The sequence below is a fragment of the Talpa europaea genome, assembly GCF_964194135.1.
Source record: "Talpa europaea genome assembly, chromosome: 7".
NCBI lineage: Eukaryota > Metazoa > Chordata > Mammalia > Eulipotyphla > Talpidae > Talpa > Talpa europaea.
This window is the reverse complement of record NC_140074.1, coordinates 88,454,541-88,524,415: the sequence shown is the minus strand read 5'-3', so window position 1 is coordinate 88,524,415 and position 69,875 is coordinate 88,454,541. Positions and strand designations below refer to the sequence as shown.

The 69,875-nt window shown below is 54.1% G+C and overlaps 2 protein-coding genes across 4 annotated transcripts; both read left to right on the top strand.

The window, feature by feature from the left end:
• Window positions 1-12,080: 12,080 nt before the first annotated feature.
• ATP2A3 (ATPase sarcoplasmic/endoplasmic reticulum Ca2+ transporting 3) lies at window positions 12,081-43,548 on the top strand (the record flags this gene model as incomplete). 3 transcript variants are annotated; one of them, XM_084238789.1, is made up of 22 exons in its annotated part: window positions 12,081-12,198; window positions 21,693-21,710; window positions 21,941-22,023; window positions 23,696-23,800; window positions 23,986-24,124; window positions 24,402-24,482; window positions 24,573-24,658; window positions 26,366-26,830; window positions 28,459-28,547; window positions 28,664-28,766; window positions 30,005-30,136; window positions 30,522-30,647; window positions 32,107-32,325; window positions 32,412-32,747; window positions 35,258-35,478; window positions 36,402-36,604; window positions 37,151-37,236; window positions 39,273-39,406; window positions 39,830-39,947; window positions 40,439-40,556; window positions 40,894-40,966; window positions 43,485-43,548. In XM_084238789.1, the coding sequence occupies 22 exons, from the start codon at window positions 12,081-12,083 to the stop codon at window positions 43,546-43,548; spliced, it is 3,117 nt and encodes a 1,038-aa protein (XP_084094915.1). The 3 variants fall into 3 exon arrangements, with proteins under 3 accessions (XP_084094915.1, XP_084094913.1, XP_084094914.1); XM_084238787.1 differs by having other exon boundaries at window positions 40,894-40,993; XM_084238788.1 differs by having other exon boundaries at window positions 40,879-40,966.
• Window positions 43,549-51,087: 7,539 nt separating this feature from the next.
• P2RX1 (purinergic receptor P2X 1) lies at window positions 51,088-65,590 on the top strand (the record flags this gene model as incomplete). The annotated part of the gene is made up of 12 exons (XM_084236546.1): window positions 51,088-51,224; window positions 59,718-59,865; window positions 60,149-60,220; window positions 60,641-60,710; window positions 60,965-61,061; window positions 61,365-61,445; window positions 61,702-61,843; window positions 63,818-63,945; window positions 64,365-64,455; window positions 64,875-64,940; window positions 65,313-65,414; window positions 65,525-65,590. 12 exons carry the CDS (start codon window positions 51,088-51,090, stop codon window positions 65,588-65,590), a joined length of 1,200 nt encoding a protein of 399 aa, XP_084092672.1.
• Window positions 65,591-69,875: the final 4,285 nt, after the last annotated feature.

Here is a 69,875-nt window from a genome sequence, read left to right as displayed (position 1 = left end):
CAGGTCAGAGCCCAGCCCTGCACTGCCTAAGGACTTGGGCAGGCAGTACTCACTTCTTCCTGTGCATAGCACAGTGGTTAAAAATCTGGATTCTGAGACCCGGCAGCCTGGGTTTAGAGCCCTGTCTCCCAGGTACCAGTTGTGCAGCCCTCACCACACTGTTCAAATCCACAAAGTTAAGGGCAAATAGAAGCTGTTTTAAAGGTTGCTTGTGAAGATTAATAAGTGTGTTCAGCCCAGTGCCTGGCAAAAGCAAGCACTCGGTTGAGTTTTGTACCCTCAGAGGAGAGAGTGCTATGAGGTGCCAAAGGCAGATTTAGTGTCTGTCCTCTCTCCAGGAGCAGCTGGCTGACCCCGGAAGGCTCGGGTTGATTTGGGTATGCAAATGACGGAGGTGTGACTCCAGGGGACTAAAGGCAAATGGAAACCCAACTTGCAAATGTGGGCATTTTCATGGAGTGTGGTTGCCCAAGTGAAGCTCCCTGGGGGGGGGGGGGGGGGGGGCACCGCCCCCACCAGCCCCCACGGGGGCCAGTAAATACAGCCAGCACACCCATCTCTCTGGGAGTGACCCTACAGAGTCCCTCCGTCTGCTGGGCCTGCGCTGGGTCTGCCCTCAGGGACGGAACCCAGAGGAGTAGAGGACACGCCAAGGTCACCCACTGGGCCCCGCCTGTGTGTCCACCCAGAGGCTGGCCACGACCCAGGCGTCAGGTGTCTTGGGCACAGTGCCCAGCTCCGCCACGCTGGGGATCTGGGTGCCGTTGCCAACTTCCCTAACCTCTCTGGGCTCCCGGGCCCCACCTGGGGACCTGGAAGGGACCCAGAGCACTGGGGCTGGCCTGGCAAGATGCAGTGCCTAGGCTCTGGGCCACAATGACAGGATATCCCCAGGGAGTTGGGCTGGCCGCCATGCAGGGAACACCGGGGCGGGGACCTGGCACCACTGCATAGAGGCCCAAAAGGGCAGTGAGGAGGGAAAGTCAGGACAGCTGTGCCCTGAGAGGGTAAGGAACAGGCTGGGGTGTCATGGAAACCATGACCACAGGCAATGAGGGGCCCACAAATAGAGACCTGAGTTTTTCCTCTGCACCTAGAGTAGGAGCCAAGGGCTGGCCCCAGTCTCCTGCCTCTTTGTCCTGACGTTGCTGCCAGGCAGGCAGTGGTTGTAGGTTCCTCCCAGGGATCCTGAGCACTCCAGACACCACCTGTCCCACTCCACTGTGCAGAGAGGGGAGGGGGCTTTCATGGACTTCTAAGGCTAGGGTGGTATCTGGCTGGACCGGCCTTGCTTGAGGACTTGACTAGGCATTCTTGTCCAGCCTCGGGCCCTGGGCACCCTCTGGGCAAGGCTGAACCAGTAGGTCCTGCCCTTTGCACATGGAGGTCAGGGATGGCCCTCCAGTCTCAGGCACTGACTGACAAGTCTTGTCCTCAGATACTCCCAGCCAAAGGCCTCTTCCCCATTCCAGGGAACAAGTCCTAGGTCTCAAATTCCTTTCAAATTGTGCCTCAGGCTTGCAAGCCTGGTCAAGTGTAATAGTTTACAAGGCAAATAGGGGTTTTGAGCTTTATCTTCTTACAACCACCACCAGCTGAGGCCCTTCGGGCAGCCTGGTTTGGTGTGACCTGGCACTACAGCACCCCTTTCCTGCCTCTTGCCTCATTGGCCCTGGTGGTGACAGCCACAGCTACATTAGCTGCGAGACTGTACCTTGTGCCAGACATGGTGGCACAGAAAGTAGTGTAGAGTTAGAAGGAGGCCCAAGCTGCTGCGTGGTCCTGGGCAAATTTTAGCCCTTCCTGGGCCTTTCATACCTGTCTATTGGGTGGGAGTGCTGAGCCTGATATACCCCACTGCTAATGGCACAGCTCAGGCATGTGAATATGCTCCTTCACTGGCTCACTGTCCAGTATCTGTGCCTCATTTAGTTTTCTTATCTTACTGCATCGGCTAGAACCTATTCGTTTAACTGATAACTGATAATCCAGTAAGTGCCAGGCCAGGTACTAGGACTAAGGGCCGATGATGACTGCCATCAACAGTTTCCACCCCAGGAGATTCCCAAGCAAGAGCACAACCTAGAACTCTCCATGCATCGGTCCACCCCGGAGAGACCTTGCAAAGGTCCAGACATAGCTCCTCAGAGGGATATGCAGATGAGAATCCAGGCAAATCAAGCAGAGAATACAAATGCTGGGTCTCTCAGGAAGCCCAAGTCACTGCCTCCTGAGAGGTCAAGGAGAATTCTTGGAGAAAGCAATGGCGAAGCTGGCTTTGAAAAGTGAGAAGGGTTTAGGCATATAAAGCCGAGAGAACATGTTCCCCAGTGCAAATAACAGCATGGGAGGGAGGAACCCTTGGAGTGGAGATGGAGAGCATAGGTCAACGTGACTAAAGTATAAGGTGCCAAGGGGCCTGGGCACAAGATAAGGCAGGCAAGCAGAGGAGTTGGTCTTAGCTGAGGATACTGTAGGGAGCCATAGCAGACGCTTGAGCAAGAGAGTAGCAACGTGGCTGCTTTAGGAGGAGGAATCTGGTGGCAGCAGCGATAGGAGGCAGGCCTAGAAGGAGCAAGCATAGCTTCACATGATGTACTCCCCCCTTCCTGAGGTCCAGGGGGGGTCTCTGTCCACCATTGGGAGGGAGAGGACAACTTCCTTTCCTCGGCCTGGCCGCGGAGATAAGGGGACAAGGACAGGAAGTTGCCTCAAGGAGCTGAGGAGTGAGCAGACTGGCCCAAGGCCCCCACCCCCACCCCGTGCGGGCATTCCTGTAGAGGTGGATGCCAGGGGCGAGGCCTTCAGGCCCCTCGGGCCAAGATGCGTAGGCCCAGGAGTCCTGGGCTGACAAGGGGCCCTGGGTCCCTGCTCTGTCCCACTGCTGATGAGTCCTGTTTCCTGGGAAGAGGCTCCAGAGTTTTCCTGCCTGAACTCAGTTATTTGAACTCCCTCCCTGACACCTCCTGCGACCCAGGTGAGTGGGCTTGGTGCTGCCCTCAAGGGTGTCTACAGTGAGGGGAGCAGAGCAGACAAACAACAGCCAGGCGCTATGCACTTGGGGGTTCACCAGGCTACAGAACCCCTATTGGACTCAGGGGTGGAGTGGGGGGTGGCTCGTGGACCTGAAGCACTAGTAAGATTTAGAACTGGAAGCTGGAGAGGTACTCCAAGCAGAGGGACGGAATGAGCACAGAACAAGAGAGAAGAAACTTCCCACTATGTGCAGGGAACGAGTGTGGCCCTAGTGTGGCAACTATGGAAGGCAGGAAGTGGTGAGGAAAGAGGGTGGGACCTGGAGAGGCCTGTTGGGCTGAGGAAGTTGGACAGCCCCGAGGGGCAGAACTGAAGGAAGATGGGGGGCGGCTTAGAATGCAGGGAGAGGCTGGCCATGCAGGTGGCAAGAGGGGGGTCAGGCCATGTGGGGCCCTGACCTCAGAGAACTGGTGGGGACTCAGGACTTACACAAGGTCCCCAAGCCCCAAAGACTGAAAGTAAAGAATTGTGGGTCAGAGAAGGTGGCGGCAGAAGCGTCTCCCCCTCTGAGCAGCTAGGAGCCAGACTTGCCTCCCCAACTCCAGAGGGGGCTGTCAAAGTGGGAGTTTTAGGGGGACTAGGTAGCAGGTCTCAGAGCCTGGGATATCTGCCTGCTGGGCTCCAGTGACCCTCAGGAAGGGGAAGCAAGATTTTCCGTTTGCATTTCAAGTCAAACCTATTTACAAACCAAAGTGGGGCCTTGGCCGGGCACCCCCAGCTTCTCAGTCTTCCCCAGGGACAGCTGCTGCCTCAGCCACACCCACTGCCACCACTGGCCACCTGGGAAACTGAGGCCCAAAGAAATTGGACAGGCACCCCCAGGCCTTACAGCCAAATCCACTTTGCCTTGGCTTCTCCCTCCCATGTTCCTTCAGACTCCAGCGGAGGCGTGGCTTTTGCCAGGAGACCTCCCCTGACCACACACCCCCACAAGCCCTCCTGCCCCCATGCTCTGCAGGTACCACTGAACACTCTGCAGCCGATTTCTGTGTGGGTCCTTGGGATTAATGACTTGTTCCTTCTCCACCATGAGTTCCAGGAGAACCAGGGCCACCCTTCCGGGGCCTGGGCTGCAGCACCTGGTACATGCTGGCCCTTGAATGTTTTGGAAGGGAGGATGCCTCTCGGGGCCCTCCCTGGGGTCTTGCTCAGCATCAACCAAAAGTATGGCAAAGAGCATGAATACACAGGGTGGGAGCAGCCACGAAATGAGTTTCCAACGTGGGGAGAAACTTTCGGGAGAAGCTGGAAGAGCATTCAAAGCCAGAAGGCAGCATGAGCAAAAGGGTGAAGCTGGAACGTTCAAGGCCAATCTGGGGCACGTTGAGGAGACTGATTTGCCTGAATGGGAGAGTAGGGGCCAACGGGTGAAAGGTTTTGAATGCTGTGTTGACGGGTGTGGACTTTATTCTGACAGTGACAGGGAGCCAAGGAAGCTTCTTGAGCAGCGGGCGGAAGTAATGAAGTCATGAAAGCGCCAGGTGGGTTAGGGCATCTTGATACCCAGAGCTGAGTCTGGCGGGAGGCAAGGAGGAGGCTGTTGGAATGGCTCAGCTTGAGAGAGAAGGTGGGGCCGGCCGGGTAATGAGTGGTAAGGAGTAATAAGTGATAGACAGTCATAAGGTAGGGGCGGGGGGATGGAGTCCGCAGAGAACGCCCTTCTCAGTCCAACCTAAGCTCCACTGCCCTTGTGCTTTGGGAGGGCCTCCCACGCAGCTAGGCCCATGGGCTGCTTCCGAGACTGGGTTTGAGTCAGACCGGCTTGGGGTTGAAGCCCAACTGAATGCCCTTGGGCAAGTCACCTCCTCGGAGCTTACTTCACCTATGAAACCACAACAAGGCTGGCTCCATCATTTGTAGGATCCCGTGCGAAATGGAAACGAGGGGGGCCATGTTTATAGGAATGAATCTAAAATGTGCAGGTCTTGTTAATACCTTAGATTCATTCTGAATAGATAAGCTCATGGAGTGTTTTCTCTTGCAATTGAAACTTGTTAAAATGTTTAACAGGTTCAACATAAAAAAGATAAGAAAATGTGGGTTCCCCCCCACTTACGAAATAGTACGGGCTAACCCTTTTTTCTGCAGTGTCTCTCTCCACCGGGTATGGTGGGGAGTTTTATTTGCTATCTAATTCTCTAAGTTAAGGAAAATTCAAATTTTTAATTATTAGCATTGCCCATTAGATTTTGCCATTCATTTTTACTTTGTGCAATGCCAGTCTTCAATGCAAAACTGAGAGCATTTAATTCAGATGTGTAATTACTAAAATCACACAATTAGTATTTCACAGCTTGTACATGCAAATATACCTGGTTCACAGCTTGTACATGCAAATATACCTGGTTTTGGCCAGAACAGTGGGGCTACTGAGAATATCAACTCACCAGGCTAATCTCACTCTTGATGTGCACACACATACCCACACCCCTCCTTGAGCGAGGAAGGCCTGAAAAGCAAGGACACTCTGGCTTCCCGGCTTTCCCCTGGCATTTATGGCATCCCTTTAGCTGGCTAATGCAGGGGAATCAGGTGTGCAAGAAAGGAGGCAACAGGGTTCCCCGATACTTTCAGTTCCTTGGAACACTGCTGTCTTCTTTCTGCATGTGAAGCAAGTTCTGATTCAGAAGGAAAGCACGGCTTCCGAGGGTGTGAGCACCCCGCACTCCCGATTGTAGACATAACACACTTGGGGGCTTAGACTCTGTTTAAGCCCCCAAGTGTCAGGCAGCCACCAGAATTGTCTACTCATGGGGCGACACAGCGCCTGGAGGTGAATGGACGGCCCAGCACCCACAGCCGCTGGGCTCATACACGAGCTCCATCTTCACTTACAAAGCACAAGTTCAGAGATAAAATGATTAAGAATTTCCATGACAGTGAGAACAAATCTTTAAACCAAGCGCAGGGCCCTTTGGACTACAGGTCTGCATACTCCGGAGGCTGTATCAGCCCTTCAGGTGGCTGATAGTAGTGCTTGTCCCAGTGATGTCGCAAGGATTAAATGAGCTGTTGCATGAAAAGAACTTGGCACAGGGCCGGGAGCCTGAGGAGGGTTCCACTCAGATGGCCCTAATTACATGGCTTACAGGCTGTGTCCCCAGGAAGGCCATGGACCTGGCCCCTGGGGAGGGCCACAGCACTGTAGGCAGGTCTGAGGCAGATTGAGTGCTGGGGCTTGGCCCTGTTGCCAGCCAGTGGAGCTCTAAGTGAGCCCAGAGCAGGGACACATGGAAAACCTTCCTCGCTGGGCCCCAACCCCTTTGCTGGATGTTCCTTTTTATTTTTTTTATTTTATTTTATTTTTTTTTTAAATATATAGTCATTTTTTTTTAGAGGCATGTTTATTTATTTATTTGTTTGTTTTGTTTATACATGCACTGGGTACAGTCAGAAGCGCGGGAGGGTGAGAGAATTCACCAGAGCCAGAGAGGGGAGCAAAGCAGACAGAAGGACCGAAGTACACTGCTGAGGGGAGCAGCGGCGGCAGGAGAGGTCTGCGCACCATGTGGGACCCTCCTCCGGTGGCCGGGGAGCAGCCGGGGATCGAACCAGCGCTGCAGAGGCTGCGGTCAGCTTCGTAACCCAGCGCTCAACCGCTGTGCCACCAGGGAGGCCCTGGATGTTCCTTTTTAATCCCCTCTGCAGGTTCCTGCCCCATCCTTACCCTAGTAAAAAGAAACCAGAAACCATGTACTACTCTACACACTGCTTTCCCAACATCCGGTCAGTTCATTCCCACAACAGCTCTTGCATTTTCAAAAGGCAGATGCCTAACTATAAAGGGGTTTACTGGGCCTCCCTGGTGGCCTAAGGGTTAAGTTCATTTCTATCACTGCTATAGTCTGAGTTTGATCCCCGGCCAGGGAGCTAACCCACATGGCGAAGCTGACCTCTTCTGTCTTGCCTGCTGCTCCCCTCAGCAGTGTATTTCAGTCGATCTGCCTGTTCTGCTCCCCACTCTGTCTCTGGTGAATCCTCTCACCCTCTACATCTTTGGCCTGTTCTTGAATGCAAAATAAACAAAATTAAACCCCAGTTTACAAAAAAAAACCCAGTTCTTATATGCAAAAATAAATAAAATTAAAAAATAAATAAAAAGTGTTTTAGTGACTCACACTGAAAAAATAAGGGATGGGCTGATTTTAGGTAGCTGTCATCAGAAATCTGTCTTTCTTCCTCTTGCTTCTCTTGGTGGTGGCTTCACTGGCAGCAAAATTCTAACCTTATGATGGCAAGATGACTGCCAGGAGCACCAGACTTACTATGGTCAGTTTCACCAACGCTTTAGCCATCAAATAAGACTATTTCCCCCAATATTCCAAACAAAAAAATCTAAGTCAATGACTCCGATTGGCTGACTTCTAGTCATATGCTCCGCCTAAACCAGTCTATCTCTGTAGCCAGAGGTTTGTAAGCTTGGATGTACTACATCCTATGTTGCACAGGACACAGTGTCTAAAAGCAGTACTAGGGACAGTCACAGACTCATCCCTGAATCTAGGAGTTGGAATCAGCTCTATGGAAACTGTAGGGATGGAGGAGGGTGCTGGGAAGAGTCTCATAAAGATGTCAAGCAGGGGCCTCCCTGGTGGCGCAGTGGGTTGAGCCCAGCACTGAGAAGCTGTCTGCAGCCTCTGCATAACCGGTTTGATTCCCGACCAGCCAGGGAGATTCCCATATGGTGTGGCAGACCTCTCCTTTCTCCCCTGCTGCTCCCCTCAGCAGTGTATTTCGATCCTTCTGCCTGTTCTGCTCCCTGCTCTGTCTCTGGTGAATCCACTCACCCTCCCGCACCTCTGGACTGTACCCCAGTGCTTGTATAAATAATAAATAATCTTAAAAAAAAAAAAAGATGCCAAGCAGAAGGGGGAAGGCTGGCCTGTGTTCCCACTTCATCAATCTTAGGAATGGGCTATTACTACGTCCATACATGGCTAAGCCTATCTGTTCAAATCTGCTTCCTCTGCTCCTGGAGCACCTCTAGACTATTTCTCAGCTTCCCATACAGTGAGATGTGGTCATGTGACTGCATTCTCACCAATGGAATGTGAGGAAATGATGTCATCATCTCCTGGCCTGGCTCATTCACTGATTGCCATCCTCCATGGCCTTCCTCCTTTTGTTGGTTTGATGGGGACTTTGGGACCATGTTGAAGGTGGCAGAGCCACAAAATGGAAGGAACCTGGGTGTCAGTACTGCCACTCCACCCTGCAGAACACCTGCTTGGAACTTTATGTTCATAGAAATAAACTTCTATGAAGCTTACATCCTTGCCTTACCCCAGCTAATAATTACAGAGAAGCAAAGTGAGGCTCAGAGGGGTGCGGTGCCTTGCTCAAGGCCACACAGATGCAAGAGTCAGAGCCCAGATTTAAAGCTGGCACACAACATTTTGGTTGCAAAAGACAAAAACCTGCTCAGATTGTAGTAACTTAAGGCAGGTCTGTGGGAAGGACACAGAATTGTGCAGGATGGAATCTGGAGGGGGGGGGGGCCTCGGGCTCTAAGGAACTTGGGTGCCATTAGGCGGTCTGTCTCTGACATCATGGGGTGTCTTGTCTCAATTTCTTGCTTCACGTGGATTTGGTTTTCCTCTCTGCTTTCCCGTGCTGTACTGGAGATGCTAACTCTGGCCCTCTAACTCTGGTCCAAACTCCCATATCCCTTTGGATATGATCTCTGACTCATAATTCTCAAGAGAGATCTTGATTGGCTCAGTTTAACTGCCTAGGGCTGAGCAACTTCTGGGCCAGGGCCCTCCAGCTGGGATGGAGGGTGACATGTGCTGCTTTAGGCTGCCTCCCAGGTAGTCCTCTTCAGCCCCCATTCCTCCCTCCACACACACATAGCTGCCCTTAGAGATCTCCACCTGGGGTCCCCCAGTTCCTCACACTCCACTCGGCCCCAAAGGCACAACTTGCCTTCTCTCCCCACTTCAACCTTCTGCTCCCTTACCTCAGGTCTGGACCTCTCAGCCAGCTGCTGAAGCCAGAAACTTAAGAATGAGCGTTGAATCCTCACATTCTACATCCCTGAATCTAACCCAATGTCAGGGCCTATCTATCAGTTTGGTCTACTGTGCCTTTGTTTCGACCTCACTTTTCTTCAAAAACAATTGCAAGTCCTTTCAGCCTCAGTTCTCCTCTTCAATTCCTTCTCCACAACAGCTTCTAGGGGGAAGCTTTTCTAGAAGGCAACTCTGACCTCATCTCTCCATTGCTTAAACAGCCTTCAGTACGAAATCCAGGTAATGACACGGGCAATCAAGACTCTCAGTGTCTTAATCCCGCATCTCTGATCTACTCTCCTGATCCTAGTGGTCATGCTCCTTATGATCTAGCCCTGCTGAAGGATTGATTCATTGTCTCTTGTACACAGCTGAGGTTTCCCACCTTCCACTCAGATTTCCTCTGTGTACAACACTTTCTTCTTCGTGTGTCCAAATCCTTTCAGGGAAGACCTGCCTTTTCCCCATGCTCACTTTGGTCCCTTCAGGTGAAAGTAGGCATGCTGGCCAGAGAGGTGGTAAGTACTGACACCATCTGACAGGAGTTAGAAAGAGCTGGGACAGGGGCCAGGTCTGGTGCTCTCAGTGTATGGCACCTGGGAAGAGGGCAGAACAGACTTACCCTTTGTACCAGCTATTTGTCCAGAGGGCACAGACAACTGGGGGCAGGTAGAGTGTGGAAATACTATGTGATTCTGTGGGAGCTTGTCATCATGGGGGTGGCCGAACAGGTGGGCAAGCTGACAGGTGTGTGAGCCTCCCAGGCGGGGGCCCCAGTGGCTGACAGCTGTTTTGCCCTACCTGTGGTGGTTTGGAGGCAAGATGGGTGGGGTGGGCTAGAGAAGGGGACCCTAAGCCAGGCTGCCGGAGCAAACAGGCAGGTCTTCTGGCCCTGTTCTAGCAAACACCGACTGACAGCTGAGGGTGGGGTGGGTTGAGAGAGACTGGGGTTAAGGTCCTTGGGGCAGGTGAAAGGAAGTCAGAGCCAGGGATGGGGAGGGGAGGGGGGAGAAGGACTTCCCAGCTGCTTGAATGCCTAGGGCTTTATGTCCCTAGAAGTGGGGAGATGGAGGGGTCTGTCCTCCACCTAGCTGTGGCTAGCATTTTTCCTGGAAACATGGATACAGGTGGGGTGGTCTTTGTAGATACAGGTGGGAGAAGACAGGGACAGAGTGGAAATGCCTGAGGATATTATACTCGGGATCTAAAACGTCAGGCGGGAAGGAGCCATAGCAGAAGCCAGCATTCTCCCCACCTCCACAGAGCAGGCAGAGACCCAGCTGATGCCCCAGGAGACAGTGGAGATGATCACCAAAAGCAGGGACAGGCTGGAGCATTTGGTTCAGCCAGTCCTTGCTGGGTATTTCTATGCATGAGGACGCACACGGAAGAGGAAGAGATGCCCACCCCTGTCCTGGGAGGAAGAGATCTGGAGTTGCAGGTACCCAAGGTCTGGGCAGGAGTCAGTAGTCAGGGGCCAGGTTGGAAGTTGGGGTGTATGTGTGTTGGAGGAGGGCATTTTGCAGTTGCAGTATCTGGAGAGTTTTCTGGCTGTGGAAGCACTGAAGGGTTTGGGGTTTGAGCCACTGGCTTGGTGAGCTCAATTCTGGAATCAAAGACTTTGTGCTACCAACATGGATCCAGAGGCTGAAGCTCTGGATGGCAGGGGGGAGCTGGGCGGGGGAAGAGGGCAGGTGGGTTGAGAAGTCTGTGTGTCTCAAGTTGGAGGGGTGCTCAGCAGATGGCTTCTTTGCTTGTGCTTTCTGCTGGCATGTGGTTTCAGCCTTTCCACATCCTTTCCTGACCTGCAGTCCCTTCTCCTGAATGTCTGGAGTGGGGTTCCTCCACCCCTCCGTCCTGGGCCAGGGTCACTCTCCTTGGGACCCCTCACCTGAGGCCTCCACCCCACCGGCTGGGGATTATCTAGGGAACCCCACCTCCTCCCTTGCAGTTGCATTTCCTGCTGGGGTGAGGGTGTGAATCAAAGGTAACACTTACTTTCTTATATACTGGCTCATTGTTAGACGTTCTTTTTGTACCAGAAATAACTGCTCATTGCTGAGCATTTGGAAATGAATATGAAAGCAACAGGGGTCCTCCTTGGTGGTGCATGGGGGTAGGCGTCAGCACTATGAAGCTATCCACAGCCTCTGCAGTGCAAGTTCGATCCCTGGCCAGGGAGATACCCACATGGCGCAGCAGACCTCTCCTGTCTCGCCCGCTGCCCCCCTCAGCAGTGCATTTCCGTCGATCTGCCTGTTCTGCTCCCCACTCTGTCTCTGGTGAATCCTCTCATTACCACCCCCACCCCCGCACCTCTGGCCTGGACCCTGGCTTTTGTATATATAAATGAATAAATCTTAAAAAAAAAAAAAAAAGAAAGAAAACAACAAACATCAGAAGAAGAAGACACCAAGTCATCTCTTGGAGGAGTGGCCCTTCGGGTTAGGGTTCCCTCAGGACCCGGAGTCGCATTCTCAAGAATTCTGGTCGGGGAGTAGGACGCCTCTCTATGGACACCTCCATTTTGCAACCTCCCACGACACAGAAGGGTTCAAAACAAAGAAACTCAAAGATTCAAGCTCTAAAGTTACCCCAAGTCTCGGCGCTGTGTGTGTGGGGTGCCCTGAGCTCTGCACGGGGCAAGACCCCTCCCGTCCACGCGCCCCCGGCTCTCCCCCGCCAGGCGCGCTCTCCCCCGCGGCCTCAGTTCCCCCTTCCGCGGAATGGGCCGGCGGCCCAGCGCTGCGCCCCGGGGCGCTGCGGGGCGGGGCTGCGGCGGGCTGGGAGGGCGGCCGGAAGGGGTGTGAGTGCGGGGGCGGGCTCCGCGCCGCCCCGCCCCGGGGACGAGCCCCGGGTGCAGCATCCTGGCGCGGGCCTCGGCGGCGGCCGCCACTGCCGTCGGGGAAGGTCCCAGCGCGGACATGGCCTCTCGCGGCGCCTGCCTGGGGCGGGTCTCCCCGAGCCGCGCGCAGTAGTTCCGCCCAGAGCGGCCCCGACGGTGCCGACAGCGCAGCCTGCCCGGCGGCCGGCATGGAGGCGGCGCACCTGCACCCCGCCGCCGACGTGCTGCGCCGCTTCTCCGTGAGCGCCGAGGACGGCCTGAGCCCCGCGCAGGTGACCGGCGCGCGGGAGCGCTACGGCCCGAACGGTGAGAGCCCGGCCGGGCGGGGCGCGGGGCTGGGCGCCGCGCCCTCAGCCCCCCCTGCCCCCCGACCGCGGAGCGGCCCCGTCCCCTCCCAGCTCTCGGCCCCCGCGCGCGAGCAGGAAGCGAGGGCTCCGGAAACCTCTTGAGATGCTCCTGGGGCTCCCGGCGGGGCTGCGCGGCCACCTTCGCGGGGGCGGAGGGGGCGGGTTCCGGGCTCGGGGGCCGGACGCCTGGCTCCCCTCCCCGCGCTGCTCCCTCCATACTAGGGACCCGTGCGATCCCTCGGGGCTCCCCACCTCCGCGCCCGCGTCCCCATCCACTCCCGAACACCTCAGCGCACCCCCTGGAGCGGTCGGCGCGGGCTCCGCGCGCGGCTCTGCAGCCGCCCGCATCAGGCAGGTGCGCGCCCCGAGATCCGCTGGCGAGCGACCCGCCGGGGACTCCCGAGCCCCAACCTGCAGCTGGCCCCAAGGGCTCAATAAAGCGTCCAGAGGTGCAGCGTGTCAGCTGGTAGACTTCGTGCTCCCACCCCCACCCCCAGGTCTTCCTCTTTCTGAGACCCGAGGCGGATGTGGCTGGCGGGAGACGGTGGGGGCTTTGAACTGCTGTGGCAGCAGGAGCTCCACCGCCCTGCGGGTGGCAAACTCAGGACCTCGCTCGGGGAGTTTCCTGGGGAGGTCTTTCCCTCCTGGGTGCGGGACCGGCCCATTTCTGGCCTGGCGCTGATGCTATTGGGGCGGGAGAGGTCTCCTTTATTCCTCGCACCTTGAAGGAGTGTGGGGTCTGCCTTCTATCCAGAGGCACGGCAAGTGCCAAATACTGTCCAGAGGAGACCCAGGGAAGGTGGAAAATGCAGAGATCCCCTTCCAAAGTCGCTTCCAGGCAGGACACCCCCTCTTATTCACCCCTAGGGCATCTGGACAAAGAGAAACATCTGCATCCCCAAAATATAGCCTGGAGCCTTGTCCTTGCCGAACTTGGGGCCTCCTCTGCTCGGGGTTCCCTGCCAGCCCAGGGGAAGGTGTTCTGGCCTGGCTGTCCCAGTCCTCAGGGCTGACTTGAAAATTAGGAAAAGCTGTCAGAAAGGGAGCTTTGGGGTTTGTATTGGTTTATGAAAACCACCTCTTATATAAATATTATCTTTCTGGAGCAGAAATCCTTTTTCAAAAAAATTAGTTTCTATATTTAGTTGAGCTGTGGGAGGAACTAGTGAGATAAATATTATTTAATATCACCCATTAGTGACTTGGCAGGGAGGGTGTCCTGCAAGAGAGAGCAGGGTGGGAGGGCCTGTCTTCTGACCCTGGAGTGGGGTGGGGTCAGGACGCAGGTCTGAATTTCACAGCTTAGTCTGTGCCCCTGTGGCCTCCAGTATGGGGTGCTGATTCCCCAGGGCAGCTGAGACCCAGAATCACACAGCTCCTGCCCTGGATGACCCTGGCCAAGGCCTGCCTCTTTTCTGGACCTCATGTTTCCATGTGTTCAGCAGAAGAGGGGAGGCTAGGAGGAAGGGAGCCTTTAGTTCTCCCCTATGCTGTGTTGTCTGGGTGAGGGGTACCCTAGTCCCAGAGCATCTTTGTGAGGTGGTGGATAAGGATGTTGGTGTGGTGTGAGAGATGGATGTGCTTTGGGAGGTGGTAGGAAAAGTCGGGAGGAGGTACCCCTGCTTCCTCTGTGCTTTCATAGTACTGAAAATAAAAGTAATAATGAAAATAACAGCAATAATAAAATAACACTGACTCTGTGCTGGGCACTGTTCTCAGCACTTTCATCTCATCTCATTTTGTCCCCAAAACAACAATTAAAACAGCTGTTGTTCTCCCCACTTTACAGAGGAGGTAACTGAGGCACCAGAAAGTCAGATCCCTGGCCCAGCGTCACGCTAGCGGTGGGCTGTACCAGTGCCTGCTCCTCTCCCGGCCTCCCCTTCCCTCGCTGTGCCAGGGGGTTACAGGTCCCTCCGGCTCCTGGCCCCTCGTGCTGGCCCGGGTGCTGGGAGTTGGGGTCTGCTGGGCAGCATCTGTTCTAATTTTATCCCCAGTCCCTGAGAGGTCCCAGAGGGCTCTGCCCCCAGATCACTGATCCCGCTTGTTCCCAGGAAGCATTGCAGGCCTCTGGAAGTCATCAGGTGAGGAGAGGGGAGCCAGCTGCGCCTTCCTGCCTTGTGCACTCTTCCTTCCCACCTGGCTGGGCCCAGCCTGAGGAGGGGACTCAGCCTGCATTTGCCACCAGCACAGCGTCTGGGGTGGGGCTGATGGGGTTCTGAAGGCTGGTTCTGCTCCTTCCTAGCGCTTAGATCCTGGACAAGCCACCTACCTCTCTCTGCCTCAGTAGGTCACCATAGGACCCAGTGAGTGTCCACAAACACCATGTCATCCCCGCTTGTAGCAGAAGAGGCCCGGCTGGGCACTGGGCCAGAAGCTGGGCAGCAGGCTGGGTGGGACCTGCAGGCGGAGGGGAACACCCCAGGGACTCGTGTCCCCCTCACCCCAGGAGTCTGTGCACCTGCAAGGTCGTTAGCACTGGAAACCACAAGGAAGTCATTTGCTTAAGTACCGAAGTGTGCAAATTCTGCTAGTGGAGGGAGGAAGGAGGCAGGGACTGGTGGGGTTCCTGCTCTCTCATCATCTCGCCCTCCTCCCTCCTCAGAGCTGGGGGTGGGGGCCTCGGCCATGCAGTCAGTGAGTGTGGGGAGCCCCTCCCCACACATAGTGCACCCCCTGCCCCAGCCCCACAGCGTAGCTGCATCCTCTGAGGCACCAGAGGGCCTGTGTGAAGCCCGCCATTCTCTGCAGGTCCCAGGGGTGCCCAGAGCTCAGCTTCCCCAGTAGGCTTTCTACATTCTTTAAATTTATTTTTGAATGAAAACATGCATTTAATACAACATTCAAAGTCCTTAGTAAAGTCTCTCCGACCCTGTCCCCAAACCCCACTCCTGGTGTCTGTGTCTCCTTCCCGAGGTTATTCTCTACACGTCCACACCTGAGTCTGTGCCCGCTGCTCTCTGCATGAAAAGGAGGGGATGCTAAGTGCTGTTTTTCCCCCTTCTTTGCTCCTGACAGTCGCCCTTGGAGACACTTCCATGGGGCACATCTCTGTGCTTCTTAGTGGCTGTGCAGGCTTCTATCATGTGGCTGTCCAGCATTTCTTCACCCAACGTTTGACTGGCACTTGGGTGTTCCTGCCTCTGCTGTGTCTCTCTCTCTGTCTCTCTCTCTGTCTCTCTTTCTTTTTCTCTCTCTCACATACACACACGTTACAAGGCATATCCTTGTTCCCACATTCTTTCACACACTTGTAAATATCGCTAATGGATAAATTCCTAGAAGTGGAATTCTGGGTCAAAGGGCATGTGTACTTAAAAAATTTTGATAACTGTTACCTAATTGTTCTCCATAAAACTGTACCAATTGCCCCGCCCATTCCCCCCCCCCCCCCGCAGGGTAGTGTGCTGTCAGGCGCTCTGATCTGTGCCCATCTAACAGAAGAGAGTTCTCTCAGAGTCTTGCCTCACGTCTACAACATGGGTCCGGCATCTTGTCGTATATTTAGGAGCCATTGGATTTCCTCTATTTGTAAACGAGTTACCTGTTGCCTTCACTGGCCACGGGCCATGGCAAGAGGCAGGGCTGGGTCGGGCTCACCCTGCCAAGCAGCCAACGCCTGAAGGTCCTGGAGAGCTCAGGGATGTGGGACAGACAAGCGCAGACAGACAGAACCTGCGCTCCGGTTAGGGGAATTGGGTAGGGGCTGGACGGGGCTGGAGCCTCACATCGCCTGGGCCTCACATCGCCCATTGCTACACTGGGTGCGTAGCGTCAGGGCTGCCAGTGGGAGCGACATTAGTTTTCAATTCCTGCCACTGGTGTCTGCTCCGGTCTTATCTTCTGCCCTCAGCCCAAGCCACGGTCGGCCATTGGAACCTGGGACACCCCATGAGTGGCCTGAGAAGCTGGGCCAACAGGAGTGGGGCTGGGCACGAGCGGGGCTGAGACCTGGGACGTGCTCACTGGTCTCTAGCAGACTTGGCCCTCCTCGGCCTCCATGTCCTCAGCAGAGCAAAGCTGGGACGCTGAGATGCTCAGAGGGATTTGCAGGATGTAAAATGACTCTTGGTTTGCCCGCATGGATTTGGAAGTTCCAGGTCTTTCCGGCTTCACCCTAGTTTTCACCCTCTTGTCTGGCAGCCTCTGTGCCCCCTCCTAAGGACAACACCTAGCCAGCCCCAGCATGACCCCCTCATGCGTTTGTACCTGCCTCAGGAGCTATCAGAGGCAGGACCAGGTCTGCCCACTGCACAGCTGGGCACACAGATGCTGAGCAAACCCGTGGCCTCCAGGGCCAGACCAGTGGGGTAGCTCCCCAAGGCCCCCCGCAGAGCAGGGCCAGGCTGTTCACTTCAGGTGGAGCCTGGAGACCCAGGCAGGGCCAGGTGGGCCGGGCAGGGCTTGCCCATCCAGGGCCTCTCCCTGAGTCTGCGAGTGATGATTTAATTGCTCTGTAAATTTACCTTTGAGGAAGACCTTGGTGAGTACTTGCCTCTCCCGGCTGGAACCAACATTTAGAAGCTGAAATACCAGTTTCCAATGTTTTGAGAAGGAAGGAGTCCAGGGAGGGATTAGGGGAGCAGGTGGTGCGTGGAGCCCAGGAGCAGCCCTGGCCCTGGACCCCCCCCTCGCCCCCCTGCGCCCGGGCTCTAAGCTGTGGGTACAGGGCCCTGACTGAACCTGTGTAAACAATCCCGTGGGGCTCCGTGTGGACCCAGGGATGACTCAGCCTCTCCCCGCCCTGGAGGTGCTCCAGTCAGGTGGGGGTAGCCCCAATACTGTGACTAATGAAGGAAGAGCAGAGTGGGGGCAGGGGCAGGGCTTTTCAGAAAATCCCTGGCAGGATGGACTTTAGATAAGGAGATAGGGCAGGGGACCCTGCACAGAAGGGATGGCAGAAGCTAAAGCTTGGAGGGGGGAAAGCTTAGCAAAACTGGGTGGGGTGGGGAAGGCCGTGGCAATCCTGAGGCATCTCGCTTGGCAGGCATGCAGGTGGATGACGTCTAAGATATGGGAGTGATATGGGAGGGGAGGTTAGGGCAGATCAGGAAGGCTTTTGCCAAGGTTGGTCTTTATCCTCCTGGCTAAGGAGAGCCACTCAAAGGCAGGGCAGAGGCAGGTCATTCATCCACCCACAGAGTTTTATTGCCTACCTACCTACTGCGTGCTAGGCCTGTCAAGGTGCCGGGGATACTGCTCTTAACATGGTCCTATTGTCATGGAGCTTCCATTCTAAAAGCCATTGCCGTGACTGACGGGTGTGGAGCACTCACTGCACATGTTACTCTAAGCACTGTATGCATTTCATATCGTCTAATCTTCACAGTAGTTACTATTGTCATTCCCATTTTGCAGATGGGGAAACCAAGGCACAAAGATTAAGTGACTTGTCTGTGGCCACAGAACTACCAAGAGATAGAGTAGGGTTTGACCAGCCTCTGCTCTAGCCATGAAGCTTCTCTGATCATATCCGCTTTTGTCCCCCAGGACCCAGCTAAATTACCAGGCCCCTCCAGGCCAGCCCCCGTCGGCATCCACAGACACGGACAGGCTCAGTCTGGCAACAGTGACCCAGAGCAGGGGTCAGCTGGGAGAGGTCCAAACCAGAATATTGGGGGGCTTTATGTCCTAAGCTGGCCCAGCTGAAGACCTGGGAGGGAGCACCTCCTATTACTGTCTTTGCCTGTCCCCCGCCCCCCCACCCCAACTTACCTGCCTCCGACAGACTTACCACAAGGTGAGTAGGTCTCAGGCATTCACCCCATTTAACAAATGGGGCATCTGATACTGCTGAGGACCCAATGCTGTCATTTCAAGGGGAACTGGCTCAGTGCCCCTACATGCAGCCTGGGGATAACAAGGGGAACCAGCCTCTTCCAGGGACTCCTGGAGAGGGGGGTTCCCTCTCTGGCCTTGGACTCTGGTCATGTGAGGGGAGAGTTGGGTCATCCAGGGTCTTGACAGAATTGGAGTTTAAAGCAGATAAGAGCTGAGCAGGCAAGGCCGAGTAACCCCCCAAACACCACCTGTGAGGACAGCAAAGCCTTTTGGGGAGGGATTCTTTGAGTGGTGGGTCTGGGCCACAACAGAAGGGTGGGCTGGCTCATTGATGGGATGCGCATCCCCTCAATAGGACAGTAGGACATGGAACACCAAGGTTTTTCATGTGATCTTGGCCTGGGGAGGCAGAGGGAACACCAGTGCAGGAAGAGAAGATGGCCTAGATAGCCTGGAAATTTGTACAGGAGTCCAGCCTAGGAGGTCAAGAGCCAGATTGCCTGGGTTCAAAACCCTTCCCTGGCACTTCCCGGCTGTGTGACCTTGGGCTAGTCACTCAATGTCTCTGTCCTTCAGTTGTCCACTCTATAAAATGGAAATAATCTATTTTCCTTCCTGGTTGTTTGAGACCCACAAGAGGGTAATGCACATGAAGGGTTAGCGTGACTTCTGGCACGCTCAGCACTCACAATTCTGCTGTAAATATTCTATCGGCCACACCTCACCTGCTCACAGTGCTTTTCCATTTATCGCTGGAGATAGGTAAAGTACCTGCTTGGTATGTAGTAGGTGCTCAGCAAATGTGGCTTTTATTGATATTAATAATGATGACGGTAATCATCACACCAGCCCTTCAGAGTAGAGGGACACATCCTGTCTGCCAAATGAGGCTCAGGGTCCCACTAGAGGCTGCTGCTTTGGGAGGGCCCTGGCTCACAGGCAGGGGTGAGCAGGGCATCTACTGTGGCCTGTGGCTGGCTGAGTCTCCCCTGGGGCTGTGGGTGAGGGCAGAAGTGGGGGGGCCTTGTAGAAGAAGCCCGGTCTTGGGAGAAGCAGGGATCAGTCAGCATCAGCTAAGTTGTGCTGCAGTAACAGCCCCAGATCTCAGTAGCTTAAAACATTAGTGGTCACTTCTCATTCACACTGATGTCAGTGGCAGGTGACCCGGGGCTCTGTATCTTGTGCACTGTGTGACCCAGAGAGACAGAATAGATACCATCTCACAGCTGGAGGGACAAAGAACCACAGACCTCCACTGTCCATCCAGCAGCCACCAGCCTCATGTGGCTATTTGAATTTAAATGAATGAAAATTAAGTAAAACATAACATTAGACCACTCGGTCACACTAGCCACACTCCTATGCTTAGTAGCTACTTGTGACTAGTGGTTACTATATTGGACAGAGTGGCTGTAGGACACGTCCATCACCACAGAAAGTTCTACTAGACTTCTAGACAGCCTCCCACCAGCAGTCCAATGTCCCAGCCTGGAACTTCTCATGGCTCACACGGGGGTCAGAAAGTGCAGTCCTATGCCCCATAGGTGGGGAGGACCAGAAGTATTTGGGGAACAGCATAATGCTCAAAAAAGTTGATCCTGCCTCAGGTGATAGGTCAGACAGCAGAAGGGGAGACCCAGGTGGAAGGGGAACTTGAGACCAACTGATGCAAGCAGAGGGTGTCCTGTTTGTGTGTGTGTGGTGGGGGGTGGGGGTAGGATGGAGGGAGGTACTAGAGCTGATATGTGTGTCTGGTGATGTTTCCCGACCCCAGGTCTGGCCCCTAACCTGAAAAAGTAGCCTAAGGAGTGTGGTGACCTGGGAGCAACCTGGGAAGGGGTGGGGGTGTCAGGGAGACAGCAGAAAGAATTCTGGCGGGACTTACAGATAAGGTCTCCTGGGTCAGGAACCCTGCAGATATCTGCAGAGGTGAGGGGTTAGGAGTCTCCTGGGTAGGGAGATGTGGGCCATGATGTTGGCACTGCTATATGCTGAGGCTGGGGCATGGCTAAAATGACCTCTAAAGGACCCTGCTTCATAGGAGAATTGGCCCAGAAACCAGGCCTGGCCCTCCCCCCGCCTTTCCTGTTCGCTTCAGCTAAATAGATCAGAAGGAAAAAGTCTGTTTGATTTTAATCTCGACGCAGGACACTGGAGATTACATTTTCCACGGAAAATGTCAGCCGTTGCCTAAAATAGGACTTCGGAGAAAATGCTAGAAAGTATATTTTTAGGTTATATGTTTCTCTCCTGGATTCCTGCAGCCCAGTGGGCTGCTTGGCACACTCCATGGTTCAGCTGCCAGGTGCAGACCCCAGACCTTCCAAACAGGTGGTCTAGGGAGAGGGATCCTGCAGGAAAAAGTGCTTGCAGGCTCTCGAGCCAAGAACAGGTGGACAGACTCAATAACCTGTGTCAGGAAGCAGGAGGAAGAAGAGAAAGACAGCCTGGTGGGCCCCAGAACCTGCATTTAACAAGTGCGGGGTGCCCCTGCTGCTGTCCTGGCCTGTCCCCTGAGTAGCAAGGGCAAGAAAAGACAATGTTTAGGTAAACTGTCTGCAGCGGCCTCAGACAGGCTCAGCAGGCCCGGGCTTGGCTGGTGGAAGGTAAAGCCCATCCCCATCAGAGCCCACCATCCAGGCCTAGCTCCTCCCCACAGACCCATGGAGACACACTTGCTCTGTGACCCTGTTCAAGCTGCTTCTCCACTCTGAACCTCAGTTCTTGCGCCTGTAAAGTGGGGTCGGAATTCTCAACCTGCCTCCCCTTTAGCTTATTGGAAGGATTGAAAGACAGGGGCCCAGGCAGCTAGCTCTGCTTGGGACTAAAGGTGCTACAGGAAAGGTGGGAGGTAAAAATGGAGCCCTCAAGGTGATAGCGTATGTTTGGAAGCATCTTCTTCTAAATGTTCTGTAGGTCTGGGACTGGGTGTGCGGACTGAGCCCAGGACGGGCTTCACTGAGTTTGTCACCGAGCTTGCCTGACCAGGCAAGGGTCCAGGAGGGACCTACCAGGGTCCAGGAGGGAAACAAGCCACAGCAGGGTTCCTTGCTGCCTAGCTGCTATCTGCCAGGGGGTCCGGGAGAGGCCCCCAGGGGTGGGGCTCTGAGGGTTGGCTCTGCTGCAGGCCTTGTCTCCACACCTTGGAGGACCAGGCGTGTCAGAGGCCACCTGAGCCCACATTCTCAATTTGAGGGAGAGGTGACTTTTATGGTGGGGATGGGGAACATCGAACAGGACCACCGCGTGGCCATCTGAGAAAGAGCAGTGCAGAGAGCTGTGAGGACTGTCAACTTACTGAGCTTGTCACTGAGCTTGCCTGACCAGGCAAGGGTCCAGGAGAGAATTCCGGAATTCCTTCTCTTCTCCATGCCTCAGTTTTTCTCCATGCCTCCATGCTCTTCTCCATGCCTCAGTTTCCCCTCTGTGATGGGGAGGGTTTGAACTGGAGGACTGGAAGAACCCTCCTGGCTCTGGTCTTGTCCAAGGAGAGCCAGGCCACAACACACCTTTCTCAACCAGAGCGTGGCTCAAGCCAACTGTTCCGTGGCCTCAGAGAGCGGTGGCCATGTGGTCTGGGGGCATAGTGGGGAAGGGCCTCCGGAGGTTCCACTGCATAATTCAATTGTCTCTTGTCTTCTCATGGCTCCTGTTGCTGCCTGGAACCTGCAGAGCTCCCGACTGAGGAAGGTGAGGCTTGGGGCAGGGGGTGATGTCCTTGGCCCATTCCATCAGGCTGTGTCCTCCCCTCCCATTTTGAGGTCCTGCGGTGCCCCCACCAGTGCCCACCGGGCATCGGGCTCTCCCTCTTGGAATGGCAGGGAGGCTGTGGGCCAGGTGGGCCGGGGGTCTTCCTGGCTCTGAATGGGGAAGGCCAATTGGTCCAGCGCCCAGTCCTCACACGGTGCTCTCGTTCCCAGGGAAGTCCCTGTGGGAGCTGGTGCTCGAGCAATTTGAGGACCTCCTGGTGCGCATCCTGCTGCTCGCTGCCCTGGTTTCCTTTGTAAGTAGGACCTCACCTACCCTGGCCCCATCCACAGCCTCAGGCAGCCCAGGAGGGAAGGCCAGGTAGGGTCAGTGCTCAGAGGTCCAGACTCTGGACCACAGGGCTGTCCTCTCAGGAGTGGGCAACCTGGGCCCCACCCCAGCCTTCTTAGACTTCAGCTTCCCTGGCCTGAACTCCCAGCCCCCTCTCTGCACTCCCAACTCCCAGGGGCCTCCCAATCTGTCTTACATCTTGATGGACAGAGCAAACTTGCAGGTGTGCAAGCCTGCCCTGCTCCTCCCTCTCTCAGTCCAGCACTGTATTTTGGACCAGATAATTCTTTGTTGTGGGGGTTGTCCTATAAACGGTAGAATATTTAGCAGCGTCTCACCATCAGATGTCAGTAGGTTGTGACAACCAAGTCTCCAGACCTTGCCAGATCTCCCTGGAGGCAAAATCGCCCCAGTTGAGGGCCCCTTCTGGGCTCCCAGGGCTCCTCAAACAGACTTGGGGCCTTAACCTCTCCAGCCTCCTCTTAGCTGCTGCTCCACTTTGCTCCTCCCACAGTCCCTCTGCCCAGACCCCTCCTGGACTAGCAGGTCCAGGGCTGAGCAGTGGAGAGGGACTCAGTGGTTGAGCAGAAGAGACCCAAAGGGTAATGCAGGGAAATGGCCCCCCTGAAGGTGGACCTGGGGAAGAGCCCTCATCTTGGTCGGCTGGAGTTCGGGGCAGCAGGGACACTGGGTAGGACCTTCTCTTCCCCTGCTGCCATAGGGGTTCAGCCAGCTGTGTCTGACCTTCGTGGCTATTCACTGCCCTTGTGCAAAGTGGGGACCCTTACCATGCCTGAGTCAAAGATGCTGGTACCCTCCACTGTACAGACGGACATGCTGAGGGTGGGCGGGGAGTGACAGTACCCCATTGGGCCAAGAGGTGGGACTGCCTCTGGGCTCTGGCCGGAATGATGCCCCTCTGGTCAGTGGCCCATGAACTTGGAGCTGTATCACTTGGGCTTGTTAGAACAGAGTGAGGATCCCCCCCAGTTCTTGACTTAGGTGGTCTGGGATGGACCCTGAGACTGTATTTCTTTTTTTCTTCTTTTTAAAAGATTTTATTTATTTTTACATAGAAGAACTGGGGTATAGGCCAGAGGTGTGGGGGGTGAGAGAATTCACCAGAGATAGAGTGGGGAGCAGAACAGGCAGACTGACTGGAATACACTGCTGAGGGGGGCGAGACAGGAGAGGTCTGCTGCACCATGTGGGTAGCTCACTGGCCAGGGATTGAACTTGTGCTGCAATAGCTGCCAATAGCTTCATAGTGCTGAGATTTAACCCCTTGCACCACCAGGGAGGCCCCCGAGACTGCATTTCTAATAAGATCCCAGGCACTGCTGCTACGCTGGCACCCTACACTTTGAGAACCGTTGCTAGGCAGACAGTGATATGTCCAGCCACCAGTTGTGACTGCCCACATTCCTGAAAGTTGGCCTGAGTGGGTTGTGAGCTGTTGCAGTCACTACCTGCAGGGGGTGGGTGTTCTGAGCTGGAACTTTTGCAGCACAGACCTCTCCAACCTTGGAGCTCCTCAGGGCTCTCTCCCCTAAAGCAGGGGAGCAGACAGGACCCGGGGTACAAAGGAAACAGTGACCCGTGATGTTGCCCAAACTCACCAGCTCTGATCCCGGCAGGTCCTGGCCTGGTTCGAGGAGGTTGAGGAGACCACGACAGCCTTTGTGGAGCCCCTGGTCATCATGCTGATCCTCGTGGCCAATGCGATCGTGGGCGTGTGGCAGGTGGGAGGCAGGGGGGTGGAACTGAACCTTGGGGTCTCCCAGCTGCTAGGCGTGACCTTCTCCTGGTGCTGGAGTCCTGCAGGTCCTTCTGCTTCCAGCTCCATCCCACGTCCACGGGTGTCACTCTGAAAGGGTGGCCTGTGGGGTCAGTACCGGTAGACCTCCTCCTGCCTCATGTTCTGTAGGAACGCAATGCCGAGAGCGCCATTGAGGCCCTGAAGGAGTACGAGCCTGAGATGGGCAAGGTGATCCGCTCAGACCGCAGTGGTGTGCAGAGAATTCGTGCCCGGGACATCGTCCCTGGAGACATTGTGGAGGTGGCGGGTATGCTGGCCTCCTCCTTTCACTGCGTGACGTTGCTCGGCCCAGCTTACTGCGCTGCCATCTCTCTGGCTGTATATACAGAGGGGGTGGCTGTGGGATCCCCCAAAGCTCCTTGTCCAAAACCCCATTGGACAAATAAGGAGAGGGAGAGCCAGAGGGACAGGACCCAGCTGAGGGCGATAGCTGAGGCCCCTGCCTCGGTTCCTGGGAGCCCTGCTGGTTTTCCTGGCGATTGGCAACCAAAGCCACACTCAGCCAAGTTGTGCTCCCTCCACAGTGGGAGACAAAGTGCCCGCCGACCTCCGCCTCATCGAGATCAAGTCCACCACACTAAGAGTGGACCAGTCCATCCTGACGGGTGAGGCCAAGAGGCCAGGGCCGAGTGGGAGGTGGGCCAGGGGATGGGGTGTCTTTAAGAGGAGCTTCTCATTTCTGACTCCATGACCAGGTGAATCTGTGTCCGTGACCAAGCACACAGATGCTATCCCAGACCCCAGAGCTGTGAACCAGGACAAGAAGAACATGCTCTTTTCTGTAAGTCCCTGGGATGCCTGGAGAGTAATAATAAAAATAATGATATTTAGACTAATAGGTTAGCTTTGAAGTCCTTTAGGAAAGAACCTGATAGAAAGAACCTGATTAATAGCTTGTGTTCCCTGAGGCTGTGTGCCCACCACTGTTTTAAGTTCTTTTTAAAAAAATATTTATTTTATTTATGTATGCATATAATAACTGGGTGCAGGCCAGAGGTGCAGGGGGTGGTGAGAGGATTCACCAGAGACAGAGTGGGGAGCAGAACAAGCAGATCGACTGAAATACACTGCTGAGGGGAGCAACGGGCGAGACAGGAGAGGTCTGCTGTGCCATGTGGGTATCTCTCTGGCCAGGGGTTGAACTCACGTCACAGTGGCTGGTGATAGCTTGATAGTACTGAAACTTTAACCCCTGTGTCACCAGGAAGGCCCTGTTTTAAGTTCTTTACATGAATTAATTTATTTAATCTTCACAACACTCTGCATTTTTAAATATGGACACAGGCACGGAGAGGTTAAGAAAGTTACTCCAGGTTATACAGCCAGTGAGTGGCAGAGCTGATATGTGGACTCAAACACTCTAACTCCAGAACTTTTCTTAACCTGCTAGGCTTAGTCCTGCCTTGATATGGAGAGGGCAGAGCTTACATATGATCACTCAACAGAGACCCTCAAGAGGAAGGAGGGTGGAGGATGGCAGGAGTTGTCCATTTTCCCAATGGGAAATCCAGCCCCCCAGGCAAGATGCCTATTCTCTTTTCAGAGAAGGCCTGTTCTCTTCCAGGGAGGGTTTAGGTCTGATGGAAGGGATCTGCCCCTGTGGCCTCAGAGGTACTTAAACAGTGATGCTCACAGGCTCAGCATAGAGGCTGAATGAAGTGAATGAAAATGGTGAAATCACTATCAATTCAGAGCTCTTGTTGGGGCGAGTACCCTGCCTGGTTGCATGGAAGGCCTGGGTGAGCTGCTTTAGATTGGGGGTGGGGCAGGTATTCTCAGAGGCGTGCCCAGGCATCAGCAGCTGTCACTAAGAAGCTTTCTAAGAAAGCATGGTCTGGCTGAGGGTCATTTCCTTAGCTGAGGGGGCCTGCAGGTGCGGGGCAGGAGCTTCATTGCTCAGTGCAGAAGAGGAGAGGCTGAAGCTGCCCCCAGCGCCTTCTCAACACTTAGGCTCAGTGCAGGGGTTGGAGGGGTACTGAGTTATTAGCATCTTTGGCACGATTGTGTCTTGGTCCTCTGTTGGACTGTTTTACAGAAGAGAACACTGAGGCTCGAGGTTGACTGGTCTTTATACCAGGACCTGGGGACTTCAGTGGGGAATGAAAGGACTACTTAAGTGTCCTGGATCCTTCAGTAAACATTTGTGGACTGTTTCCCTGGGATCACTGTATTAGTTGTTCATGAAACACATCTTGATGTGTTGGGGCTGTGCTGGTTGATCAGATTGTCCCTATGGGCCTGGTACTGCTTCTGGGTCAGACCACGTTAGAATACTGGGGATATGTGCGGGACCAAGTCCCTGCCTTTACAGAGCTGGCTTTCGGGGGAATGACAGTAGCCTCTCAATAATACAGAGCTGGGTCAGTCTGGGAGCAAAGTGATGAGGCGAAAAAGAAGAGGGTAAGAGCCCTACCTTGGCCTAAAGGAATCAGGAGCCCTAGATAGCTCGGGTGCTCAGCAGCCTTTCCCTGGTCCTTCCCTCGGCCAGGGCACCAACATCGCATCCGGGAAGGCAGTGGGTGTGGCGGTGGCCACAGGCCTGAACACAGAGCTGGGGAAGATCCGGAGCCAGATGGCAGCGGTGGAGCCAGAGCGGACGCCACTACAGCGCAAGCTCGATGAGTTTGGGCGACAGCTGTCCCGTGCCATCTCTGTGATCTGCGTGGCGGTGTGGGTCATCAACATTGGCCACTTTGCTGATCCGGCCCATGGCGGCTCCTGGCTCCGAGGTGCTGTCTACTACTTCAAGATTGCTGTGGCCCTGGCTGTGGCTGCCATCCCCGAGGGCCTCCCGGCTGTCATCACTACATGCCTGGCACTGGGCACACGGCGCATGGCACGCAAAAACGCCATCGTGCGGAGTCTGCCCTCTGTGGAGACCCTGGGCTGCACCTCGGTCATCTGCTCCGACAAGACAGGCACACTCACCACCAATCAGATGTCTGTCTGCCGGGTGAGTGGTCATGACCAGGTTGGGGCCCCATGGATGTTGCTGTGAGATGCTGGGCAGGCTGGTGTACCTCTCTGGACCACTCCCTGACTCATTTTTGGCCAGGGATGGCGAAAAAAACCTGTGGCCCATCCCGTGGTGGGGAGCAGAGCCGGGCTTCCATGGGGCAGAGAAGACGACTGTCAGACTGCAACAAAGTCTGGCTGAACATGTGTCACTGGGACCCATTGTCATGGTAGGACCCAGGCAGCCCTTCATGAACCTTAGTCTTTTCATTTGAAGTTTGGGTGTGTGAGCCCTGCCAGGTGACCATGAAGGACTCAGGAGAGAGTCAGGTACAACCTTGTCACCTGAGGAAAGCTAGGCCTGGACCTGCGATCTGTCCTGCTTTACCATGACTTCTGCAGTCAACATCTGTTATCAGATATGCCAGCTCCAGTGACCTGGGAAGGGCCAGGGCTGGAATTATTTATTCCCTGCACTCGATCCCATATCCCAAGTCTGCTGTCTGCATGCCTCAGGGATTCTGGCTGGGACCCCAGCATGCCCATGGGGTAGCAGGGTGAGTGGGATGGTGATGAAGGTTGAGGGTTTCCCGCCTTTCCCTGGCTCCCCCATTGCTCCTCTCCCACCCTTCCCCCATAATATGCCCACTGGACCTTGGAAACCCAGGCTCTGTTTTTAAGATCCCAGTGCTCCATAGAAGACCCTCAGAGGCAGCTACAAAGCTTGGAGGTCACACCGGCAAGCTTTATTGCCCTGTACCCCTGATGACTACAATCCCTAATAGGACTTTATTTGAAGTGTTCCTTGACTGAAATAAAGATTTGAAAAGCACAGTATAGAGAAGTTATAGAGCCTTGCATTCTTGCCAACAGGCTGAGAAACTTGACTTCTCAAGGGAGGTGCTGACTGGCGGGCTGACCCCCGCCCCCGTGCCAGAGCAGGGAGGAGAGCGTGAAGGAAAGAACATTGAACTTCTGGCTGCTGGGCTGACCACTGATTAGGAAATAGCAACAAAGCTGTTTCTAGACTGTCTCTCTGGCAGAGCTGACATACACAGGAGTGGGCTGTCTTGGGAGGGGTGAGCCCTTTGTTGTCGAGGTGCCCAGGTAGGGCTGGGTGGGGCAGCAGGCTTTGTGGGCAGGAGCTCACTCTCTGGGGACACCTTTGAGCAAGAGGGGTGTGTGCCTTAGAACAGAGTGTGGGATACCTTCCCGGCAAGCCAGGAGCTCATCCCCTGAAGGGAAAGTGGCACTGGGCTCTGATTCCACTTTCTCCTTATGTTGCCAGTGGGAGAAAGTGAGGCTCAGGTGCTCAGCCAGGGTTTGCACAGTGAGGGGCCAGGACCAGGCTTCCTGCCCTTGCTCAGGGCATCGGCCAATCTATTAGCCTCTCAGTGGTCCAGAGAGACAGACAAGCCCACGCTGGACACACCTGGGCCGAGGGGGGAGGGGCAGCCTCCGCCCCGACTCCACTCTTTCAGGCGCTTTGAGACCCTGGAGGGAGGGCAGGCCAGTAACTCCTCAGGGGCCCACAAGACGCCACCCTGGGGTCCGGCTTTAGTCAGGCTGGCTGCGCAGGGAGGAGGGAGGCCAGGGCTCGCCCGAGATTGTGCCTTCACGCCCTAGATGTTCGTGGTCGCCGAGGCCGAAGCTGGCTCCAGCCGTTTGCACGAGTTCACCATCTCGGGCACCACCTATGCCCCGGAGGGCGAAGTGTGAGTGCTGCTGCGGGGGCCTGGTTTCCAGGTGGGCGGGCCCAAGGCGCTGAGCACCTCCCAGGGGCGGGGCTGCAGCCCCGGTGCTGACGGTGCTGACGTCCCGGCTTTGGCAGGCGCCAGGGGGAGCAGCTGGTGCGCTGTGGGACGTTTGACGGACTGGTGGAGCTGGCGACCATCTGTGCCCTGTGCAATGACTCCGCGCTGGACTACAACGAGGTGGGCCCCCATTCCCTCCCATGGCCGCCTTAGTGTCCAGGCCCCCAGGACGGACCCTTCTTTCAGAGTTTCAAAGCTCCTGGGATGGTGGTCCCTGCCCTTTGGGAGTGCCACACCCCAAGGGCATTGCTACCCTTTCACTCAATCCACTGCTGCTCCGGCTTCCTGAGACTGGCTTGGGAACCTTGATCTGGAGGTCGTGGGTTGTGGAGGACTGTCATGTAAAGAACTGAAGGGCTAGGAGTACCTGGAGAAAGAGTTTTGGGGAGCGAGGGTAGGAAGGGTGTTTAAAGCAGAAGGCGCAACCCAGAATAGACCCATAGACCATAACAGCCTGATGCGATTTAGGCATTGAATGCCCTTCCCTGTGGCTGGAGAGTGAATGGAGCCTGCAGGAAGAGGCTTTCTGCTGAGGGTAGGACTTGACCAGACCAAGTAGATCCAATGCCCAGCTGAGGCCAGTAGGGTTTTGAGCAGATAAGTGATAGGGTCAGATTTGCATTTATATGATCAGCTTTCATTTGCTGAATGGAGGACGGAATAGACCTGGCAAGCCTGGAACAGGCAGCCCTGTGTGGTTGTCCGGTCCAGAGATGCTGATTTGAGTCCCAGGTAGGGCCTCAGGGAGAGGGGGAGGCAGGGGTTGGAGGGAAATTTAGGAGCTCAAATCCTGGGACTTAGTGACTGGTTAGGTGGAAAAGGGAGGTGGTCAGGGTAACTCCTGGTTTCTGTCCTGGCTCAGACAGTCACTGGAGTGGCAAATATAGGGAGAGGGGGATGTGGCCTAAGGGACCCCAGGGAACAAAGTCCAACAGGCAGCAACTGGACATGTAGGTTTGGAGGTCGGAGAGAGGTGGCAACTAGGCTGGATCCTGGCAGCCATGAGCACACACAAGGTGGTAGAGGTCGGGGAGAGAAGGTGTGAGAGACAGAACAGGGCCTGGACAGCAGGATTTAAAGGGAATTTGGTGAAAGGAGCTGAGAAGGAGTGGACAGAGCAAAGCAGCGGGTGCCTGACCATTGATGTCAGCGGAGAAGAGAGAGCTGGAAAAAGGGGTTAGCAGTAGTGCCAGGTCACCCGTAACCAGGGTCAGCAATAGTGCAAAGGGCTCAGAGCTGGTCGGCTGCAGAGCAGATTACAGGTAACTGGCAAAGGGAGTTGAGGGGTCAGGGAATAAGTGGGGAGCCCCACTGGAGGACACTGTACCCCTTATTTCCTGTATCCTGGATCCCACCAGGCCAAGGGCGTGTATGAGAAAGTGGGAGAGGCCACAGAGACGGCTCTGACTTGCCTGGTGGAGAAGATGAATGTGTTCGACACTGACCTGAAATCCCTGTCCCGGGTGGAACGAGCCAGTGCCTGCAACTCGGTGAGCTGGGTGAGGGCCCAGGCCATAGATGACATGGCTGGGGCTTCTGGGGCATCTGGAGAAGGGAGAGAGAACAGTTTTGGGAGGCTTCTGGGAGAGGAAACTACCTCTGACCCTAGGAAGACTTGGCTGGGGAGAAAAGAGAGGAAAACAGTGAGTGTGGGCAAGAACTAGGGGTTGGAAAGTCCACAGCATAGTAAAAAAACTTGATGCATTTCTAATCATTTCTGGGGCTAAAGAGGAGATGGGCCTTGAATGCCCGGGTCAGGGGACAGACATCAGTCCTCCAGGATCAAGGGGCTTTTCATGGGACCAAGCAGCTGGCGAGATGGCAGTGGGAGTCCCTGGCTGTACCCCTCATGTCCTGACCCGCCTGGGCCCACAGGTCATCAAGCAGCTGATGCGGAAAGAGTTTACCCTGGAGTTCTCCCGAGACCGGAAGTCCATGTCGGTGTATTGCACACCCACCTGCTCTGACACGGGGGCCAGGGGCAGCAAGATGTTTGTGAAGGTGAGCACTGCCTCACCAGCGTGGGTCCCCCTGCACAGCCAGGTTCTCTCGGAGATCTGGTCCCCCGTCTTGTGAAGCATCAGAGACTGCAGCTGCAGGAGAACAAGGAAGGTGTCAAAGCTGTGAACAGGGGAGTCAGCTTGCCATGGACAGTTGGGAACAGGATCCGGGTGTGGTGGAGATAAAGTCAGGACAGGCGCTGGGGCCTGCCCTTGACCATGGTCGCAGCTCTGGACTGAGGCACTGCTCTGCCACATGGCCTTGGGGTCATCCATGCGCCTGCATGGGCCTCATCTCTCCTGAATGTCAGGGTCAGGCTGAAGTTCAGAAGCCCTTTGCCTCTGATGGGGGTGTTGATGCGGTTGGTGGCTATCTTTGGTATTTTGTGTTTTGGAAATTGAGTCCCAGAAACCAGCTCCCATCAATACCTCTGCCCATAGCACCGCCTGTCTCTGCTTTTGAACCTGAAGCAAGAATCAGAGCCCCACCTTCACCCCGTAGTGGAGGTTTTAACCCCTTTTGAAATGAAAAGGCTTCTGTATTAAGAATTTGGACAGCTTTCAAAGCTTAGCATTTGGAGTGACCTTTTGGAAGAGAGAGAAACCATTGATGGGACATTCAGAGCCTATTCCCAGGCCTGGGGCGAGTTCTGAGGTGAGAACTGAGGCCACTGAGGAACCTGCCCCCACTAGACCACCTTCCCAGAGCCACACCCATTGTTTTCCCAGCATGACTCCCACTGCTGAGCCCCTGAAGATTGGGATCCCGGTGGCACCAGGCAGGGCCTGCAGGAGGGCTGCCTGTTCCCACCCCCACCCCCAGTGTGCGGCAGCAAGTCTTTCCAACTATGGGCTGGTACGGGAGGATGCCACCTGTGGGTGCCCTTGATGCTCCTCCCCCTTCTCACTGGGTTTTCTCACTGTGGGCCCCCTTTGGCTCCCACTCGGAGCTTTCAAAGAATGCATTCTGGTTCTTGATCTGGTGTGGTGCCCTTGACCTCTTCCCCCATTCTTCCTGGATTTTCTCACAGTTGGGACCCATTTGATTCCTACTTAGGACTTTCAAAAGAATGCATTTTTTTTAAAAAGATTTATTTATTTATACAAGAACTGGGGTTCAGGCCAGATGTGCGTAGGGCGAGAGGATTCACCAGGGACAGTGGGGAATGGAACAGGCAGATCGACCAAAATACACTACTGAGGGGAGCAGCGGGCGAGACAGGAGAGGTCTACTTGCCATGTGGGTATCTCCATGGCCAGCAGGGATCGGACTGGCACTGCAGAGACTGCGGACAGCTCCACAGCGCTGTGCTTAACCGCCTGCGCCACCAGGGAGGCCCCCCCAAAAGAATGCATTCTTGTCTATGTCCTGCTTTGTTTCTCCTTGGGCAGCCTTTTCCCTTTTCCTCGTTTGGGAAGAAGGGGTAAGATCTTGACCAAAGGGGTTGCCTATTTTGTAGGGGGCTCCCGAGAGTGTCATTGAGCGCTGTAAGTCAGTCCGAGTGGGGAGCCGCACTGTACCCCTGAACACCACCTCCAGGGAGCAAATTCTGGCCAAGATCCGGGACTGGGGCTCCGGCTCAGACACACTGCGCTGCCTGGCTCTGGCCACCCGGGATGCGCCCCCAAGGAAGGAGGACATGCAGCTGGATGACAGTAGCAAGTTTGTACAGTATGAGGTGGGTGCCGGGCAGGACCCCAGGGCTGGGAGGCAGCAGATGGAGGATGGACTCGGGTTCCACTTGCATCTGCACCCTCCCTACAGATGGATCTGACCTTCGTGGGCTGTGTGGGCATGCTGGACCCGCCGCGGCCTGAGGTGGCTGCCTGCATTGAACGCTGCCGCAAGGCAGGTATCCGTGTGGTTATGATCACAGGAGACAACAAAGGCACAGCTGTGGCCATCTGCCGACGGCTGGGCATCTTCGGGGACACAGAGGATGTGGAGGGCAAGGCCTACACGGGCCGAGAATTCGATGACCTCAGCCTCGAACAGCAGCGCCATGCCTGCTGCACAGCCCGCTGCTTTGCGCGTGTAGAGCCAGCACACAAGTCCCGCATCGTGGAGAACCTGCAGTCCTTTAATGAGATCACGGCCATGGTGAGGCCCGGGGACAGGAACCCTGGGCCTGCGGGAGGTGGGGGTATGGGAAGTGGGGTGTGTGTGAAGGGAGTACTTGCCACAAGCCTTGGAAAGAGCAACCCATTGCAATCCCTGGCTCTATTTCAACCTTACTTTTTTTGACATTTTATCACAAAAAATTTCAAGCACAGAGGATGGAATAATTTTATTTTATTTTTAAGATGTATTTATTTATTTATTTATGCATACTAGAGCTGGGTACAGGCCAGAGATGGGGTGGGGGTGAGAGGATTCTCCAGAGACAGAGTGGGGAGCAGAACAGGCAGACTGACTGAAATATACTGCTGAGGGGAGCAGCGGGCAAGACAGGAAAGGTCTGCTTCGCCATGTGGGTTGCTCCCTGGCTGGCCGGGGATTGAACTCGTGCTGTGGAGGCTGCAGTTTGCGTCATAGTGCGGTGCTTAACCCCTTGCACCACCAGGGAGGCCCCAGATAGAATAATTTTATAGCAAATACCTATATATCCGCCATCTGTAGTCTACAAATAACATTGCTTTTAATTTTTTTTAATTTTATACATTTTTTACATCATTTTTCATTTTTGCACAATGTATGCATTTTCATCTTGGTTATAGTCCCCATACAATTCCCACCCCCCCTTGTTTTGATCCTACTCCCTCCTCCCCCCCACCCCCCATAGTGTATCTCTGGTTTATAGTTGCTTGTTGATTTTGCTTTCTACTTTATTTACAAATAACATTGTTATGTTTGCTTTATCACCTACCTATCCATCCTAATCCATCTTAAGTGCATCTCAAAGTAAGTGGCAGACTTCATCTGCATGTACTTCAGCACGCATATTGTTAAAGAGAGAGCAGTCTTTATAGTTTTACTTTTTTTTTTTTTTTTTTTTTCATTTTGGAAGTTAAAGCTTGCATGCAATGAAATGCACAAGCCCTCAGCACAGCATTCATTTGATGAGTCTTGGTAAAAGCTCACACCTGTGTAATCCAACATGTCAGGGGGCATTTCCACCAATCTATGAAGTTCCTGCTTCATTCTTCCCTGCCAGGCCCTTTTCCCACAATCTCAATTTCATCTTCCCCCATTCATAGGTTAGTTTTGTCTGTCCTAGGTTTTCATGTGACTGGAACCATACTATATACACTCTTGTGTCTGGCTTCTTCCTTTTTTATTTTTAAAGTTTTTTTTTTTTTAAAGATTTATTTATACAAGCACTGGGTACAGTCAGAAGTGTGGGAGGGTGAGAGGATTCACCAGAGCCAGAGTGGGGAACAGAACAGGCAGACTGATGAAATATACTGCTGAGGGGAGCAGCAGGCATGGCAGGAGAGGTCTGCGCACCATGTGGGACCCTTGCCGGCGGCCGTGGATCGAACCTGCACTGCAGAGACTGCAGGCAGCTTTGCAGCCCAGCGCTTAACCGCTGCGCAACTGGGGAGGCCCATGTCTGGCTTCTTTCTTTTGAGACTTATCTCAGAATGATCTCCGATGATTGTTTTTTTATTGTTGAATAACACTCCTTTGTGTGACTATACCACCATTCTCCTTTGGATGGCCATTTGTTTGGAACCTCTGATTGTTCTGTCTCATTCTTGATTGCTTGCTGATTTGTCACCATTTATCTGCGTCTTCACCTCAACCTGGCTTCTGTTAACCTCCAGCCTAATCTAATCCTTTACCTTGATCTTAAACTTGACTTGTGACCCATCCTTGACCTAGATGCAGAGCTAGAATTGTCTACTATAACCTGGCTTTTTCCCTATTTTTGACCTTCATGCTCACTTGGCCCCTAATCTTGCTTGACCTTGATCATCTTCATCTGATTCTTTACTTTGAACTCAGCCCTTATATGTATTCTGGTTTTAACCTGGACCCCAACCTGATCCTTGACATTGACTTTGACTCCCCTTCAACGCTGTACTTTATGTTGATTTCAACTGTGATCTGGCCTCCAATTTTGACCTTCCCTACAACTCCTGCTTTCACCCATGGCATCACTCCTGATGTGGAACATAATCTTGACTTGCCCTCTGGCTTTGATTTGATCTCTACCTTAATCTATTTTTTTAATCCTGAGCCTCAGTTCATTCAGTCTTGACCTTCACCTTGACTCCAAACCTCCTGGTCCATGACCTGGGCCACAACCATGACCTTCACCCCAACTTGATCTTAACTTTGTCCCTAACCTCAATTTCATCTTCTATTATACATCCAACCTGCATTTCATCTCCACCCTCATGTTGACCCACCCTCATCCCCATCCTACTTTACCATCTTTTCTGACTCAGACTTGATCAACTTTGTCCTTGTCTGCACCCCACCCCCCATCTCCTCGGTTTCATCCCCACCCCAATTTCTAAGCTCATTCTTGACTTCACTCTGTTTTGCACAGATGTCTGCTTCTTCAGGAACATTCCCTAAGCTTGGGGATAGGCTGAGTTGAAGGGGGCGGGGGGGTGGCAGGGAAGTTTCTCAAGCATGATCTTTTCTAACCTGGTTCCCAGACTGGAGATGGGGTGAATGATGCCCCAGCCCTGAAGAAAGCAGAGATTGGCATCGCCATGGGCTCTGGCACAGCTGTGGCCAAATCTGCAGCAGAGATGGTACTGTCAGATGACAACTTTGCCTCCATCGTGGCTGCGGTGGAGGAGGGTCGGGCTATCTACAGCAACATGAAGCAATTCATCCGCTACCTCATCTCCTCCAATGTTGGCGAGGTTGTCTGGTGAGGCTCTGCATTCTCTCCTTCCTCCCAGCTCTGGACCAGCTCTGCATCCTTGAGACCAGGAAATGCCTGTTTCAGGGATGGGGCTGCAGGGGACACATGTCTTGCCCTTGCTGGGACCTTCCAGGGTTCCATCTCGGCATATGCAAGGGTGGGAACACCTCATGTTCCTCCAGAGGCCATGGTGCACCCCAGTCCCCAAGGAGCTACCTGAAATATTCCCTGTTATCCCTCCAGCTATAACCTTCCCTCTTTCAGAATCGTGTGAGACTAGAGAACTAGCCCCACCTCTGGGCAGTAAGGTGTTTGCGTTTGTACATGTATGTGTGTGTGCCTGAGGGGTATGAGTGCTTTCATGCATGTGTGCTCTTGTGCATCTATGGGCATGAGTTCAAGCACAGGATTTGTGTCAGTGTGTAATTGTGTGCACACTTAGGCTCACACGTGTGTGCACAATGTCTGTGGGGAATGGTGGGCACCTGTTTGCCCAGGCACGAGGAAGTTCTGCATCCCTGCCTGGCAGGCGAGTGTGTGCGTGTTTGCCTGCATCTGTGGGATGGGATGGTCTGTGCTAGGTGTTTGCACGTGTCTGTGAACAAATGTATATATACTTGGGCATGCACTATGCACGTGTGTGTGTGTGTGCAAGTGCTAAGGAGGAGCTATATTCTAAACAGGAGGGTCCAGCTCCTTGCTGAACCAAAGAGCAGACCTGCCTTGACTTCTGAGCAGGAATGGGGGAGACAGGGATGGCCCAGTGTGACACATGGCGCAGACAGGCCTCTCGCTCGTGCTCACACATCAAAACCAGCTGATTGAAGTGGGCCTGATATGGAGACAGTGGGTGAACTCCCAGCCTGTGGGATGAGTAGGAGCTGGACCCACCATCTGCTGGGAGCTAGAATCCATGATTCTGATTCCAGCATCTTCCTCACGGCAATTCTGGGTCTGCCTGAAGCCTTAATCCCTGTGCAGCTTCTCTGGGTGAACCTGGTGACAGATGGCCTACCTGCCACAGCTCTGGGCTTCAACCCGCCAGACCTGGACATCATGGAGAAGCAGCCCCGAAACCCTCGTGAAGCCCTCATCAGTGGCTGGCTCTTCTTCCGATATCTGGCTGTTGGAGGTAAAAGAGAATCCCCGCCCTCAGTGAGGTTCCAAAGACCCTTGTATCTGTTGCAAACTGCAGACAGTAATGATTCAGCCTGATTTACCCCCAAACTGTGGCCTGTTAACTAGAAAGAGTCAAAGTCCAGGCATGGCTGGATTTAGGCCGTAGGTAGTATCACCAGCATATTTTGGCTTTACCTTATCTCCATTCTCAAGTACCCTTGGAATGGCAGAATGGCTGCTGCAGCTCCAGCAGGAGAGTTTTTGTTTTTTTTAAAATCACATCTGTCCCGCAATAGTATAATAAAAATCAGGTCTGTTCTCCTTGGCCCGAAATGGGTCACCTACTAATCTAGGCAATCACTTGTCAGGGGTGTGGCAGATGCTGATTGCCAGTGAAGGCACTCAGGGTAGGTGGCACCGCTGGCACTCAGAGTAGATGCCTGCAAACCACACAGCTCAGAGAAGGAGAGGGTGGGTCCCTGACGGAAACTCAGGGAATTACTAGGAAGGGAAATAGATGCCTTTCATCACAGCCAGTTTTCTCTTGCCCTCCCTGCAGTGTATGTAGGCCTCGCTACAGTGGCTGCTGCCACCTGGTGGTTCCTGTATGATGCTGAGGGACCTCACATCACCTTCTACCAGCTGGTAAGGAAGTGATAGGGAGCCTCTTGGGGTTTTTCTAAGGCAGAGCTCACAACTTATGTTGTTGTGGGCTTTCCATGGGAAACCAGTCCAAAATCCCATGGTTGGCCAACAGTGTCCCTCCCTACCTCATTACACATATATAGATACCCATCACCTAAAAGCCCAAACCCAGAAACCCCAGGAAACTTAGAGATAGTGGCACAACACCCCCACCTCGCAACCCCCAGCCAGAGGCTACTTCCTCTCCCTATCATTTCTTTAGGGAGGGACCTAGGGCCATAACAGCTAGGAGATGTGATGGAACTTCAGGCAGAGGACCAAACTGAGGAGACCAGGAGTCTGTCAGCCCTCTCCCATTCTCCCTGTCTCCACCCCTACCCCACAAACCATAACCAGTATGTTTCTTGGGGAAGGGACCCTCTGACCTCTTGAAGTCACCTAGCTGGGAGGTGCCCACCACAGGAACTGCTTAGCTAGGCACAGCTCTGGAAGCCAGCCAGAGACCCCCGGCTACTGTCTGTCTGTCCCTCCGAGTAGTCAACACGTCCTTGTTCCAGTAGCAATACTGGCCAAGCCAGGGTGGGTCTCTTGTTGGAAGCGCAGAGCTGCAGCGATGCAGGCTTTTCTTCTGAGTGTGCCGTTCTTCTAACCTTCTTGTAGACGGAAGAGCTCAAGGGCAGGATGCTGACCCTTTGCCCCATCCTGGGCATATCAGGGGAGCTCTCTGGGTGCAGTATGAGGGCAGGGCTGCCATCACTGGCATCCTCCCTTGGGAGGCTCTGCGATTGCCAGGGTTCTGCTAGCCTGCCCGCTCCCAAACTGACCCCCACCCCTTGCTAGCCCTCAGGTACATGGGTTTTCCCTTTTGGCAGCAAAGGAGTTTGGGGCTCATGCTCTTGTCCCAAAGCTCTGTAGAGTCAGGTCTACTTCAGGCTCCTCTGCTCATCTCATTGAACTCCTGTGGTGGGCCAGGGTGGCTGCCTTCCTCCTGTCCTGTCTCTGTTATCATCCTTTATACTAAGGATCCCGCATCTCCAAGGACAAACCCTGCCCCACCCCACTCCACCTTTCTTCTTCTTTTTTAAAGATTTAGTTATTTATGCATACAAGAACTGGGGTGCAAGCCAGAGGTACCGGGGGGTGAGAGGATTCACCAGAGACAGAGTCGGGGGGCAAAACAGGCAGATCAACTGAAATACACTGTTGAGGGGAGCAGCCGGTGAGGCAGGAGAGGTCTGCTGCACCATGTGGGTCACCTCCCTGGCCGAGGATCGAATTTGTGCTGCAGTAGTTTTGGATAGCTTCATAGTGCTGATGCCCAACCCTCTGCGCCACCAGGGAGGCCCCCCAGTAATGGTTTTAGTATTTGTTTTGAAAAATACATTCCACTGGGTCTCCCTGGTGGGCAAGGGGTTAAGCGCGGCACTGTGGGGGATTGAACTCATGCTGCAGTGGCTGGTGATAGCTTGATAGCTCAGTCTTTAACCCCTGTGCCACCAGGGAGGCCCCACCTTTCTTCTGAGCCCAGCCAGATCCCTCCCTAGGATACAGGCTCACAGTGCTCTCCAAGTCCAAGTCTGTCCTCTTTCTCCCAAACTAATCCCTCTCCTGCAACCCTGTCTTGGCTCCATACCTCCCCATTCACCCATGACAGATGCCCTGGGGGTCATGCCAGACACAGCCCGAAGATCATTAATCCACACCTCAGATACTAAGCCACACCCCCATTCTGTACCTTCAGGGTAAAACCAGGGCCCTCCCCTGATTCCAGGGCCTCCTGCCAGCCTCTCCAGCCTGATGCCCGCTGCTCTCCCTCTAATCCACCATATGTCTACCCAGAACTGTCTGCCCTTCTCCTCGCACATCCTGCCCCTGTGCCCATCTTGGGCAAGCACTCCTCCCTGGGCCCACCCTATGGCCACTGAATAACCTTATGTTCAGTCCTGAGATGTGGGCAGAGGTGGGGCTTCCTTCTTCCTAGCCACCGGCCCCTTCCCTGACGCTGTTCCCCATCCGACCCACTGTGGTGCCCTCAGAGGAACTTTCTGAAGTGCTCAGAGGACAACCCTGTCTTTGCCGGCGTTGACTGTGAGGTCTTCGAGTCCCGCTTCCCCACAACCATGGCCTTGTCCGTGCTGGTGACCATTGAGATGTGCAACGCCCTCAACAGGTGGGCTGGGCCCAGGACCTGGAGCTGGGGTTGAGGGGTGGGGGCTGAGTGTCAGGCAGGGCCCAGGATTAGGGTGTGAGGGTCAGGGGTCTAGAAAAGGGTTTTGAGGATCAGTGGGGCCAGCATTGGGACCCAGAGAACAAAGGGGTCTGAAGAAACAGAGGGGCCAGGATTGAATCTAAGGGACAAAGAAGGGGCTCCAAGCCCCAGCACGGGCCTCTGGGGACTGAGCAGATACCAGACACTGAGCAGATACCTCCAGCTGCACTGGCTTCCTAGACGTGCTCCAACCCTTGGGCCCAATGAGAAAATGCTGAGGCTCAGGCCCCCTTGAATCTCCTCCTGGGGGTGGGGGCAGATGGGTGCCCACAACAGGACCTGCCCGAATCCTTGCCCGAGGTAAGCACCCTGTGCCCTTGGCAGCGTCTCGGAGAACCAGTCGCTGCTTCGGATGCCGCCCTGGTTGAACCCTTGGCTGCTGGCGGCTGTGGCCATGTCCATGGCACTGCACTTCCTCATCCTGCTTGTGCCACCCCTGCCAGTGAGTCGCCTGCCCTGCCCTACTCCCCTTCTCTGACTCCTGGGGGAGAGGGTCCCCATCGTCTTCTGAAGTTACCCACCCTGGGCTGGTGGCTCCCTGGAAGCCTGGGAGGTGGGGGGTGCTGGAAGTCTGGCCAGCCACCACTCTCCAGATGTGCCCCTGCCTTCAGGAGCCCCCAGACTTGGGCACCAGAAGAGGCATGAACCCCCTTGCTGTGGGGACTCTCCCAAGACTGGGGCAGGAGGAAAGACTGACCTCTTTCCAGTGCAGAATCCTTCCCACTTCCCAGCAGGACACAAGGCATTTGGTCCTGTGATTGAGGGGGGTTGGCACTTTAGGCAGAGAAAATGGGGTGGACAAAGATTGGGAGGTGGGACTCGAGAGGCTTCTGGACCTTGCTCGAAGAGTCCAGTGGATCTCAGGTGCACAGGTAGATTTTGGGAGCACCAGGCAGTCTGTCCTTGAACCAAGCCCCCCCGCCCCTGCCCCAGCTCATTTTCCAGGTGACCCCACTGAATGGGCACCAGTGGGTAGTGGTGCTCCAGATATCTCTGCCTGTCATTCTGCTGGATGAGGCTCTCAAGTACCTGTCCCGGAACCACATGGACGGTGAGTGGGAGACCCAGCTCTTCCCACCCTGCTTGCCTCCCCACTGCTTCCCCGCCTGCCTCTGCTCCAGGCTGCAGTGGGCCGGTGCTGGTTTCACGCTCCCTGTCTGTCCAGAGCAGGAGGTGTTCTTGGATCGCCATGTGGAGGACAGGAAGGGGCTCTGGTGGCTCTGACTTTGGTGTCTGCAGGGGTTGGGCTCTTGGGGCAGCCAGGGGAGCACCGCTCAGGGCCACACTGCCTCGCTGGCCTCACTCACCAACCCCCTCTGCATAGCCCCCGGTGCCCTCCTCTGGGCCTTGACCTCTGACGTCTCTGCCCCCGGCCTGTCTTTATCCAGGCATTCTCAGGACAGTCTCCCAGACATGGAGTGGGCAGCTGCTGACCGCCTCCCAGACCCCAGACCACACCGGGTTGGCCTCTTTGGTGTCACCTTGTGGGTTGGGTGGAAGGGTTGGTTCTCTGTTTCTGAGCTCAGAGTTCTGAGTCTGTCTTAACCTAGGAATGGAGGACAGACCGGCCGGTGTCGGGGTGGGGGCCAGTATGGGGAGGAACAGTCTGGGGCCTGGCCTCTATCTGCCTGGCCCTGCAAGAGGGACTCAACAGTGGGCATTCTGCACCTCCCAGTGGCACGGGAGGCATTCTCACTGTCAGGGCGTCCCAGTGGGAGAGGAGGCGGGGGCAAGAAACACCCAGTTTCTGGGACTTTGAGCCAAGGGAGTACACCCGCACCCTGTGACCTGGCCTCCATGGAAGGGCCTGGGTGAGACCCAGCAAGGGCTGAGCCCTGCACTCCAGCAGCTGGTTCTTGAGGGCCACCTCTGGCAGGAATGTGTCCTGGGCCCAGGGGAGGGTGCCTGGGGTAGGGGGCTATAAATAGATCACGAGCCTGTCATTCCACAGGGGCCAAGGCAATCAATCGGCCCCCATCTCCCACGCAGGCCAGCCCTCCCCAGTGCTGCAAATATTTTATCTTTTTTGGCTCCCTCTCTCTGGAGGAGCTGGCCTACCCCAGATCTGTCCCGTCGTGGGGGGCTTGCCTGAAGATGGAGGCTGGTGTTCAATCACAGCAAGGTTTGTTGGAGCCCACGGTAGGTAGGGAGAACCTGCCGAGGCACACTGCCCCCTATGTGGCTCTTTGTGGCTCACCCCCTGTGGGCACCCCCGGAGGGATGAAGAGGGGGAATGAATCTGTGAAACGCCATCTGTGGGAGCCCAGACCACCCCATTTCTGAGCATGGGTGGTCTGTCAGAGAACCCGCTGTCCAGCCTTGACCATATCCACTTACCTGGGAAGCCAGGCCTCCTGGGGACTTGGGCAGCTTGAGCAAGCTCTCTGTCTTCCTCAGAAACCTTGCCTAGTGGCCACAATTGCCAAGGAGTTCAGCAGTTGGTTTTTTTGGTTTTTTGGTTTGTTTTTTTTTTTTTTTTTTTGAGAAAACTTTAAAGTGAGAGAATTCTTTCCATGGCTAAAAGTTCTCTGCCAATGGGGAAAGCCGATGGCTTTCTTGGGTGGAGGATACAGGTCTAGAAGGAGGGAGCACGCCCTTCGCAGGATGGGGCAGGTTGGAGAGCTGGGTTGGGGTAGTTTCTAGGAGAGGCGGAGTGCGAGTGGAGATCTGAACGGGGAGGCTGGGGCCTGGCGGAGAAGGGGCTGGGCTAGCACAGCGTCACTAGTGGGCTGGGGCTCGGAGTGCATGTGGGGGGTTGAGGCCAGGGAGCGGCAAGGACCTCAAATGCCCAGGAAAGGACCCTGGACAGTGTCCGCAGGGCACTGGGAGCCCCAGAGTGTAGGCATAAGAAGGACTGGGGTGACTGGAGGACAGACGGGAGGGATATGACCAAAGGCAGGAAGACTGGTGAGCCCTGCTGAGCTGGCTTGGGGAAGACACTGCACCCCACCCCAGGTGAGCCGGTCCTGGGGACACTACCTACACGATTAACCTGGGATGTTGATCATGGTTCCGAAGAGGTGTGGCTTGAAAGTAGGTGCCCTGCTGTGAGGAGTAGCTGTGGGGCCTGCGGAACAGACTCAGGCTGGGCACCGGTGGTTGCATCAGAGAGGTGGGGTGGAGTGTGTCTGCTGGAAGCCAGGACAGCTCTGCCCTATGTGCCTGCAGTCCCTCGGGCCTCCTAAAGCCAGACGGGGCGGGGGTGAGAGACGGGACCCTGTTACGTTCCCAAGCCAGCTGTGTGGCCTTTTAGGGAAGTTTTGCTGAGGCCTGATGCTTGTGACTTCCTGTGATTTACAAGGGAGAATTATGGATACCGGGTCAGTGCCCAAGGGCTTGGGGGGGTTCCTCTTGTTCCCCCTCTTGGCTTTGTCCAGGTGTGTGTGAGCAGCTGTCAGAGGCCTGTGGGCTGGGCTGAGCGGGAGGCCTGGAGCTGCAGAATCAGACAGAGCTGGGAGGGTCCAGGAGATGTGGCAGCTTGCGCTTTATTCCAAAGGAGCAGGGAGCCATTGGAGGGGAGGATGGGCTGGATTAGTAGCCGGATGCCAGGGCACAAGGACAATGGTGAGGTAATTAGGGCTGAGGTGCCTTAAGACCTAGGGGCAGCAGAGGTCCGATGAGCTGAAGAGACATAGGTGGTAAAATTGCAGGCCGGGGCATATAGAATGGGCAGGAGTCAAGGATGCCCTGGTTTCTGGATCTCGTGCTGGGTGGTGGTTCCCCAAGCCAAAAACCAAGAGGAGGACGTGCACTGGGGTGGGCAAGGGAGCTGATGGAGTACGCACAGTGAAGGAAACCCAGGGAACATCCGTGCACAGCTGTCCACCTGGGGCTGAGGAGATGCTGTGGGCCGGGCAGGGGTGCGGGGTATGGGGGTGGGCTAACTGAAGCTGAGGGAGGGTGGGATGGCTGAGGAAGGGGCCAGAAGGAATCAGCCTGCCGCCTATACTTCTTAACTTGCTCTTGGTCTTTTTTCCAGAAGTAAAGGACCGGAAGTGAGTGCCAGGGCCAGAGTGGAGTCTCCCGTGTGTTCGTCAGACTAATGGTGCCGAAGCGTTCACCCCTAGTCCCTGCCCTTCACCACGCTGATCCGCTTGCTCACCTCGCCCTGCTGAGGTTGGAACAGCTGCCCCAGGCCTGGTCCTGGGGTGTCTGCCCTAGATCTGCCTGCCTTGGGGCTCTACTGCATGTCTCTGGCACTCTCCTGGGAAGTTCACCCTTGAAGCTCTGCCCAGGAGCAGCGACCTGTGAGGGGCCTACCCAGAAGCCAGTGCTGGCAGCAGATCCAGAGATGCAGAGCCCTCCACCCAACGCCCTGTCCACGAGCACACGCTGGAGCCCGCCCCCCCTCACCTGGAGGCTGGGCGTGTCCCTGGTGACCATTGCCTCTGCACTGATGGAGGACACCTGGGGGCCACTCTGACCTTTCGTTTAGTGCCTGGTTTGGGGCCTTGCCACCAGGGGTAGAAGGGGGACATCTGGGCCCAGCTGTGCACAGCAAGAGTGAGCAGCCCCCTCCACTCTGCTGTGCTTCCACAAAGTCGGCTCGTGAGAGCTTGAGTCTGTTCCTGTTTATATGTGCAATGGGTTGAAGGGTCAGAGTGAGGGACACAGGAGTGGGGGAGGGGAACTGGGCAAGCACCTCCTTCCCAGGGAGTCAGCCCAGCCTCTCTCCTCAACTCCACGCACTCCCCGACTCAGGTTTCTCTGTCCTGTGCAAACTAGACAGACCTGCCTTCTCCGGATTCCCTGGTCTGCCAAGCAGAAGTTGCATTTGCCTTCCTGGCACCTGAGACTCCAGGCCTTCTTGGGTTGCTGGCCACTATGCCCTTCCACCCTGTTGCAGCGCAAGGCCACCTCATCTCAAGGTCTGCACGGCTGGGTGATTCTGAGTCCCAGGGATTCTGGACCTCATTCTGCCCCCAACCCCACAAACCAGGAACTGAAAGGATGTCACTAAGAATAGCTAGTTACCCGAGGGCCGTCTTCTCCCTCCCTGCTGGAGCTATGTGTGTCCTTATGGATCATGCCAGATGATAGAAAAAGGACATGTGATGAACAGAAATGTTCTCAACTCAGCTTTTGCCCCTTTGGCAAAAATTAGCTAGGTGTTAGAAGACAGTAGAAGATCATGCCCCTCCTAAAGAGTGTACAAAATGATTATTTTATATGTAAATCAATCCCCTGCAGTCTTTAGGACCCTGCCCACCTCTATCCAGGTCTGCAGGAACTGCAGAGATTCTGGGTTTTTTTTCTCTGCTGGGAGAAAGGGACGTCATAGCAGGGGCCTGAGTTCTGTACCCATCTGCTGACATGCGATTCGGTATAGAAATAAAGGTTAACCACCTAGGGCTATAAGACCACCAGTGTCTGTTTTCCTGGACAGCAGTCCCACCATCTACCTGGGGACCCACCCCCACCCCTGGAACTGAGTGAAGAACTGTGGCTGTTCCCATGTGGCCTACCAGGGTCACTGTCTTCTTCTGAGACAAGGCTCAGGAGAGACCCTGAATTCCTGAGCCCCAAAGGCAAAGGCACGAGGCTGCCTGCTCCTCGCATGGGCAGCACTTGACAGTTTGAGTCGATGTTCAAAGCCCTTTGCACAAATTACCATTCACATATCAGCACTGAGGAAACTGAGGCAGGGCTGTGGGAGCTTCATGACTCTCCCTGGGGCAGGGCTAGGCCTGGAGCCTGAATATCAGGGGCCCATTGCACTCCACTGAGAGGCCCCAACCTTGGCTATTTCTGTGGGTGCTGCCTCTCTCCCTGAGGTTTCTCTCTTGATGCTTCCTCCCCTCCTGGAACCCCAGGACACCACCCACCTCTTGTCCCCAGCTAGCTGAAATGTACCTCCAACACTTCCCTCAGCTCACTGTCCAGGGGCCTTTTTTGAAGCTCCTTGAGATGGGCTCCTGACTTGCCCAGGTGGCCCTACCCTCCAAGAGGGGAGCTTTGAAAGGAAATAGCCATGTTCCCCCCTCACCTCATTTCCCTTCCCTGGAGAGAGAACTCTTTAAGGTTGTGTCTCTAATCTACCCCCCAGCTGCCCTGGGAAGGGGACACAGACTCTGCCACAAAGACAGGCCCAACTACATCATTTGTGGGATTCAGTGCAAAATTTAAATGTGGAGCCCCTTGTTCAAATAAATCTTAAAAAAAAAAAAAAAACCAGAAAGCAAATGTTAAGAATCTCACAATAGTGACATCAGAGCATTAAACCAAAGGCAGGACCGTCCTAAGCATAGACCCCACACAGCTATGTAGGTGGAAGGTCCATGAGGCTTGCCATGTCCAGAAGAGACAGCATCTGCCCCTAGGGTTGTTTTATGGAGGCAGGGCAAGATTTGGGGCACAGGTCAGCAGGAGCAAGGGGTCAACAAATTCTCCCTACTACAAGTTCTATCCATGAGACCTCTCAGACAGCAAAATACTTCATTTTCCTCTTCTCATCTCCCAGGTTCTTCAATCTGCTCTGCAAGATGGGGCAGGCAGAGGCTAAGGTTCCATTTTGTAGGCAGGGAACCCAAGGCCTCTGAGAATCTGACCATCTAGCTGGTTTGGTCACAGCGGACAGGCCGGGAGGGAGCTAAGATGGCCTGGGGGGGCTGGCACGGGAGGTGGGCTGCTCCAGAAGTCCCAGCAGCTGCTGGGGCCCAGGGCTAGGCCTGTTTCGCCTCCATCCTCCACCAGTCCGGCCCAAGTCCGGCCCTGTCCAGCCCGCAGCATAGAGCCTGACAGGGCAAGATGGGGCGGCCAAGGTAAACAGAGGTCTCCTACCTCACAGCTGCTCGCCCAGGAGGGAATTCCAGGGCAGGCCCCGGCACACTTCTCACCGGCTAGGGAAAGGCAGCTGCCAAAATGCCTATGGCCTCCCCTGACCCCTCCAGAGGCCAGGACTCTGCTCTATGCCCTCCACACTGCACCCCTCCCGGGGGTAGGAGGAACCCTGAGGGGGCTGCATTGAGAGAAATGGAGGGACAAAAACAGAAAATGAAGGTAAGTGTCCACACAAAGTTCCAAACCTGTGCCCCTACTGTTATAGGACAGGGAGAGGGGCAGCCCAAACCCTGCAAACCTGCCTATTCTAAATGGGTTCTGCCATCCGCCGCATCAACACAAAACATATGAGACTTTAATGGGAAGGAACTTTAATAAAACTAGGAAACAATACAGGAAAGGCAAAGAGTCTAGTTTCTAAATGAAGCACCCAAAGTTACCCATCCCCTCGTGGGTAAAAGTCCATCCATATGGGATCGGCCCAGAACAAGGCCCCAAAGCCTGCCACAAGTCTAAAGCATCTTCCAGTGGGGACCCACAGAAAAGGGTCAGAAACAGCCAGACAAGCCCGGAAGGAAAAGAGCAAAATCAACATCAAGATAAAAGCTGCCATTGTCACCTCCCCACGGGTCTCACCCACATCTGCGTCACCCAGTCCACGACCAAAAGACAAGCGCAGTTTCTTCACGTGTCTCTAGGCTCCATGCGCCTCCTCCAGGTCTCCTGGCTCCATCCTGCTTCCTTCCTCAGTCTCTTCTGCAGCTTCTCCTCTTCCTGCTCAGCTCCACCCTCCCTTGGGTGGGGCAGGGAACCTCCCCCTCTCCTGGGGACCACCCTGTTACACTACCAACTCTATTCATTGTAGTCCCAGAGTGGGAGCCCTCATTGTCCATCAGCAGGGGAGGGACTAACACATGGCGGTATGTCCCTACAGTGGAATACTCTTCAGCAATCAAAAGGAGAAAACTACCCGTATGTACAACAACTTGCATGGAGCTTAAACTCCTTGTACTGAGTAAAAGAAGCCAGACCCCAAAGGAACTTATACTGTGTAGCTCCACCTCTGTGAAGTTCTAGCAAAAGCAAAACAAATCTGTAATGACAGCTGATCAGTGATTGCCTGGGGCAGGGGGCGGGTGGCTGAGAGATTGACTACAAAGGGGCAGAAGGGAATGTTCTAGGGTAACAGATGTGGGGGGGAGGCAATTGCTGTGCATTTGTCAAAACTCATCAAACTGCCTAAAATGGGTACATTTGACTGTAAATAAATTATACCTCAACACAGTTTGATTTAAAAGAAAAAAGGTTGAATTGAGAGGAGGTGGGTTGGCATGTGACTGCGAGGCGGGTGGTGGGTGTAGCGTTTCAGCAGCAGCAGGAGGTGGGTGGAGACTTCAAGTGGATGCTCAGTGATGAGAAGGGGCCTCAGCCAGCCTGAGGACTCCCACATTCCTGGGGCAGGAAGTGGCTGGGGGTTAAGAGGAAATGGCCCAAAAAGATGGAGGAGAAAGGGCAGGGGAGGAGGGGAGTTGCCTCGGACACTCAGGAGAAAGACTGCAGCAGGGGATGGCCAGTGGAGGAGGGCAGGATGGTAGAAGCAGCCAGAGAAGCGGCGCCGGGTTTTGACAATGGGCAGACGACAGAACTGACCCCAGATGCCTACCTCCCCTAGACAATGTTAGACTGACCTGGAGCCCTGTTCTAGTGGCATCTGAGGGCTGTGGGGCATTTGATGAGTCCCTGGGCACCCAGGCAGACCCAGAGGGTGTGGGGGTTGAAGAGGACTCCTCTGCAGACAGTTGTAACCTTGAGACCCTGAATGGCTAAGGAGACCCACTGGAGCCTGTGCTGACCCCCTTGAGGGCCCGGGCTGGCCTCCAGGATGGGTATGGACCCCCTCCAAGCACACAGAGATGCTAAATTTAGCCCGGCAGGGGAGGCTGTCCTGGGGCTGAGCGCTTGGCAGCATTGCTTGTCTCCCTACAAGGCCCGGCCTGGTACCCAAGCCGGCCACCCTGCCTTTGGGCTTATAAGGCAGGCCTGACAGCTTTGAATGCTGGAGTCTTGAGGTGGGCTCTGGGCCAAGCTCTCAGAATTTGGAGAGCCTCCTTCCTGGCCACCAGCAGACATAGGAGGTTCTTACCGTATGACCTTGAACAAATTCCTGAGCCTCAGTTTCCTTATCTGTAAAATGGGGGTTCTATTTCATATGGCGATTGTAAAGAAAACCTGCCTAATTCTGGTGTGTGAACTGTGTCCCCCATAAGCTCTGACACTTACCCTGCCTAGCTCCACCGCCCACACTGCCCAGAATGAACACAAGGCATCTGGTTCTAGGGATGTTGGAGTCAAGGCCAAGGGTGGCAAAGCACAGCCTCAGATCAGAAAGGTGCATTTTAGAAATAGTGACCAAGGCATTGGCCCATCAGCTGCTTGTCTTACGCTTGCAGAGTTATTTGCAATAAAAGAAATTTGGGATGAGAAATGTAATTGCTCTTCTTTCTTTTTCTTTGGGGCACACTTTGCATATGCTAACATCCTTGAATGAGATGTTCCCCCGTGCCAGTCTACCCTCCGGGTGCCAGGATAAGAACTGAGGCTGTAACAGGAGCTCAAAGCTGGTCTGTCTGTTGGTCCATCTGTCCATCAGCAAGCCTGGCCTCTTGGAGGAGAAAGAAGACATGGTGGTAGTGTGAAAGGTACAGATGCAGATTGGAGACTGACCGCCTTCCTGTCCCCTCCTTCCTTACCTCCCTCCTCCTCTCTCCGCCCTCCTCATTTAGTGCCTTCTGCCTGTCCTGGGGGAGGAGGCATGGGACAGAGAGGGCTCTGTCACAGTTGCAGCATCACACCACTCCCTTTGCAAGCAGGTCATGTGCCTGGGCCTATATTTCAAGGGCAATAGGTCAGCTGGGAAGAAGGCATGCCCTTTTGTCCAGGGTCAAGATACGGCTGAGGGGATGTGGTGGCCACAGTACTGACTCCCAGAATCTCTGGTTATTCCTCGGAAGAACCCATGACGTCCTTCTTGTCAGCCCCTCTTGAAGGTGGCGTCAGACAGACAGATGAGCCTGAAATTGGCAGGAACTCTGTGCTGTGTGAGGATACTGTGTTTGACAGGGATTGTCTGTTGACCCCAGGGATTAGCCTGGGATATGGGAAGGGGCTGTGAGCCTGCCTTCTGTGTGGACCCCTTGCTGCCCACAGAGCAGCTTGCTCAGACAGGCAGCTGGGAATCCCAGCAGGACTGGCTGCCTGCCCAGAGCAGTTTCCCAGTTAAAGGCTTGCTGGGAAGAAGATTCCCATCAGCTGTCAGCTTGCAGGAACTTTAACGGGGCGAGGGATGGGGGCTGCGAGATGGGGGCTGAATGGGGGCCACAAGATAACTCAGCCTCCACTTCTTACCTCTACCTCCTACCTCTGGAGGGAGCCCAGTCCCGAGGAATCCCGACCTGGCTTGAGGAACATCGGACCTGGCTTGAGGAGCAGGCAAGGGATTGCTTGTCACCCAGGATGAGCTCTCAATTCGGTTCCCTCTCTGAGCTCCAGCTCTGCAAGCGATGTGGGTGGGGGGAGGAGGAGCCTCCAGCTCACAGTCTAGAGAGCTGATTAGGGAACCTGCCCACCCTAACCCCTGGGGCCCCGGTGCTCAAGGCCTGGGTTGAGGTTGAAGAAAGGGCGGTCCCCCAGCTCATTAGGGCCTCAAGTTCTCCATTCTTAGCCTTGTCAGGACCGTTCTTTCAGAGCCTCTGCCCCTGAGGAGAGATACCGTCCCCATTTTACAGAGGTGGATGCAGGCTCGGAGAGGTAAAGCAACTGACCTAAGGTGACTGTTTAAGTGGCAGAGGCAGGGATGTCAATCCAGGCTGGCTGATGTCAGGGCCCCCTCCTCCACCCACCCCCCCTGTCTCAGGGAGCCCCAGGGCAATACGTTACAGATGTGGCCCTTGCTTATCTGCCTTTCTGAGCTCAGGGAGGTAGAGGCACGGCTAAGCAGACTGTGGGAGAGAAGTGCTGAGTTTGACTGGGCACAGGTCAGGCTTGGACTCAGAAAGACAGGTGGATGGGGGGTGACTTATAAGGGACAGGGTCCTGTCACAGGCTCAGGAAGTGTCAGGCAGCTGGACCAGAACTGCCCTCCTGGCTGCAGACCCCCAGGTAGGGACCAAGCCTCCTATCTGGGAACATTGGTAGGGTTTGGAGAGTGTGTGGGTCAGCATAGGGCAGCTTGGATGGGGTGGGATGTGGGGGCGCTGAGGACACCCAGGCTCCACCTCCTACCTCTACCTCCTGCCAGGGGATGGGTCCCTGGTTTGGGGAGGGCTCCAGCCTGAGGTCACTGTGCCCAGGCCCTGGCCTGTGTCTTCCGTGCTGTCGTGCAAGGTTTGTTGGAGGCTGAAGGCTTTATCTTTGCGTGGTCACGGGTGAACAGTGGTTTCCTGACAACAGCTCTTGTTTCCGGAGGCCCAGTGGGGGCTCAGGCGGAGCCAGGAGGGGCAGTGGGTCGGGCCCCAGCAGCCCCGCCCCCAGCTATCTTAGGGAATTTATTCGTGCACAGGCGCTGCTGGCCCACAGTCCATCTCCTGCCAAGGGCCAAGTGCTGCTCTGACCACCCAAGGATTCTCCCCACACAAGCGCCTCTAGGTGACCCTGACTCCTGACTCTGGACCCTTCTGCCCCACTCTGCCCTTCTTAAGGGACTGGGAAGTCCCTAGAAGCCAAAGCGTGGGTGTTGACGCCCAGACATCCTCAAGAGCCAAGGCTGTGCGGGGGCTCAGGCCTCAGCCCCCAACCTGGCTACCATGGCGCGGCGGCTCCGGGGTGAGCTGGCTGCCTTCTTCTTTGAGTACGACACACCCCGAATGGTGCTGGTGCGCAACAAGAAGGTGGGCATCATCTTCCGTGTAATCCAGCTCGTGGTGCTGGTCTACATCATTGGGTGAGTCGGGCCTCCCTCCTGTCTCCTCTTGCATCAGCCCCATCCTCCAGGCTCTGGGATGCCCTCGTTCCCCCCACAAATTCCTCTTTGTCTCCATCGGGTGTTACCCTTCCTGACAAGCCACAGTGCTATTCAGACGAAATGGACCTGCTAACTAACTGTCAGAGAGGGGACACTGAGGCAGAGCAGGGAGACCCTGTCCTGGATCATATGGCCAACCAGAGGCAAAGCTGCTGGTTCTGAGAGACAGACTCGCTGGTGACTGTTCCCTTAGAGCTGGGGTCCTCCCTTCTACCTCAGACTTCCCAGTCAAACCAGGCCACTGCTAAGAGGCGAGGTTGTACCCCATTTTACACTTCATATAGAATGAACAGGCCCTGGTCCTGCCTACCTTACCTAAATTAGAAGTATCCTGGGTATTTGAGACACTCTCAAATGCAGAATTCCTGGGGCCATAATGGTGCCCTTTGGGCAAATGTTGGAGGGGCAACTCTGGTCCCCAGGACAGCAGCTCCTTCCTGGGCATCTGGGGACACAACCCACTGTCCAGCATTGCAGGGTCAGAAGCAGGTTCAGCTCCCCCTGCAGTTAGCTGTCCTGGGAGCCAAGAAAAGTCTGGCATGAGCTTGCACATACATGTTTCTGTGAGCACACATGTATGTGGTATGTGGAGCAAGTGTGTCAGTGCATGTGCCCGTTGTGTTTGGGTGTGTGCTCAATGGGTGGGGCTACTAGGTGTGTCTCTGGGGCTGGTGCCATGTGTGCATGCCCTGTGGCTGAGGTGTTGAGGTGGCTGATGTGTGTGCCCCTGTGTGAAGACCATCATGTCCATTCATAGTGACTCCTGGGGGCCACTAAAAGGGGCTCAGTTCCTGCTGGGGGTCTGGGAGTGAGAGCAGCCCCAGGCTGACTTTGTTGTGTGATTCTCAAGGCCCTGCCCCTTTAGTCTCCAAGTCTTCTGATTCATTTTTGCTGAGGGGCTAAACCAGGACTGCTGACTGGGCCTAGGGTGGGCTGACCAGGAGGCCAAACAATGGTCATGTTGTCCTGGTCCTCCCGGGGTCTTTGCATCACAAATGGCCTTCCTTCTGTCCCACCATTAGCCAAACTCTCGACCCTCCTGGGAAGACCCTCCACACCTGCCCTTGCCTGAAGATGTTTGAACGTCATCCTCACTGTGGCCCCTGTGGTTCCCTGCTTCTGTTTTTCGGGTTGGCACTAGGGGCAGCACCAGGACCTTGCAGAGGGATCCCAGAGCCCAGAGACCTCCAGGACCCCATTCAGGGTCAGTCACTGACTGTCAGAGGGAAAGGGACAGTCCTCCCACATCACCCCTCCTAGCTGCAGCAAACACCCCAAGTGGCCATCCTGAACACACTCCTCCAGTGAAGGGGACCTCACTACCTCTCTCCTTCTTTCCTTTCCTCCCTCCCAAGATGGTCTACCCAGTTTCCAAAGTAGATGCAGGCATCTGTCCTCGGTGCAGCAAGCCTCAGAGACACTGAGTGCTTAGCTGAGCCCTCACAGTTAGTAGGAGGCCGAATCCAGCAGCACAGCTCCAAAGTTGCCTTTGATATCCTAGAAAGGAAGCAGCCTCAGAAATGGACACTGACCTGCCAAAGACGCTTAGCAGATCCAGGAAGACAAGGGCCCTGGCAACAGCCCCCCAACCCTGCCCCCAAGCCAAGAATCAACCCCCCTTCCCATCTGCTTGGGCTGTGGCTCCTGCTGTCTCTGGCGCCCTCCTCTGGCCACAGCCCTCACTGCTCTGACCGCTCAGCTTGAGCCCACCGGGAAGATCAAAGCCTCACCCAGAGCCTGGACTTGGTTTCAGCATCTCATGCCTCAGTTTCCCAATTTTTCACCGGCCAGGCTCAACAGTTTGCTCTTTCCCGAGGAGGGGAGGGCCTTTCCTTAAATACCCTCCCTTTGGTAGATCTTGACTTTCTGAAGGTCTGGTCCTGTGGCCACTGCGGGGGAACAGAGGGGAACCGAAGTCTCAGACCCCAGTGGACAGGGGCGTAGCCCAGGTGGGGGCCGGGCAGACACAGAGCCAGAAGTGGACAGAGGGGCAGACATTGAACACAGCCACTCAGATAAAGGCTTAGGAATGGTTAGAGAGTTATAAAGACAGAGGTAGAGAGAGTGAGATGCCGAGAACCCGGACGGGCTCCAAGGAGGGAAATTGAGGCTGTGGTCTCTACTGGTCACACTATTTCAGGAAGAGTTACAGGTGGGTGAGTAGCAGGTGGGCCTGAGGTCCTGGTGGACTGAGCTAGGAGATCACTCTTCTGGGCTGACAGTGAATTTGCAGTGCAGGTGATGGAGGTGGTGCAGTGGGTTGTCATGCTCCCCCAACCAGGCCCATACAAGGGGTATGTTGGGACATGTCCTCGCCTGCAGGGCTCTGGTGGGGGCAGGAGAAAGGTGATCTGGCTGTGACACACAGGAATATCCAAGGTGATTCGCGAAGGCTGTTTGGGGAGGGGAGTCTGGGGAGGTTCTTGGAGGAGGTGACAGCGGTAGAACCAGCTTTGCCCAAAGGCCTGGGACTGTGGGCCAGGCAGGTCAGCTCTTGGCTTTTCCCAAGTCCTCCCAGGACCTTTTCTCATCTTATCCCTAACCCTTTCCCCGGATCTCCATGCAGAACTCTCAAAAGTACACGCTTCTGAGAGCTCCAAAATAGATCCTGAAGCACACCAATTGGGCCTGGATCTGAGTTATTGCTGGGGACACTTCTATAGCACCTTCCCCATGCCCAGTGCTGTGTCAGGCTCCATGGGACAGAGGTGGGGTAGATAGGGAGGGAGGAGCTTAGAATGAATTGGCCAGAACTCCTTTGCTTCCTAGTGACAGAAACCCAATCAAAATGCATTTGGAATGACAAGTGGGGCCATTGCTGGTTTTGTGTTGCTAAAAAAAGTCAACATGGGCTTCAGGCCTGGCTGGATCCTCCATGATGAGGAGCAAGGTTTATGGGGAGTTGAGTTCTGGTAGGTCCATTTGAGTTCTCCAATGAAGCAAGCCAGGATCTGTCTCCTCTTCTTGGCTCTGTTCCCTGCATGGGGATTTCATTCTCAGACAGGCTCTGTCCCTGGAGTGGGAAAATAGCCAACAGTAGCTCCAGGCCAGTACCCCACCTGCTCTACCACCTCTGTGGCATACAAGTGTATTCTCCAGGGTTCCAGCAGAATTCCCAGGTCCAATTCTGAGTGACTGGGGTTGGGTCATGTGCCTAGAACAGATCCAATCCGTGTAGCCAAGGAGATGGATTGTCCTGATTGGTGGAGGCTGGTTATGTGCCCGCCGGCATCCTGGCATTTCTGCTGGAAAGCAGAGTGTGATCAAATGTCCTGGGGCAGGAAAGAAACAGTGAGTCACTAGGGTTTGGCTGGAAGAGCATGAAAGGAGCCAAGGGAGAGGAGGGGGTGTGGGAGTGTGGCCACTTGCTCAGGCTTCTAAATGCTTCTGAACTCCATGGGCTTTCTCCTGCAGGCAGTGGGGAGCCACGTAGCTGCCTAGCAGGGGGAGGCCTGGAGCAGGCAGGCACTGGGGTGGGAAGGCAGAAGCAGGACAACTGTGAAAAGGTATCAGTGATGAATGGAGAGGACGCGGCTGTGCCAAGCATGGAAGCCAGGAGTCATCATCCTGGCTGACCCATAGCTGGGGAAGCTACTGCTCAGCTTTGCCCATCGCTGTTGCAGGGGGACATGTGTGCAGCATGGCCAGACTTTCTGAGTTCTTAGGAGAAGTTGGAAATTTGAATTCATGGGGAAAGGAAACTCTTAATTTTAGAGGTTGGTGACTCATTCAAAAAATTTAAGGACACAAACTGTCAGCTTGACTTGCCAGTAGATTGCATGATTACTAACCTCTGCCACCTCAGTGTGAACCCCGGCTCTGAACTCTGTCCTTTCCAGGCCGGGAGTCTTCTCTGGCCCTTCTCCAAGGCTGCTCTGCCCTATAGCATAAGCCTGCTGTGGTCGGTTCCTGCTTGTGGCCTGTGGTTACAGCCTGTGCTCCACAAGTCACACGGTCTGTCCTCCCAGCCCCGTGCCAGGGCTGCCCTTCATCTGTCCAACTCCTCTCCTCTCTCAGCCTCCACACAATGAAGCCCTCTGCATCCTAATATGGTAGCCAAGGGGGGCCAGGACGGATAGGGGACCCAAAGAATGTGGGTATGAGAGAAATGGAGGGCATGGGGTTGATACCCAGGCTCTGAGCTTGGTACAAGAGGATTGGCACAAGAGGAGCAGATTCTGTGCAGAGATGAGGCCTTCAGTTTAAGCCAGTTGAATTTTTGTTTTGAGATATAATTCACATGCCATGACGTTCACCCTTTCTAAATATACAATTCAGTGGTTTTTAGGATAATCACAAATTATGCCTACATCTAATTCAAGAACATTCTCACTGTTCCAAAAAGAAACCCAGTACCCCTTGACATTCTTACCCCACCCCTCACACTGTTCCCACACCTTACTTTGCCTATTCTGGAAACTTCATATAAATCAAGTCAAAGAATACATGGACTTTTATATCTGGCTTCTTTCATTTCTTAGCATAATGTTTACATGGCACATCCATGTTGGTTGCAGCATGGATCAGTGCTTCATCCTTTTTATGGCTGCCTAATATTTCATGGTGAGGATAGATCACATTTGGGTTTATCTACTTGTCAGTTGATGGGCATTCAGAGTATTTCCACTTTTTGCCTTCCATGCACAATGCTGCTATGAGTGCTTGTGAACACTTTTTGGTGTGGACCTATGTTTTTATTTTCTCGGATATATGCAGTCATGTATTGCTGAGTGATGTTTTGGTCAATAACAGACCACATATGTGGCAGTGATCCCTATGTGCCTGTACCACCTAGTCTAGATGTGTAGTGGGCTATGTCATCTGTCTTTGTGTAGTCACACTCCCTGCTGTTCACACATTAACAAAATCACCTAGTGGTGCATTTCTCAGAATATTCCCCCATTATTAAGCAACCTATGTTTGTACTTAAGAGTAGAATTTCTGGTCAAATGGTAATTCCATGTTGGACTTTCTGAGGAACTGCCAGACTATTTTCTAAAGGGTGGAGTTGAGTTGGAGGTACCTGTGAGGTGCCTGAGGGAGGGGCACCTGAGGGGAGGATGTGCATGTCCCCAAGCCGTGGGTGTTAAAGACATGTATAGAGGGCCTCCCCGGTGGCGCAGCGGTTGAGCACTGGGTTGCGAAGCTGCCCGCAGCCTTTGCATTGCCGGTTCGATCCCCAGTTGCTCCCTGGCCACCGGAGGAGGGTCCCACATGGCGCGCAGACCTCTCCTGCCGCCCGCTGCTCCCCTCAGCAGTGTACTTCGGTCCTTCTGCCTGTTCTGCTCCCCGCTCTGGCTCTGGTGAATTCTCTCAGCCTCCCCGCGCTTCTGACTGTACCCAGTGCTTGTATAAATAAATAAATAAATAAATAAATGCATACATAAATAAATCTTTTAAAAAAAAATAAAGACATGTATAGAACCGCTTGATTGATGTAAGTCCCTGGGTGCGGAATTTTTGTTTGTTTAGTTCACTTCTGTGTTTTTAGTGCCTAGCCCAGTGCTTGGCACATGCTAGGGGCTCAGTAAATAAATATTTGTTGAATAACTAAACATGCAAGTGATATTTAGTCTCTGGGGAGACTGCAGAAGGGGAGATAAGAATCTGGGGACATAGTGCTTCTGTAAGGGCTCACGAAGGGTTCTGCCTGGCTGAGAATGGAATCCGGGGTGGGAGTGGGGGGCGGGAACAGATCTACATCTACAGGGGAATTAGCAAAGGGGAGTAGAGCCAGTGAATAGGTTTATTTAGGAGGTGCTTACTGCACGCCAGGCACTGTTCTAGTTTCCTTAAAGAGAACTTGTGGGACCATCCCTCAGACCATCACCTAGACCCTCCTGCTCCCTGGGGCTCAGTCCAGGACTGAAAGCACTAGTGGGCCTTGCTGATATTTGTTGAACTAGCAGCCTCTTTGAGGTTGGTGCCATTAACTTCACTTTACTGAGAAAGCTGGGGTTCAGCTGGGACTCAGGTGGGTGAGGGACCGTGCTGGGACCTGAGCCCTGGCGTCTGTGACCTTTGCCCACTCCACGATGTGGACTCTTCCCTGAGTGGTGACTGAAGGAGAGCCCTGGGACAAGGCATTACCAAGGACATGGGGGAAAGAATGGGAAAGGGAATTTCTGGAAGGGGAGGGACTTCTGAAGATGTCAATGACTTTGGCTTCATGGCAGGTCAAGGCAGACACTTGCACGATAATTCTATTATTAGGACGACGGTCATAGATGCTGGACTTGACTTATCCCCCTGACCCCCACGACTTAGAGCCCAGGAGGGCAAATATAGCCCAGAAAGGTTGCATGGGCCTGGAGCACTGCCCACTCAGCTCTGCTCCTCTCTGTTCCCAGCTTCCGCAGACATGCTGAAGCCGGCCTGCTCAGAGGAGGGGCCTGCCCTGGGCTCTGCTGACTCAGAACTCAGATTTCTCTTCTATATTGTGAGGAGCTGGTACTGGACAAAGAGTGAAATGCTGCTGGATAGCAAGGATGGGGGTGCCAAGAGGTGGTCTTTCCCACGGTGGGGGGGGTGTTAGAACATGGAACAACTCCCCCCACCCACCCACCCCTCTTGCAGCTCCTTCGAGCTTGGGCATGGAGTCAGAGGCCTATCCAGGAGGAAGGAATCTAAGGCGGGTGGGTATATGGGTGGTGCCCCCTTCCTCCTGATGGGACTGGAGGCAAACAGCAGGCTGGGGACAGCAATTTGGGGGTCTTTGTCACGCTTCATCTGTTGCCACCTGGGACCTGCAGGGGGCAGCAGTGACCTTGCTTAGACTTGCGGGGAGGTGGCTTCACTTGAGTAATGGGCTGGGGGAGCAGCTTGGAGCAGGATGGGAGGGGACTGTGGGAGAGGGCAGGAAGACCTGGTGGACTGCCTTCCTGGAGCCTGGAGCAGGGAGACAGACAGTCCCCAGAGAGCCAACACTGACTCTGGCCCTAAGAGGCCTGGGAATTTTGGGGTATGGAAGAGGGGTTTTGAGCTCTGCTTGGATAGGTGGGCTGGGGGCAGGTAAGGGTGGGGGCATAAACACACCTGCCCACAATCAGACGAAGCCCAGGTGTACTAATAGATTGGGCCTTGAGTAACACAATTACTCAGTGATGGGCACTTTGGGGAGACAGACACACAAACACAGAAACACAGACACACACACACACACACTCTGAATCTCCATGAAGAATCTTTCCTGAGCAAGGGACCACTCCAGAGAAAATGTCTGGGATTCTCAGTTGTAAGCAACAGAGACCAAACTCAAACTGGCTTAAATAAAGGAAGAGGATTTACTAGCTCATGTCACTGAAATGCCCAGAAGTAGATTTTCATGCATGGTTCGGGCCTGGCTGGATCTAGGTGCTCAAACAATATTGTCAGGAATCTGCCTCCCTCCAACTCCGGGCTCAGCTTTCCTCTATATTGGCTGTATTCTCAGTCTTGCTCTCTGGGTGAGCTGGCAAAGATGACTAACCATAGTTTTGGTCTTATAGCTAACTTCCTTAGCCATGCAGAAGACAGGAAACCTCTTTCTGAATAATTCCCAGAAAAATCCTGGGCCCTGAATAATGAGCCCATCTTAAACCCATCACCATTGCTAAAGTGATGAACCATTGATTTGCAAGTCTTGATCATGTGCCCATCCCAGGGCTAGAAGGGAGCTGGAACCATTGAACCTCCCAGATTGAACATAGAGAGCCCAAAGGAACAAGGGTTTTTGAAGTTTCATTCTGAACCACTCCCACAAGGGCCTCACTAGAGGCCTAGAGGCTGCTTGCCACCTCTGTTTCCTATCTATTCTCCCTTCCCAGAAACTCCCAGAATGGTTGAGATATTAATAGCTGATGTTTCTAATGCCCTTAGTCCATGTCAGTCCCCATTTAAGTGCTTTAACCTGCATTAACTCACTCAACACACAAGTACTCTTGGGACTGTTGTCATTATTTCCATTCTAGAGATGAGAAAACCGAGGCACAAGGAAGGGATTGAATAGCTTGCCCAGTCACACAGCTATGAGTAGTGGGACTGGGATTCAAATCCAAGCTATTGAGACCAAGCTCTCTGCCAGGTGCACAGCTGTTTCTGGGTGCAAGGACCTCAGGAAGGAAGGAGCACTTTGGGGTGAGGATTGAGGTCCAAGAGGCTTGACCTACAGGTTCCAGAAAATCCTGCTCTTAGAAAAGGATCAGAGAGGATCCTTCAGTGGATATCCTCCCTGGGAATTACTCTTTTCATAGTGAAGACAATGGTGGAACTTCAGGCACAGGGGTTGGGGAGGGCTAGGAGGGGCGCGGGGCTCTCTGCCCTGCAGTCCAATTTGTAGCCTTAGGAGATGCATCTGGGGAGGGGGAGAGAGATGACTTGACCTGTCCAGCTGGAGCCATCCTTGAACAGCCCCTCTGCTCCTTACCCCCACAGGTGGGTGTTTGTCTATGAGAAGGGATACCAGACTTCGAGTGGTCTCATCAGCAGCGTGTCTGTGAAGCTCAAGGGTCTGGCGGTGACGCAGCTCCCGGGCCTGGGCTCCCAGGTCTGGGATGTGGCTGATTACGTCTTCCCAGCCCAGGTGAGCTGACGCGGGGGCACCTCCCGACCACAGGGCCTGGTTCAGTGTGGGGTTGGGATCTCCTCACCTTTTTATGGGGTAGAGAGGTCCCCCAGCTCCCATCTCTTTCTGGGCCTCAGTTTCCCTAACTGGGGATGAGGGACAGCCCTGTAATATCACCCCACACTGATATCATGAAATGGGGAGTGTCTTGTGGGTTCTAGGATCCTCCTGCATCAGGGCTGGGGTTCTCAGGGCTGATCTCCCAGCTCAAAGCCCTATCCCCTCCATCCCTCACTTCCAGGGGGACAGCTCCTTCGTGGTCATGACCAATTTCATCGCAACCCCCCAGCAGGTTCAAGGTCACTGTGGAGAGGTGAGGACTCCTACCCATCCTCCCTTTCTTGGACCCACAAGGGAAAATAACATTGGAGAGGAGGTTCCCGTGTGCATTGGAGGTGAAGCTGGGTAGACCACGGTGGTGGAATTTCGGGCATAGAGCCCCACAAAATGTCGGTCCACCACTGGCAGTGCTGAGCCTTTCCTCCGGTTGTGTGCCGGAGGGATGCTGAGCCTCAGGACCCTACAACCACAGCCTTCCACCTTCCACCTCCTGTCAGTTGTCATTGGCAGTGGGCAGCTGGACATAAGCCCAGGGCTGGGGGCTGGTTGGGAGAAGACTGGGGGAAGCAGGCTATGAGCATGCCACCCCAAGGGGTTCTGAGACTCTGCCCCACAGCCTGGGGTGGAAGGGACTTTTCTCAGAACTCCACCCAGCAGCTCTCCCCTCCCCCAGAACCCGGAAGGGGGCACGTGCACCAACGACAGCAGCTGCATCGCAGGAAAGGCAGAAAGGAAGGCCCAAGGTGAGACCGACCTCCTCCTGCCCCCTCTCGAGCCTCTGTCAGCTCCAGGCTTCCTCCACTGGGAGGCCCTTCCTGCTCTCACCTCTTACCACCCTGACCTCAGCCTGCCCTGTCCCAGACCTGGTCACACCTCTGTTCTCAGCCTTCTCTTAGGTGCCCCATCACTAGGGGTGCCCCACTAGGGGTGGGATCTGGGGGCCTCCTCTGCACCCCAAGCTTGGAATGGGCACCCAGGGGTTCCTCTCTTACTCCAGGCATCCGTACTGGCAAGTGTGTGGCCTTCAACAACACTGTGCAGACGTGTGAGATCTTTGGCTGGTGCCCTGTGGAGGTGGATGACAACATCCCACGGTAACACTCCGTCCCTCCAGGGGGCTGAGAGCAGGGTCCCCAGTCAGACAGAGGAGCATCTGGACCCGTGTACCTGGTGGGATCTGTCGTCCCTGTTTCTGACCTCACCCTTACCATATTGCCCCTGGTCCCTGGTCAAGCAAGGGGCCCAAGAGCTCATCATCACAGTACACCTGCCCCTCCTCTGATCCAAGGCTGCAGGCCACCCCCTTGGTTCTTACACCCCTACACGCTGTGTGACACTCTGGTGGGCACTCAGGCAACTCCAAGCAAGGGGTGGTGAGTGAATGTGGTCTCCTCTAGGCCTGCCCTTCTCCAAGAGGCCGAGAACTTCACTCTCTTCATCAAGAACAGCATCAGTTTTCCACGCTTCAAGGTCAACAGGTTGGTGGGAAACATGGGCAGAAATGCAGGCAGCTCCCCAAGGTTACTCCTCTGGTCTCAACTGTCTGCCTCCCTTCATTCCTGCCAATTTCACTCTGGAGGGAGATCCCGGGCTGGGCCTGGGGTGGGCTTCCTTCAGTCTCCAAGGCCCATGGAAGGGGTATTTCTGGAACCCATGAGGGGTCCCCTAAGTTTTGGAGCATGGTGGGCACCTTCCCAGCTGGCATACTCCTGCCAATGCCCTCTGTCCCTATAGACGCAACCTGGTGGAGGAAGTGGATGCCAAATACATGAAGACCTGTCTTTATCATAAGACCTTGCACCCGCTCTGCCCTGTGTTCAAGCTTGGCTATGTGGTGGAAGAGTCAGGCCAGAATTTCAGTGCCCTGGCTGAGAAGGTAAGATGCAAGGCCCAGTTAACCCCTCTCCCACAAATCTCCCATGATGTGGATCAAGTATGTCTCTATCTCTATCTATCTATCTATCTATCTATCTATCTATCTATCTATCTATCTATCTATCCATCCACACCGTGGCTCTATCCCCAAACACCAGGGGACCCTGAAGGTCAGGCCTGTGTCCTCAGCAGGGCCTGGCATGGCCCTAACAGAGGAGGCACATAGAATGAATGAACATGGGCAAATGTTGGTGTCTGGACAGCTGCTGGGGTCCCATTGTTTTTTGAATATTAGATAAAAACAGCTTGAATCCTATAACCCATGACCCTGGGAAATCATGTGCCCTGCTCAGGATTCCAGGGCATGCCAGAGGCTAAGATCCTCCATCACCTGTGTTCCAAAAGAAGTAGACCCTTGCAAGGAGCATGGTCCTGGGTTCAAACCCCAGCTCCACCTCTTATCTTTGCTGTGTCTGAACTTTTGTATCTGTAAAGGGGGGGTCAATCGTAATTGCCCTCTGTGGGGTTATCTTGAGGATCAAGTGAGCTCAGGCATGGGACACACTTCAGCACAGCCTGGCACCTGGCAGCCCTCTGCAGGGATCTGGCTCCTGCTCCAGCAGCCGCCTATCCAAGGATGGAAATCAGCCTTTTCCTGGGATATCACTGTCATAATGAAAACTCACTCACAACACATTTGTTCAGAACAAGGATCAGCAAACTTTTCCTTCCAAGGCCAGAAAGTAAATATTTTCCACTTGGGAGACCGTATGGTGTCTGTTCTAACTCCTCCAGTGGACTGTTGGAGGGCAAAGCAGCCATAGACAATATGTAAACACATTTGACCCTCTGGCTTCAGGGGATTGACACAGCACACCAGACCAGAAAGCTGAATGCTAGAGCTCCCTGTTCCTAAAACTCTCCCTGCCACCCCTCACTGGGAACTGTTCACTAATCACCCTCATCTACAGGTCCAGACTCCCTACTAGTTTCCCAGCTCTGAGTCTGCTCTGATCACCTCCCAACTCTTCCAGGGTTCAGCGCCCCGCCCCCACACCTGGCCCTGCCCCTTGCCTTACCCAGAGTTTTTTTTGCTTTCTCAAGTTTTCTTTTCCCAGCCCATGTTTTTACAGACTTTTTAATTCAACAACTATTTTCTTGTCTCCCATACTATAATAAGATAGGAACTAAGGAGCTGGTGACAAATGAGACGGATAGCCCCCCACACCTCATGGAGCTTATAGTCTTAGCGGAAATGGGTTAATAAATAATTGCACAAGGGCCTCCCCAGTGGCGCAGCGGGTTGAGCGCAGTGCTGTGAAGCTGTCCACAGTCTCTTTAGCATGGGTTCGATTCCTGGCCAGCCAGGGAGATTCCCACATGGCGTGCAGACCTCTCCTGTCGCGCCCGCTTCTCCCCTCAGCAGTGCACTTCAGTCCTTCTGCCTGTTCTGCTCCCTGCTCTGTCTCTGATGGATTCTCTCACCCTTCTGCGCCTCTGGCCTGCACCCCAGTGCTTGTATAAATAAATAAATCTTAAAAGAAATGAATGAATGAATAAATAAATAAATAAATAATCACAGCAAATATCATTGCAATGTGACAAATGTTCCCCCCCCCCAAAAAAATAGAGAACAACAGGAAGGAATAACGGGGGCATATTTTAGATTGGGGGTGGTGGTCAGGGTAGGTCTCTCAGGGGAAGTAACCAAAGGATGAGAAAGAACCAGCCTTGTGTGAATAGGCCACTGCATGTGCAAAGGCCTGAGGTAGGAAGAACTTGGTGTTTTCTAGAAATAGTCAGAAAGGTGGAGAATGGTGGGTAGGAAGTGGGGCCAGTGAGTTGACAGCACCGACACTCTGAAGCAGCTTCTCAGAATCTCTTCTCAAACAAAAAATGTTCCCTCATCAAGAGATTGCTGTGTGATAGGAATTTGATGCTGAACCCTGTGTCTTAAATGCTTGTGTCCTGACAGGGCGGGGTGGTGGGCATCACCATTGACTGGAACTGTGACCTGGACTGGCATGTGCATCACTGCAAACCCATCTACGAGTTCCATGGGCTTCATGAGGAAAAAAGTTTGTCTCGAGGCTTCAATTTTAGGTATTTGCAAGGCCCAGCTGTGCATACTTCCTAGGGGTGCTGTGGGCTTTTCTACTCCTAGAATCACTGGGGGCCAAGTATTCCTGGGGATGGAGGGAAGCAGAGGAGCTGGGAACCTCCTGTCCTGCTGGGACTGGTCCAGGAGGGAGCCAGCTGGAAACAAGGCCTTGGAGGCCTGAGCGCCTGCCCTAGTTCTCAGTGCCCCAGACCACCTGGCTAGGACAGACTGGGGAAGGAGGCGACATCAGGGTTAGGGTAAAAGTTGACTATAGCATTCCTGGAATGCAGTCTAGGGTCCTGTCTAGGATCCCCCGCTATATAATGGGGTTGTAGGGCTCTAAGAACTCCTGCATCCTGATGCTCTGTGCCCAGGACTGTTTTCTATCCCCCTCTCCTGCAATGTCACCCCCTTCCCCAAGGTTTGCCAGGCACTTTGTGGAGAATGGGACCAACCACCGGCATCTTTTCAAGGTGTTTGGGATTCGCTTTGACATTCTCGTGGATGGCAAGGTGAGCGTCCAGTGTGAAGGGCAGCCAGAGGCACAGTTTTGGTTCCTGTGAGTGTCCTGTTGGCATCTATATTTATAGAGACAAGAATTCTGCTCCTAATAACTGATGGGAATGGGTACCTTTGAGGGCAGTGCTTTGCAGCCTGGGACCACACCGCCCCTGCTAGCTTCTTGTATCCAGGGAGGCAGAGCCCAAAGTCAAAACCCAGAGCTTCCGAACAGCAGCTGGGTTTCCGGGGAGACCCAGACCTGTGGACGGTAGATTTATGGGGGCAGCTAATGTTGGAGGGTGCAGAAGCCCCATGGCCCCAGGCCAGAAGCCCCATGGCTCCAGGCCTGGTCTTGGGGCATTTAAGGAAGGTCTTTTCAACCAGTGCCCTACTGACTGTTACCCCTGGTCTTTCCTGACCTTGCCACCAGGCTGGGAAGTTTGACATCATCCCCACAATGACCACCATTGGCTCTGGGATTGGCATCTTCGGAGTGGTAAGGGCTGGGGGTCACAGGGTCATTGAATGGGGGTTCCATCACTTTTCCACATCTTAGCAGCAGCAACAAACCTCTCACCTCCAAACTTGACAGTAACTGTCCCTCATTACCGCCCCCTCCACTACCCTAGACACATAGTATGTTTGGGGAAATCAAGGCCCAGAGCCAGGGCAGGGCAGAGGGGAGATGGGGCAATCTAGGACCCCAAGTCTCTGTAGTAGCCAACCCCCACCCCCCAGGACATGAAGTGTGGATAGTACAGGATTCAGCCAGATCCCCACAATCCGTAGGGACCAAGGAGAGATGTGGAAGGTTCTGTAACCCTTTGCCCCCATTCCCATGCCCTGTCCATCACCACCCTACCCTCAGGCCACCGTTCTCTGTGACCTCTTGCTGCTCCATATCCTGCCCAAGAGGCACTACTACAAGCAGAAGAAGTTCAAGTATGCAGAAGACATGGGGCCAGAGGCGGTAAGAGAACTCCCTAAGTTCAGTCCTTCCAAGGCCTCAGACCCATGTGTCTTCATTGCCGGTACGGCTGCTTCCTTGGGGCTGACTTTTACCCCCCTGTGCTTCCACAGGGTGAGCGTGACCCCGGAGCCACCAGCTCCACCCTGGGCCTGCAGGAGAACATGAAGACATCCTGACCCTCAGTCCCCAGCAACTGAAGGATGCAGTGTGAGGCCTCAAAAGGGAGCCCTGCTGGGGTCCCAGCCAGGACAGAGGGCTCTCCTCAGGAGTCCTCCTGTCCTCTCAGGCAGGCAGACACCAAGCTGGCAGCAGCTCAGAGTGGACACTGGCACAGACCTATGCAGTTCTGGGCTCTGGCTCCAACCCTACACCCCGCTCCCCCACCACCACCATAGCAACCTCCCCACTCTCACAATCCTGGACCTGAGCTTTGTGCTTCTCTTCCTAGGTCCTTATCCACCCACGAGCTCAGGGTCTCTACCCCTGTGCTCTCCAGTATGGCACACTAACCACAGCTGACTAAATTTAAATGTAAATTAATTCAACTTGAATAAAATAAGAAATCTAGTTCCTCAAACTAGCTACATTGCAACTGCTAAGCAGACACATGTGGCTAGTGCCTGCCATACCGGGTAACACAGAACATTTTCATCATTATAGAAAGTGCAGATTTCCCAAGGAAGCTTATCAGCAGAGCAGGCACCTGGGCCCACTCCAGACCTCCTGCACCAGAATCTCCAAGGCTGGTCATATGATCCACATGGACAGCAAACTTCCCAGACCCTTTTAAGCACCTGATTTTAAGAACTGCTCCTGACTGAGTACCAGACTCAGCCTGGGCCTGCATTACCTGACAGGAGCAGGCACTGAGGTGTGTGGTGTGCTCACAGCCACAGGGTATCTCGTGCACACGCCCCCATGTACACACTCACCAGCACGCACACCCTCTCCCATCCACATTGTATTTGAACAGTTCAGGCCCTGCAAACACAATCACCTGGGCACATCTTGCCCCTCTTCCAAGCACAACACATGGTCGGCGCCACATTACCTCCACTATAGATGCTTCTCCCCAAGTGTGTCAGGCCAGGGCAGCCCCTTCTGGCCATGAATCTTTACTCAGCTACCTCTGGTCAGGGTGTGAGCCTTGGCCAAATCCTGGGCTCCCAGCCTATGGCCCTCCCCACTCCCTAGGCCTGCCTGGCTCCTTCTGAACGCAAGGGCTGGGAAAGCAAGGGGTGGAGCACAATAAAAGGAATGAGAACAAATCACTGTCTTCCCAGTCCTCTCTGAAATTCAGTGTGCCCTTCTATGAAACATGGGGCTAATTTGAGCCATCTTTGAAGTCCTTCTGGGTCTGTCAGTGGGTAGTAGAGAGCTGACTCTTCTTATGTCTTGGGCCCAGCTTGGTCAGTGCTGGGACTCAGCTCATCTCTGTCCATGGCCACTATTCTGACATGGCCCTAAACTTTGGAACTCTTCCCAGTCCTCCCCATGCACCCCCCCCACAGCTTTGGGAGGCCCAGCTCTGGAACAGTGGAGATCCTCAGAGTGGCCTCACAGTAGGCTGGGACTAGCTGTTCCAGGAGTGAGATATGAGGGCATCCCAAAAAGGAAAAGGTTTTGAATGGAGTGTCTGCAAGGATTCTTCAGAGGCATGACCTCAGGTCTGGACTTACAGCCAGACGGGGTCTCCAGGCACCTCCCTTACTGCATTCTGTCTAGACCAGCGCTGTCCAGCAGCAAAGATGGAAGCGCATTAAGCACCCGTGGCCATTGAGTACTTAAAATGTGGCAGTGTGACGGAGGAACTTAATATTTTGCTTTATTCATTTTTTTTTTTTGCTTTATTCATTTTTAAGGAATTTAAATCACACATGTAGCTAGTGGCTACCACATTGGACAACAGGGCCTCTTTCCCTAAGGCCTTGGGCCTTTTATCCCCCTCCCCAGCCAAGAAGCATCCTTCAGATTTTGTAAGACAGAATTTTACTCTTCTTCCTTTTCTTCTCAAAGACCAGCTATCTTTGCATCTCCTACCCTCTTGAATGAGCAGAAGAGGATTGCTCCTGTATTTCCAATCCTTCTTCCCAGCCCACAGACCTCAGTCGACCTGCCTCACTGCCACATTTCTCCCACTCCTGTATTTACCACCCTCTTCTGCCTCCTCCTGGCCCAAATTCCTCTGCAGCTCTGCCTGCTCTGCCTTTACTGCCCCCATTCCAGAAAGACCAGCTTATACTTTCTTCTCTGTCCCACCCTCTGCAATTGGCTTTCAGCCCCTACCCCACCCCCACATCTAGATGCCCTTGCCAAATTACTAACAGTGTCCTTGTTGCCAAATGCAAGCGGAATCTTCGGCCCAGATCCTGCTTGACCTGTCAGTTTCTGTTGATCAAATCCTCCTTGTTGCCAGTAGCTCATGGGACACACACTTCTCCTGATTTCTCAGTCAACCGGCTATGCAGAGGAAAGACAGACTTCAATTGCAGCTCTACCTTGAATTACTGGGTGTTCTTGGGCAAGTTATTCAACTCTCCAATGAATCAGGGATAGTAATAGCCCTTACTACGGTTGGGGTAAGATATGCAAAGTGCCTAGTACAGAGCCTGACATACAGTAGTGCTCTGCATTTGCATCTATCCTCCCTTTCAATGGTGAAGTCAGCTAGTAGTTCCTGCGTATCTGTTCTCTCTACAGTGAGACTACCCTTGGTGCTTGACTGGGCATGTGGTTGCCTAAAATGAAAGTTGCATTTCCCAGCCTCCTCTTGTATTACCTGATTGGTAATACAGGGTCTGCTCATGTTTTTAGCTAATGGAATGTATGTGGAAGTGTCGTGTGATACCTTCTGAGATACCTTAAAAGACAGCTAAACCCTTTGCCCTCTTCTTCATTTTTATTTATTTATTTATTTTATTTTTTATTAGAGGCATGCTTTATTTATTTATTTTATTTGTTTGTTTGTTTTTTTGTTTATACATGCACTGGGTACAGTCAGAAGCGCGGGAGGGTGAGAGAATTCACCAGAGCCAGAGCGGGGAGCAGAGCAGGCAGAAGGACCGAAGTACACTGCTGAGGGGAGCAGCGGGCGGCAGGAGAGGTCTGTGCGCCATGTGGGACCCTCCTCCGGTGGCCTGGGAGCAGCCGGGGATCGAACCGGCGCTGCAGAGGCTGCACGCAGCTTCGTAACCCAGCACTCAACCGCTGCGCCACCGGGGAGGCCCCCTCTTCTTCATTTTTGTCTCCATTCCACTACCTGGAATACATACATGATGGTTGGAGCACTGGCTGCCATCTTGAACTATGTGGACAAGAGTGATACCAAAGGTTCCTGGAGCAGCAGGTGAAAGGAGCCACATCTCAGCGATCTCTGTAGAGCAAAGCTGACATACCAGTTCGGGACTGACTTCCCTGAAGTTCTAGTGTGGGATTTCTATTACCTAAGTCAAAACTGATCCTACCTGGTAGAGAAATCTTTCCCTCTTAAAAGCGAGTGTCCTACAATATTCAGGTTTATATCATTGATGAGTCAGGCTGGGAAGATTAGACAAAGGTAGTATTTATTGCCTTTCCTCTAAAATTTGAAGCTTCTTTTCCTGAATATATTATTACTTTGACTCACTATTATTTTAATGAAAAATAACATTAGGAAGTAATAAAAATGCTCTAAATAAAAAAAATGAGTGTACTGTCCTTGACCCTTGTTTTATTTGCTCTGAGTTATCTTTACCCTTTCCCATAGCTCTACCTACAACTATGGATCCTTTCTGACAGCTTCCAAGACTGTCTTACAGGCCCATCCCTCTTTCCTGAACTCCACTCCTCCACTCCCCATTGTCATATCTAATTATCTATTCATTTGACAAACATCTTTTGAGCACCTACCACCATGTCAGTTGGTGTTCTAGATGAGTCAAGCAGAGTCCCTGTCCTGAAGGAACTGCAGAGGGAGAATAGACAGAAAAAAACACATACCAAGCACAAGAAAGTCCCTAGGTGGGGCTACTGACCCACACTGGGCAGTAAGGAGGTCACAGGAAAGGGTTCCTGTCAAAATGGGCATTGAACCAAGCTCTGAAAAGAGTTGGACAGGCAAGTGGTTAGGACTGAGGTCATGGAGGACTTGACTGGACCTATCCTAGGAGTACCTGTGAACCATCACAGATTCTAAGAAGGAGCTGTCCTTGAGTTTCTGCAAGATTGCTCTGGCTACCAGGTTAAGAAAATGTGATGGGTGTGTCTGTGTGTGTGGTGGCTTGAGACTAGATGGGGTTGGGAGGCCAATTAGGAGGCTGCTGTAGCAATCCAGGGGCTAGATGATGGTAGCCTGAGCTAAAGGGAGGGGCAGTGGGGGTGCAAGGACGTATTCAAGAGTCCTCATGGGCAGTGCTTGGTAATGACTGATGGGGCAGAAAAGCAATAGGCTATAGGGACCCTGGGGTTCTGACTCCGGATTGA